This window comes from Saccostrea echinata, unplaced genomic scaffold, assembly GCF_033153115.1.
Source record: "Saccostrea echinata isolate AGI-Se365-2 ecotype Australia unplaced genomic scaffold, CSIRO_AGI_Sech_v1 ptg000054l, whole genome shotgun sequence".
NCBI lineage: Eukaryota > Metazoa > Mollusca > Bivalvia > Ostreida > Ostreidae > Saccostrea > Saccostrea echinata.
This window is the reverse complement of record NW_026889803.1, coordinates 53,049,531-53,114,169: the sequence shown is the minus strand read 5'-3', so window position 1 is coordinate 53,114,169 and position 64,639 is coordinate 53,049,531. Positions and strand designations below refer to the sequence as shown.

General features: G+C 33.9%; 3 protein-coding genes and 2 non-coding genes across 6 annotated transcripts; 3 read left to right on the top strand and 2 right to left on the bottom strand.

The window, feature by feature from the left end:
* Positions 1-19,145: 19,145 nt before the first annotated feature.
* Positions 19,146-19,217, top strand: Trnam-cau (transfer RNA methionine (anticodon CAU)). The gene has a single exon. It is a non-coding gene; the product is annotated as a tRNA-Met (tRNA).
* A 305-nt stretch (positions 19,218-19,522) lies between these two features.
* On the bottom strand, positions 19,523-19,595 carry Trnav-aac (transfer RNA valine (anticodon AAC)). The gene has a single exon. It is a non-coding gene; the product is annotated as a tRNA-Val (tRNA).
* Positions 19,596-29,564: 9,969 nt separating this feature from the next.
* Positions 29,565-41,939, top strand: LOC133172582 (uncharacterized). 2 transcript variants are annotated; one of them, XM_061307505.1, is made up of 16 exons: positions 29,565-29,847; positions 34,119-35,016; positions 35,530-35,712; positions 35,811-35,895; positions 36,020-36,107; positions 36,548-36,675; positions 36,895-36,974; positions 37,219-37,335; positions 37,515-37,563; positions 37,755-37,884; positions 38,075-38,203; positions 38,330-38,398; positions 38,487-38,568; positions 38,716-38,810; positions 38,902-39,030; positions 39,147-41,939. In XM_061307505.1, exons 1-16 carry the CDS (start codon positions 29,746-29,748, stop codon positions 41,673-41,675), a joined length of 4,893 nt encoding a protein of 1,630 aa, XP_061163489.1. In that variant the 5' UTR covers positions 29,565-29,745; the 3' UTR covers positions 41,676-41,939. The 2 variants fall into 2 exon arrangements, with proteins under 2 accessions (XP_061163489.1, XP_061163488.1); XM_061307504.1 differs by lacking the exon at positions 29,565-29,847 and adding an exon at positions 33,346-33,750.
* Positions 41,940-42,317: 378 nt separating this feature from the next.
* LOC133204890 (uncharacterized) lies at positions 42,318-48,429 on the bottom strand. The gene is made up of 3 exons (XM_061340633.1): positions 48,303-48,429; positions 47,160-47,547; positions 42,318-43,332 (listed from the first exon to the last, which is right to left on the bottom strand). Exons 2-3 carry the CDS (start codon positions 47,513-47,515, stop codon positions 42,423-42,425), a joined length of 1,266 nt encoding a protein of 421 aa, XP_061196617.1. The 5' UTR covers positions 47,516-47,547; positions 48,303-48,429; the 3' UTR covers positions 42,318-42,422.
* Positions 48,430-57,900: 9,471 nt separating this feature from the next.
* LOC133172397 (uncharacterized) lies at positions 57,901-59,642 on the top strand. Its single transcript, XM_061307274.1, has one exon. The coding sequence runs from the start codon at positions 57,961-57,963 to the stop codon at positions 58,822-58,824; it is 864 nt and encodes a 287-aa protein (XP_061163258.1). The 5' UTR covers positions 57,901-57,960; the 3' UTR covers positions 58,825-59,642.
* Positions 59,643-64,639: the final 4,997 nt, after the last annotated feature.

The window sequence follows — 64,639 nt, the reverse complement described above, 5'->3', positions numbered from 1 at the left end:
TAGAATAGATGTTTTATCGAGCTTGATTTTTCCGTTATCCATTCTTTATTTGAAATATTTTTATCCCCCCCCCCCTTCGAAGAAAGAAAGGCATATTGCTTTGCTGCTTTCTGTCTGTCGGTCTGTCTGTCGGTCCACCAACAGTTTTCGTTCATTTCCATCGCAGAAGTTGTACATACTGAAATGAAATTTGGTATAGAGATTTATCATAAGAATATCTAGGTAAAGTTCTGCTTTGGGTACGATCGAGCAATTTTTGACAGATTTATTCCCCTTGGACTTTGGAAAATTCCAATTATTTCCAGTTTCCGTTCATTTTTCTTTGCAGAGGTTCACATACTGAAATGAAATTTGGTTTACAGATTTATCATAAAATATCTAGGTCAAGTTCTGTTTTGGGTACGATCGAGCAATTTTTGACAATGTTATGCCCCTTGGACTTAGAAAAATTCCAATTATTTGGGGGAGGGGGCATAAGTGTTTCACAAACGTCTCTTGTTTAAAAAGAAATCTTTGGTATAAAAAAAATTATTTGAATCGTTCTTACTGAAATTGACTTATATTTTTTCAAGTGCCAATGACACCCACCAGGAAACCTTGCCTGTTCGTGTTGATACAAACTGTTTGTCTTCAGAAGTGTTTCATTGTCAATGTTTAACAGCAAAATTCAGTGAAACATTGGTACGTTAACTTGTTAACTGCTACTTTCATGTATTTAAAACTACCTGTCTTTGATACTTGTACAGAGAAAATTTAAGCAATACTTAGAGGAAATTTAAGCAATATTAATTTATTTCTCTTCAATTTCTACAGGACAATGTGAGTTCACACTTAAAAAGTTTAAATGAACTTATGGAAATGCAGATGAAATTTCTGGTGGAAATTCGAAACCACCAAGTAAGAGATATTAAGGTGTTTAATGAAGATCAAAGTGACGTTAATAGGAAACATCAACAAACTGAGCAGGAAGGTATTAAGGGAAGTGACAGAGTTGAGGAAGAGGAAAGGCTAGTCGAACGTGAAGAGAAAGAAGAAAGAGTGGAAAACATCAATCCAGCTAAAGAACTAGGTGAATCGGAGAAAGTACGAACATACAATGCAGTGCAATGTCTCTTAGAATAATAATATTTTACTAAGATTTATAGCTAAAAGAAATTCAATGACCATGAATCGTATATGACGTACATGTTTTTTTTATGGCAATGCCCTTAAAAGTTTAACATTTCATGAAAATTATGAATAATTAGTTTGTTTTTCTGACATAATTGGTACTTTTTCGTTTCAGACATCATCAGAAGAGAACATAACTACAAGTCTATAGGGATGGAATAGACTCAGACTGAATTTTATTGAGGACATTTGTAGGTTGTATACTTAAGCAGCTGAAAAGCCGATATTATTATCTTAATTATATGAAAGAAAAGATAATTCTTGCCAATAGGACATTGATTCAGGTGTACCGTACTTTGAATTTGAACTGTAGATTCTTAATTCATTCTATCAATTTGTATGCCAAAATTAAGGACATAAAAACGTACACTTCAACTTTGTTGTTCATGTATCTTAGAATTTTTGTTCCAAATGTTGATATCAGGGACAAAAAATGAATTTGTATCTATCAATCTATTTGGTTGAATACTAGATAGTGTTTTTTGATTGTTTGTTGTTTAACGTCCTCTCGAGAATTTTTCACTCATATGGAGACGCCACCACTTGCCTGTGGAGGGCTGCAAATTTTGACCTTTACTCGGCACTTACGACCATTGAGCAGTGAGGGATCTTTTTCGTGCCAGCATCTACTGCAACACGGGACCTCGGTTTATACAGTCTCATCCGAAGGACCGGTCTCCACGTCCCACAGTGGGATTCGAACCCGCGACGTAAGGATCAACTCCTTACTCCGCGACTCTAGAGCAGACGCTTTACCACTGCGCCACGCGGGCGACCTAAATATTGTAGAAGTACATTTTTCCGCGTGGTATTAATTTACACTGTATGCGGTCAATTTTTCCAATTGTACTTAAAGTACATTCAAGACACAGAGAGGCAATCTAAGAAATCCGTATAATTGTCTACCCGCGGATTGAACAGAAATTGTAATTCCGCCGAATTTTGACACCGTGGATAAAAGTACGTTTACAGTTTATCAAACTTTTAGTTGTGTACAACAAAATGGTAAATACTTTGGTCATATTTGAACCATTATTGAAGCCAGATTTACATGTGTTGATTTACAGTTCTAAGATAGATTTTTCTATTTTGCCGAAACGGATGTAGACAAATATTTATATTCTAAAGGTATATTTTAGATGTTACATGTATGTTACTTTGTTAACATATGAAGCTCATTTAAGAATCCCAAGCTTGTCTTCTGGTAAAATTAAAAGGGACATGATAACATGACTCAGTTTATATTACGTCATATAGTCTCTGATAATATAAGTTCAAAACATGATTTAAAACATCAGTACTTGTATTAAAACTTGTATAAATTTTTCACACTTTGTTTAACTACACCATCTTATATAAAAATATTTAAACGTTTTAACATTCTTGTTAACATTAAGAAATAATGAAATAGATTGACCCTTTGATTCCCTACACTAAGCGTTCAAGTCGGTGATGTCAAACATGACCTCTTTGTACAGCAAGATCATACTCGGTGAATACACGGGCAGTATTATTATGTAAAAACAGGTCATAATCAGCATATGGTAAGGTATTTTGTGAAACAGGGAACACAAAAATTATTTAGCTAAACTGAGACCATGGCTGATTTTTTTCTTATTCGAGAAATGTAAACACGACACGTTTTTACATGTATCATGCTTATGTCTTGTTTAACGATGTCCAAAATATTGAGGTAAGCTTCACCTTTCGAAATTTTTACAATTAATCAATGAAATACGGAAATAACGAACGATTTAAACAAGACAAATCGGGTGCAGAGGATAAACGGTCCTCTAAAATAAACCTCAGAGGTGGCCGGGGACAGGTGCCAAGGACGATGAAGCATTCCCTGTCTACCGGTCACACCCGCCGTGTGCTCATTGTCATGATCGGGCAAACGTAAAAATCCGTAGACAATTCAGTGTTTAAAAACACCCTTACTAATGCTATTGTGATTTGAATTCAAGACACGTGGTGTAGGTTGACCCATTCAAAGGTTAAAGGGTAGAACCGATTTTATAAAAACAGGAAATTGCTATAGTCTGTTTCTTTTTTTTTTTTGTTTGACGTCCCTCTCGAGAATTTTCCACTCATATGGAGACGCCACCACTTGCTGGTGGAGAGCTGCAAATTTTGACCTATACTCGGCACTCAGGGCTATTGAGCAGTGAGGGATCTTTTTCGTGCCAGCATACTGCGACACGGGACCTCGGTTTATACGGTTTCATCCGAAGGACTGGTCTCCACGTCCCACAGTGGGACTCGAACCCGCGACGTACATGTAAGGATCAACTCCTTACTATGCGACTCTAGAGCAAACACTCTAACCACTGCGCCACGCAGGCAACAACATGTTCTATGAAAAATATGTTTACAGACCTTTCTGAAAGATTTTCATGATTTTAAAAAGGAAAGGGGTGAAAGTTTAAAAATCAATTTACTTATTAATAATCTTTGCTTTTGTGAAAATTTACGGAAAAAAAATGGAGTTCAGTACGGTCATTCTACGATAAATGGACCAATTCAGAGTAAAAAACATGAAAAAAATAATTGTTTCAAATAGCAAAATCAACATCATAATTCTCCAAAGGACCTATCAGTGAACTTGAAAACAAAGAATTGTCCACAAATCTGGTATCGTTAACTTCTTACAACAATTTCAAGATACCATTGATTTTTAGGTAATGTTACGGAAGTTAACGCTTGATCAAGCCTTATTATTTTTTAAATAAAGCTGAATTTGACCAATTTTTCATTTCTGATGTTCAGTAAAGAACGCTAAAGTATGATTCATGAAGTCTCGCATGAATCCGAATTTAAATTAAATTTTTGGGAAAAATATCGTTACGGAAGTTAATTCCAAGCAATAAAAGTTAAAATTCTCTTCAATAGTTAAAATCAAAGTTTGTTTTAGGATATTTAAACAAAAGTATGAAGCATTTCGCTCCCAAAATAATCAACAATTTTATACCTTAAATGCAAAAACGTTCCTGAATTACCGTTACGGAAGTTAAATTTTTAAGAGAGACAACTGTTTTTGTCTAATTCATTTTGTTATGTCGAAAATGTAATCATGTAAAATAGCTGACTCGCAACTAGAATCGATGATATAAGGTTCCGTGGTCACTTTCAGATAAGTTTCAGTTCTTTTTGAAATGCGTGAAATTTAAAACAAAATCGTTACGGATGTTAATCGATTTTAAGCGACATGCTTATAAATTCGCATGAATAAAGGAGATCTATGCATTTCTTTGCGAGAAGTGGTTTGATTTCTTTTTATATGGTATAAAAGACATTTTTTAACATTCATTGCAATCTATTCGGAACGATATAAGGTTCCGTGGTCACTTTCAGATAAGTTTCAGTTCTTTTTGAAATGCGTGAAATTTAAAACAAAATCGTTACGGAAGTTAATCGATTTTAAGCGACATGCTTATAAATTCGCATGAATAAAGGAGATCTATGCATTTCTTTGCGAGAAGTGGTTTGATTTCTTTTTATATAGGATAAAAGACATTTTTTAACATTCATTGCAATCTATTCGGAACGATTTTACGGCTGAAAATTTCATCTTGAAATTTGTAAATAAATGAAGCTTTGGCAGTGGAATACTTTTTTCAACATTACATTATGTTATGTTCATTATGTTCATATCAAAACTTTAACTGCATATATATCAGTGAATATTTACAAAACCATGTGTGTATTTTAAGTATTAGAGTTGAAATCGACCTTTAAATTAATAATTAAGATATTACAACGGTTAATTTGCAAGCGACATAAAAATTCTTAAGTGGTCATGTTTTTGTAGAATGATTGAGACTTAGCGACAATTTTTCCAAAATGGTAGAAAAAAAGTGTAATATCTTCTACAATCATCAAACTTTTCATGGCCATTGCTATATTATCGTTTTATAAACAGTGCGACAGTTTGCTTGATGGGGCGTGCTAAAATTTTGTGTGCTGATTATCATTTTACTCATCGATTGGATGTTTTATTTCAATGAAATCAATACTAATTTGCATATGAAACTCAGAATACAACTATACCCTGATAATACTGATATTATAATATCATAATAGTTCCATGCTCATTCTATATATAAATACATATCGAACACACACACCCTCACTCAATATCGAACACGTGCAGTTTCAAGATGGACCTCCAAACCATTCAGGTTAGCATGGACCTATATAAATGAAGTTGTTCTTGATTTCTTGAGAGACTGGGATGGTGAGGATATTAAAGTTACTGAGGCAATGAATATCCCTGTACCAAGAATCTTTATATTTTTTTCTATATAAATGTGGTTTAATGACAAGGCTGTAGCCAGCATGAGTGGGCATCGCTCTAACGCCAAATCAACTGATAAAAGTACCATTGGGAACATTTTCCTTACAGAAGGAAATAAGCAATACTCTCTCTTCTCCTGCCCCCCCCCCCTTCAATAAAAAATGTAAATCGTGCTTTAACTCCATCTTCAGAGACAACGCTGATATACATGAATAAGATTGTTTTTTTTTTGGGGAGTGGGGGGGAAATGTGTGGAAAAAACTTAGTATTCAGAAAGGCGACAAAAAATTATAGTGGAAATTACAAAAAAAGTGAATTCCAAGACCAGGAAAAAATTAAATATGATTTTGAAACAGTCCATGTGTCATGCATTATTTTTTTATTATTTTTGAGCGAGAAAGAAACGTCCACATAACTGTGAAGTGAACCAATCAAACACCGTTCAATATTTCAGAAATAGAACTATTCTTCACCATGAAGAATCAATTCTACATGAGAATTGGAAACATTTGATTGACTGAATAAGTGGGTTATGTTCTAAAGGTTTGGTTTTACATTATAATACCCGTAAACACGTGTGTCTCTGGCCAGGGAATCCACCTGACAATTGTATTCACGATAAGGAACCCTCACTGCTCAATGGCCCTGAGTGCCGAGTCAAGGTCTAAAATTTCACCGGTACATGTATATGGTGACGCCTCTATATGAGTGAAAAATTCTCGAACGGGACGTTTTGTTATTTTTTGTTCTGTTTGTTGTTTAAGTCTATTTTACTCATATGGAAACGCCACCAATTGCCGATGGAGGGCTGCAAATTTTGACCTTTACTCGGCACTTACGACCATTGAGCAGTGAGGGATCTTTTTCGTGCCAGCACCTACTGCGACACGGGACCTCGGTTTATACGGTCTCATCCGAAGGACGGTCTCCACGTCCCGCAGTGGGATTCGAACCCGCGACGTAAGCATCAACTCCTTACTATGCGACTCTAGAGCAGACGCTCTAACCATTGCGCCATGCAAGTGACCCGAACGGGACGTAAAACAACACATAATCAATCAATATACAGTGGGGAAAACTGAAACGCAACATATATTTTCTGTTTATCATGTCTCCACGTGCTAGTCACTTCCTAGCTACATTTCCGTGAATAATTTACCTTAACTCGCTGTAGTCTCGCTAATTTTCGTCAAAGCTACTGCAAACCCCTCGAGTATTATAATTTGGCGAACATCGAAAAACAAAAGGTTCCGAACACATTAGTAAGGGTGAATAAGGACCTAAAAATTCGTATGAAAAAAAGCCAGTCAGCATAGATTGTATTTGCTAACAAGGTCATTGTATCGACCATAGAACTTGCAAAATGATGACTTTAAACGAGAATTTTGATGTCCTTGTTTCATCAACTTGCTTAATTGTCGATAGTTTTAGAAATTGTTCGTACGTGGAACGTGCTCTTGCGTATTGAATTAACTAGGAGATATAAACCCCATATGCAAGTGATATGGGTATATTGCTACATTAATAAGGGAAGTTTAAGTCATCACGTTTATCATAAAGTTTTGTTGTTAGGTTACCATTAACATCTTTTTCTAGTAAAATATCCAAATTGAAACAGATGTATAAGACTCTGTGGTATCTTTTACTTCATATTCACTGGGATATATCGAGTCAACATATGAATGGAAGTAACAATTGTTAATTGATAATACGGTGTCGATACTTGTATATCTTAATGTCGAGTTGAATTTAAGGCCACAGCAAATGTTTTCTTCTTCTCATGTAGAAGTTTTTGAATAAATTCTGCTTCATATGAATACAACAATAGTCTGCTAATAACGGAGCGCAATTTCTACCCATGGGAATTCAACAGTTTGTTGGAAGACATGATCTCCAAAAACTACATAGATATTGTCAATCAGAAATATCTACATATACTTCAGAGTACTTGTGTGCACAATCAGAATCTTTTTTTAACAAATTAAAATAATTTTGCAAATAAAATTAAGGACTTTAGAGTGTCAATGTTGAAATATTCAAATATTGAATGACAGAAGTTTTTGCAAATTAAGTTTTTTGTTGTTTTAAGTGTCTTAAAAAGAGCTAAAGTTTACCTATCCAGATGCAGTGTGATAATAGAAACCCGCCTTTTCAAAATTAAAACCCTATTCATATTCTGAAATATTTTAAAAGATACATGTCAACTAACATATTTCTTATCTATGCTTAAAAATTAATTCAAATTATGGACAGAATAATGGACCTGCAAACATGGAGAATCAAATCTCTATTTAGACACTGTAGGGCATAGTATTTGTCAATCAATATCTCTAAAATAAGGCAAGAAACCTAATGTTATACACTGTAACTGGGACATATGAATTAGTAATATACAAAATATGAAGAAAAAAATTGAATGACATTTTTTTTCAGCTGAGGGTTTTTCTTTCCCTGAAATCTATATTGCATTAGGAAGCTGGCATGAACATAGCTTAACAACTTGAGTAGATTTTAAGTAGAAGAATGTTGGTATACGTCGCTATGAAAACCTTAAAGACACCTATTCCAATCCATACAGTCTCTGGGTGAGGTTCTTTGAAGTAGATCTAAAATGATATATGATATACATGGTATAAATATACATATTTCCTTATTCTACAATTGCTACCATTGTATATGATACTTTGAAACAAAGATCAGATTCTTTTCATGCAGTATGATTGAAACTGGTGACGTATTTAGTATTTCCATAAAAGTTGAAGCAAAGTTCGGGGAACAGCAAACATGCAGATAACCAAAAACAATTATGTGAATTTAAATTTTGTTTGATTAAGTATGCAATTTTCTGATGGCTAAAGAAGAAACATCATCAACTGTCATAAGATATTAACATCCGCACATAGGACTGGAGTTTGCCTTTTCTTCATATTTGGTTAACCAGGGAAGAAGTTAAAGTAATTCTATTATCTACTTACACAAAATTTACTTATCAAATTGATATTAAAATGCTCAGGTAAGTCTGGCCAATGGTGCTCTTATGTAAGTATTTTATATAAGAAATTTATTACTTGCAATCTCTGCTCATAAGATGTTCAAAAACCCTAAAATTTGTGAATTTTAACCGCACTACCCAGTTGTCATCAATACTTATTCCAAATGATGATTCACGTTGATAATTTAAATTCCCAAACCTTATTGTACATCTAATGGACATTCTAATTATACTGCAAAAGATGATTTGGCTACTGCAGAAAATGTAAGAGGAGTTGAGGGAACCAGGTCTTTGTAGAAAAATGTCGTTTCGGTTGCCCCAAGGATGAAAATCGAAATTTTGATGCCTTATTGCACATTACAGGACACTCACAATCATATACATGTACCAATATATAATACATGTATGTATGGGCTACCGCAAAAAAAAAAAAAAAAAAAAATGTAAAACGAGTTTTGAGAACCATGTTTATGTTTTTCCCCCTATTTGGTCCCCAGGGTGAAATTTGAAAATTTCAAAATCTTTTTTGCACATATTCAATCATATTCCAAAAGATGAGTTTGCTACTGCTTTAAATATAAAAGTAGTGGTAGGAAGAAGATAGTGTCACAGACGGCAGGTCGGACCAGGATAACAACAATATACCTGAACTTTCTTTAGAAAGTGTGGATATAAATAAACACACAAGAGACAGGTTTGTTATTGTAATTGTAACTATCTAAAAGAAAGATACCATTAAAAATGCTGGTAAACAGTTTTAATGCTGCATAAACTTTCAGAGAGAGTGCAAAATTTTTTTATATGATCAGTTTATTTTTGGGCTAGAACACTTTAAAAGACTGAGACAGAAAGCAATAGTAAATAAATAGTTTCTATAACACTTATTGACTGATGAAAACCCCTTTCATTTTGTTTTCTTTATTTAACAATTCCGATTTAAGAAAGATAAACCTTTTTCTATCACTACAAGTATTCTATGATTTCAAAAATTAATTGAAATTGTAAATAACGATTAAACCATTTATTACCTAATACAACTGATTTTACTGATTTATTAAATATGTAGTATTTTTGACTATTTTCTCTGTATATTCATTCCCCTGAACTGATTAAGAAACTTCAGAGTGATCTATTGGACCTCCGGTCAATAGTTTGCGACTTTCGGACGGGCAATGTATAGACCACCAGTTGACAGTTTGCAAATTTCGGACCGGCAAGCTATTGGACCTGCAATACCCATATACATGCTGTAATATTAGGTAATAAAAGTTATTTAATGTGTGATCAGTCAATAGACCAGAATATTTTTCCTCCGGTGCTGGAAACAGCTCAAAGTGTTCTATTGCCCTCGGCCGTTGACCTCGGGCAATAGAACACATTGAGCTGTTCCCAGATCCTTGGGAAAAAAATATAAACGTCTTATTGAAAAACTGCTAATTCCAACAGGAAAAACAAACAGTATTTCCTATTCCTTGCCATCCCGAGCCGAGAAGAACAATGTTATAAGTGCGGATAGCGTGTCCTTTTGCTAGATGATTTCAAATGCAATGCAGATACCCTTCCGTCTAACCCAGATAAAAATAAAGAGAAACTAGCTAATCAGAGACGACCCCATCATGTATGACAATACGAACATAACGTGAATACAGGGTGTAGGGTAGGAGATTACACCACCAAGATAATTGTCATCAATCGAAATCACCGAAACGTTCTCCCAATTCGTCGAAAATGTCACTGTGAATGGTATAAGATAACGTTTACTACTGTAAGAACTCTCAGATTTGTATTGCAAGAAAACCCTAGACTGAACTGTACATAATTCTTATGGGTGAAATTATGATTATTCTAGCAGTCGTCATTGGTTAAGATTTTTGGCCGTTAGCTGATGGCTTGGCTTTCAACTCATGTCATTATGTTAAAGGATTACTTTCAAAACATGTTTCCATTGACAACAGTGCCAGTGACAGTTCTAAGAAACTTTTTGACAAGGCCAATAAACCTCAAGACAGAAAATTTTTGTTATGTCTGAAGTGGACAAACCACTTAGTGGAGAGCTAACTAAAGACACCAGCCCGAGAGTTGAAGGTTGATTTACCAGACGACTTTATGGACCCTTTATGCAACAAAAGTATCGATAAAAGGTCCACTAAGAATTCCAAGAACGAGGTTTAACATCTTCAAGAATTCAAGAACAAAATATTACTTTGAACTAGGACTTTTCATGGGGATCCAACACATGATAAACACTGACAATGCAATCAGTCAAATCCTAAGAGACAACTGCTTCCTCATTAAAACAAAACTTGGAAATTATCATATCTTGTAATTTAAAAAGTTACTTTGTTAAAAACAGGAAGCAGAATTTATTCAAAATATTCTACAAGGAATAAAGAAAATTCTTGCTGTAGCTATCCATTCGTCAATCAGATATATTGTTTCGTCAATTAACAATTATAGTAATTTGTATTCAAATATCAACTAGATTTATCCTATTGAGCTCGTAATAAAAGACATCACAGAGCCTTCCACTTTTGTTTCATATTTGGATTTTATGCTGACTATTGACATTATAAGCAAACTACGAACTATAACTATATGACAACTATATGACAAAAGTGTTGACTTCATCTTTTCCACCTCCAGCTTCCCCTAATTATGCAGTTACATTCCAATATCAACTACATATGGCGTTTATGTCCCCAACCGATTCGGTACTCAAGAGCATGTTCTGAGTTAAATCAATTTTAAAACCGAGGCAGGCTACTGACAAATAAGTTGATTTTACAGAGCTTTCAGCACTATCGTTTAAAGTCAGCATTTTGCAATTTTTTGGTCGCAAAAATGATCTTCTTTGCAAATACAGTCTATCGTCGGGTCTTATTTTGACTGATATGTTTCATACCAATTGTTGAGCCATTAATTTTACACTAATTTTGACAATGGATGACTTCATTTACCCTATCAATACAGAGAGTTTACGGCGGGTGGGACCGGTCGACAAAGGATGTTTACTCCTTCTGGGCACCTGATCTCACCTCCGGTTTCCATGGGTACCTTTGTGGGCGCTGTTCACGATTCCTACTGCTTAAAGGATTTATGGTATCGATTATTGGTTGTTATTTTCACCATTTTCATTATTTAATTTTGTCAGAATGCGATTTGGAACTTGAAATAGCTCAGCAACATCTCAACTGGTACTAGTAACCCAACTTTTCAAGAAAGTTCGGACTGGAAAGAATACACTTTGGTCAGAATTTTGAGGAGCATTTAACTATATTTAAGAAATGTCTTCCAACGGTAAGACATCATACCACAGAAAAGTTTTCTCCGTAGGAAAGAGATTCAGTTCCTGGTTTTGTGTGTGTGGGGGGAGGGGGGGGGGAGGGGTTTGTGTGTGTGTGATTTTGTATTTGATTTTTTTTGGGGGGGGTATTATTTTTATTGTATAGAGCATGATAGTCATACATAGTTGATGAATCTAGTATAATATCCTCCAGGAGTACCTTTAGAAAAAGTGATTTATTGGATCCACTGTGGAGTTCAACAAATTTAAGGTAAACATCAGTCATGTTTTCTTTAAACTTGTTGAACCCCACAGTACATGGACCCACTAAATCACTTTTTCTTCAAAACAAAAAGAATACATATTTTAATCATAATCGATAAATTTACAAAGTGCTTAGAGTGTATTCCATTGTTTGACAAGGATGCACGTAACAAAGCAAATCATATATGGAAGGTTTTATATCTTGACTCGGCTGTTCCTTTCCGATTCACTCTGTCCCAACAGCCGCTTATTTAAAGAAGTTTGTAAATTACTCCTCATAACTGAGACAAGGTCTAACTCTTATACAGGTCCTGTTCAAATGGGCAAGTGAGGACATATCCGCCTTATTATTCAGGCTATATGCTGCTATACACAGAGCATTTCACAACAGATGGAATGGACGTGCACCTTCAACAGATAACGGTGGCAATTTGTGTCACAGTGAATATGAACAGCCTAGCTAGAGAGCAACGAGTACCAAATTGGTTGTATGATATATTTGCCTTTTTGCATATACATATAGATGTGCATTTACTTCAATATATATCATGATAAGCTTATTTTGTTCTTTGATTTTATTTTGTTCACATTAATTTGTGTACAATCAGTGTTGCTTGTTTTCTTTTGTTTGTGTTGGCTTTTTCAAAATAAGGGAGAGAACTGTTGTAAAACATGTTCAACATAAAGGTGTTATTAAAAAGTCAGTTTGCTACAGAATACAGAAACTATAAATATAGTTATTAGTTAAGGTGCAGGGAATTGATTCCTCAAAGTACACTGTAGTTACAATTCATTGTGAAATTTTCACCTCTGTGTCGAATAAAGCAAGATAAGTTGCATGCAACCTTTATTTAATATTTTAAATTAGAATGCAATAATATGTTTGATTGTTGTTCTTATAATTCATTTATATATCAATGATAATTTTTACAACAGAAATTGCAATTGAGAAAAATTACATATAAATGTATAAATATTATATGCCAAAATATAGAAACATATTTTCCTTCTCTAAACTATAAGGAGTACAAATCTAAAGTTATTCTGTGTAATAGCAATGAGAAAATATGGACATGAATTAATGCAGGTATTTTGATATACAACTACTTGAACACACAAATACATACACTTTAAGAGAAAATTTGTTTTTTCAAACATCAAGTATTTGAACTGTTCTTAGAAGCAATTACTTTAAGATATTTATAACAATTCACTTAAGAAGAATGGAAAAAATCACATATCATTTATATGAATACATGTATCTGCATCTCCTTCAGATGTACAAAATCAGAATAAAAATTTTACACATACAGTAAAAAAAAAAAAAAGAATCATCATTGAGTTAAATTTAAGGATTTCTATTCAAAAATTTCCTTAAAAACATTTTTCTTTTCAACAATACTTAACTGATAATGTTGATTTGAGACGTAATGCTTTAACAAGTACTTACAAAGCTTCGTCAAGTCAATTTTATTAGAACTCTCTAAATATTGTTGTTTTCTATAAATACAAAATCTACAAATAGATATAAAAATTCATTGAAAATATATATCAACATTCTTTTAATGAAATATGTAGATAATGAACGGTATTCAAGCTCAAGGTCCATTTAAACAATACAGATCGGGAACAGAGGAAACACGGACTCCAGTAACATCAGAAGTGGGATCAGGTGCCACGGAGGAGTGAGCATCCCCTGCCGACAGGTCACACCCACCGTGTGCTTCTTGTCATGATCGGTAAAAAACGGAAAAATCCGTAGACAATTCAGTGTGTAAATAATGGCCTAAAAATTAGTATAAAAATCTCCGGTAAATCACACGTGGAAATGTTAACATGAATATACATGTATTTTCAAATTTGAACCTATTGAGGAATATACCTGTGAAATATGAGAGCCCTAGCAGCAACCATTTAAAGATATGGAAAAGGTTAAAGTTTTTCAAAAGTAGGTCAAACATCAAGGTCAAGGTCAAATGGTAAAAAATAATGGTACCTAAGGAAAGGCCTTCTCACAAGAAATATACTGGTCAAATATGAAAGCTGAAGCACCAATCGTTCAAAAGTTATTACCAAGGTTTAAGTTTTCCAAAAGTACGTCAAACTCCAAGGTCAAGGTCAATGGATTACAATTGTTGGTATCCAAAGGAAGGTCCTGTCACAAGGATTACATATGTGAAGTATGAGCCCTAGCACCAATTGTTCAAAAGTTATGGCCAAGGTTAAAGTTTTTCAAAAGTAGGTCAATCTCCAAGGTCAAGGTCAAAGGGTCAAAGTTGTTGGTATCCAAAGAAAGGTCTTGTCACACGGATTATATATGTGAAGTATGAAAGCCTTAGCACCAACCGTTCAAAAGTTATGGCCAATGTTAAAGTTTTTCAAAAGTAGGTCAAACTCCAAGGTCAAGGTCAAAGGGTCAAACATGTTGGTATCCAAAGAAAGGTCTTGTCAAAATAATTACACATGTGAAGTATGAAAGCCCTAACTCCAACTGTTCAAAAGTTATGGCCAAGGTTAACGTTGGGTAAAATAATGTAAAACTAGGTCAAACTCCAAAGTCAAGGTCAAAAGGTCAAATATGGTGGTATCCAAAGAAAGGTCTTGTCACAAGGAATACACATGTGAAAAAAGAAAGCCGTAGCTCCAACCAATCAAAAGTTATGGGCAATGTTAAAGTTTTTGCGGACAAACAGACAAACAGATAAACAGACAAACGGACGGATAGGGCAAAAACTATATACCCCCGAATCTTCGATACGGGGGCATAAAAAGTCATCATTTTAGCTAACCAATCAGAATTCTCGAAAAATAGTTGTCTTTTATAAATCCAAAATCTACAAAACAGATATAAAAAGTTCACCAAAAAATATCACATTCTTAATCTCACGTGGAAATGTTTACATGAATATATTTTGAATTTTTATCCTTTTGTTCACACAAGTTTCACATTCTTTTAAAAGTGACTCTAAATGATAAATCACAAAAATATTTTTAAAATTTTACTGATTCATCACATGTTAAAAACAAATGTAAAATGTATTCATTTTCAGTTGTACAAATTGAACATAAATTTGTTTCTGATTTTCCATTTTTTAAAACATTTCATACGCAAATATAGTATTGTGGAATACATGTATTTAAAATCTAATTCACTTTTATCGAGAAGTTTACATGTAATTCCCACAAAGCAGTCCTCATTCTCCTCTACATTGTTATATGAAGAACTTGGCTGGGATACATTTGAATGTAGAAGGGAAAAAAAAAACAAACTTGTGTAATTATTTTATAGAATAGTTTATGGATTAGCTCCCCATTATTTGCAAGACCTATTGCAACCATGTTTTACAACATAATTCTTTTGAGGAATCAGGAAAATCTTAAAATTCATATTCCACACGCCAAAACAACTTCATTTATGAAAAGTTTTCTCCCTTCAAAGATTGTTGAATAATTTAGCAAAATTTGACACGTTTTCTTTCATATCTTTAAACCTGTAAGTAATTTGTTAAAACATATAAAACAAAAACTTGAATCAAGAAAATTAGGGGCTCAGAGGGGTCAAAATCTTTCATCTATAACTCTTTGACGATCAGTTTTTTGTTATATTCGAAATCTTCCAACATTTTTATCATTCAAGACTGCCATTAAGAATATTTTCTTCTTAAAACCTAGGCGATATTAAAACTATGGAAGCCATAAAGCGAAAGTATTGCATTGCCAATTGTGAAATAATGCTAGTAATCTAAATGCTGATTTCTTTAATAATTTTTTAAGGGAAGATCAAAGCTGTGACATGTGTGGATATAGTTCTGAAACATCATTTCACTTTTTTTATGATATGCCCAATACATTGCGTGCAAAGGCAAACACTTATACAAAACTTTGATACTTTGCAATTACCAATGCCTTTATCATTACAACTTATTTTGTTTGGAGACATTTATCTTACTTAAAACTAAAACGTTGCATTAATTAAATTTAAACATTAATTTATTACATCAACAAAGAGATTTGTGTGATTTTTTTTCTCAAACCACAGAACCAACATCTATTTGTGTTCTTGTTATCTTATACATACCTGTAATACTTTCGTTTGTCATATATGTTTGATTAAAAACATATCATTTCATTTACAACTTTTGTAAATTTCTTATAGCCTATATACGTGTAAATGTATGTAAAAAAAAAATCAATGTTATCTAACTAATATCTTGTATATGTATGACTTTGACCTTGAACTATGGAGAGGACTTGTATAGGCAGTGTCTGCTATCCAATCTTTTTATGTTTATTCATAATACCAGGGTTGATTCAAAAGTAATGTTACAACTGCTATATTGTAATAAAGTTGATTCAGTTGTTTAGTTTCGATATAGTTTTGTTGATTTAATTTTGACTGTATAGGGTGACCGTAGATGGGTGTAGAATGCGAGTTATTTTTAGAAGGACTATATATAAGTGACCAGTTAGGCCAGAGTGGGTAGATTAGGGAGCGGTAACAACATCAGCCGGATGCCACGTTTCTGCTTGTCCTATATGTTCTTATGTCCTGGCGAATATTGCAGTTATAAGGACTGCCAAACGGGTAGCCATTAGAACAAGGCTTTTTTGGACTGGCATATTTTTGTGTTTTCCCTATCTCACTAGCCGTGCGTGAGGGGTGTTTGGCACATTTTCTCGGCGGATACCAATTAGAGTCATGCGTGATGTAAAGTGACATTATGGATGGTCATGCGGGTACTGAGGGGTGGATTGTTGTAAAGGACAGATGTAATACGTTCGTTCCAAGTAGGAGGGTGAGACCAGAGAGTCCGGGCCTCCAGCTAGAGTTGTGAATCCTTCGAAGTCGATTTTTCCGCATGTGTGGTTATCAGGGGGCGGATCAGCACGTGGTGGCGGGAACCCTTCCTGTGTGACTAGTGTCGAATAGTGAATTTAGTGAATAAATTTTGTATGTGAATAAAATCTAAAATAGGAATTTTCAAAAACTATTATACAGATTATTCATTGAAGTTGAACTTTTTCTAATTTCAAATAAAAAACAATTATTTTGAATCATTGTATCTGATACTCTATTTGAGACAAAAGACTTGTGATTTAAAAGTAATTTTAGTATCAGATATTTGTAAAGTTAATAACTGTTTTAATATTATTTCTAGTTTGCGTGTGGTGTGAAAGGAGGGAGAGAGAATATTATTATTTTTTTTGTTTATTTTCATTAATAGATTTTTTTGTTAATTTTACAATTTGTTTTTTTCATCTCAGCTATACAAAATCCAAAAGAACTCATTACATATACATAAAATCTTTAATAAGCAAGTGCTATCAACAAAACTTCTCATACTAATACCTCTATCTACTTTTACTTTCGTCCTAAAATTTCATTCGGATATATGCAATACTTTATAAAATATCAAAATAAACAACGTTGGGTTTCATCTATCGCCGCACGGCAAGAATGTTACCGACGACGTTTTGATGTTACTTTTCGGCACTCATTTTCACTTCTTCCGCATATCTTTTTACCCTTTCATGTGCTTCTTTTTAATAATCTTTACTGACATCTTGCTGTGAACCGTCTTGTTTTGAGTTGTAGTATTAAATTTATTTGAAATTTTTCCAAATGTTATTTCTTAGTCCATTCCTTTTTGCGTAGATCTTATGTATCATCAGTTTCAAAATTAGTGTCCAAGAGAAGTATCTCTCGACGTCGGTGCATTCTCGCCGTGTGGCGATAGACGAGACCCAGCTTTGTGTTTATTATTATGTTTTATTAAGAATTACATACATCAGAATGAAATAGAGGAAAAGTCAAAATAGATGAACATATTGGTATGTAAAATTTTGTTGAAAACTTTTGGTTATCAAAGATTTTATAGCAGTTGTAATATTACTTTTGGTTCAACTCTCGTCAAATATTGTTTCAGTAATGTTTTGTTTCTCCAGTATGTATCTGATACAGGTATTTGAAATAGTTTTCAACCAATATTGTATAGAATATTTCGGTAATACATGAATGAATTAATAAAATAAGGAATAAAAATGTTCTCCTGTATTCATTGTTAAAAAAAAAACCATACTAGTATTTCTTCCAATCATCTGATAAAATAGAAATTAAATTTGTATAACTTTTCCCTAATCAATGACACACTTATTTCCGAATTATCTTCATGTACAATTTTAATAATGCTTGACAACGTATTTAAAAAATAAACACACACACACACACACACAGGAATAACTTCGCATGATATATCTTTCACCTGAGTTAAAAATGAATTCAATATAACATGTTGCTACTATTCGTTATTTTTTAATTACAAAATATATTTATTTAATGAAACAACCACATTGTTTTGATTCGAATTAGAATATTTGTCAAAATGTAAAAAAAAATATATATATAAAAAAAATCAAGAAAAAGGTTCTGACTCGTGACCTTCTGCGTGTGATGCAGACGTGATAACCACTACACTACAGAACCGATAGAAGAGACTGCTATTAAAAGTAACTTTAAATTTCAATGAACATTCATTAAAAAAAAATTAAGCCAATTTGACCGTCTTGCGAACTTGAAAGTATTTAAAATTTATTTAAATACAACTTTGGATTATTGTTATCAATCATAAATCACCTACAGATTAACATATTTAAGCATGCCCCTTAAAAAAGTTAATACAACATTGAATTAGATAAGATTGATTCCTACATGTGTACATGTATATAATATCTATGTAGGAAATCTATTTTAAAAATGGTTATCAACAAATATTGTATAATTTTCAGAATTTTTTTAGTTAAAAAATTACAATGTCCATCTCACTCTATTAGATATTTATGTAATACATTATTTAACAGAGAGAAAAAAATAGCTCTAAATTAAAGAGTCTTGTTTAATTGCAAGCTAACCGATTTGAAAAAAAAAAGCTCTTATAAAATAATTAAGAGGTTAAATCGGTTTTTTATTTGAGATATTTTAAAGATTCGTGGTCAGTAAATAAAAATATGATCTGGAAGCGAAGGTATGAATTGTTAAAGTTAATGAAGTCATTTCATAATAATAAATTCTGATGCAATCGAGTGCAATATTTAATACATTATATTTAATATTTAGAATTCATAATCAACATTTAAATATAAGCAGAGTGGCGCAGTGGAAGCGTGCTGGGCCCATAACCCAGAGGTCCGTGGATCGAAACCACGCTCTGCTATAATGTTTTTGTGTTGTAAATGGTGTAGGGGTGAAATGTTGAGTTGGAATGATTAGAAAATGCTAAATATTTCTTTTTTAATTGTTCATATGACAGGCCCGTGGGAAGCAATTTCAGTTGAGGGGGCACTAACAACTAGCAAAAATTCCTTGACAAGCACAAAAAAAGGTCATCAGACGTTTTTATTGAGGGGACACAAGCATATAGTATTTACATGTATGTTTTCTATAGTACTCTATATATCAGCAAAATTATTGGGGAAGCCCCCCCCCCCCCCCCCCCCGTTTTTTAAAAAAAAAAAAGTGAGGTTCCAGCGAGGCTCGAACTCGCGACCTTCTGCGTGTTAAGCAGACGTGATAACCACTACACCATGGAACCTTGCACACTAGGAAAGTGTTAAAATAGAGATAGATTAATATAAATACATTTATGCAGCAAGGGGACCTTTGATGTTTGTTGATTAAAAAAAATTCACCATCTTATAATCATTAATTAATATAGGGGTACTACAATGACTTAGAGCAGTAGTAAAATTACACATGAAGGAAAAACTTGCATAAATATCAGTACAGTTGTACGAGTTACCTCCCCCCGGACATGTCTAAGGTAATCCATGATGACTCGCAAGACCAGTGGTGAAAAACCAACAGAAAAGATATGAGTAATGATTAATTAACTAACAAACTATAGGAAATCGTATTTGATTTATAAATTAAATAATGTCAAAATATCATAAATATTTATTTCTTAAGACTGTCTGAAGCGGTGCGTTTGGTGTGTGTGATCGCTTGGCCCTACTCCTTTATAAAGAAAAAAAAATTAATCAAAAATATCATTAAATACATCATTATCTGATTAAAGCAATGCTGCTAGATTTTCTTTATCTAATAATTGAAAAATATGACTTCAGAATGCACATAAGCCCACTAAAACGGTAAATTTTATATAAATAATATGCATTGCTTATGGGGAAAGCGTAGGGGCTTGTCTTCCGGATTGTTAAATGTAAAATAAATTAATAAAATTTTGAATCTACTTTAAATACACTTAAACGTTGTTAAAATAAAAGATTCTGGCACTTTCAGTCAAGAAAAACCACGTTTATACATAAACTCTGTTTAGGCCAGGTGCAGGCGCGGTTCCAGGAATTTTTTTCCAGGGGGGTTCAACCCACGCAAAAAAAAAAAAAATAAAAAAAATTCCAACCCAGAAATTTCTCGACAAGCAAAAAAAAAAAAAAAAAAAACAAAAAAAAAAAAACCTAGATTCCCTTCTTAAATGTATTAAACACAGAAAATATCTTGACAACCAAATGAATGGATAAAAATAAAAAAAAGAAAAGTAAAATCCATTTCCCAAACGTACCTTTTTCGTGGTGGTGATGATGGGGTTCCTGTTTTTTACTGGGGGGTCCAAAGTCATTTTTTATTTGCTTCAGTATATACTTTTAATGACTCTGCAAATTCCAGGGGGGGGGGGTTCCGGACCCCTCCCCCCCCCCTCTAGATCCGCGCATGAGGTGTCGTACGTCTTTTTTAAACGTGGTTTTTCTTGACTGAAAGTGTCAGAATCTTTTATTTAACAACTTTTCAGTGTATTTAAAGTGGATTCAAAATTTATTTATTTTACATTTAACAATCCGGAAGACAAACCCCTATGTAAGAAAGGGGTACCATTGACCTGTATACATGGGGTGCACACTTCCCACAACCCTTAACATTTTTTAAAACTCTTCTGGATATTTCATTACAATTTTAAAGCATTTTTTCCCCCGTGATTTACATTGGTTTATAACTATAACACGTACACTTACAGTTCGGTCTAATATTAAAATCATTGGGGCTCGGTTTTAAGATGGTGTATTTTGCGTCTTTTATTCTATATGTCTGTCTACTATACTGATTATAATAAAAATCGAAAATCGCCGAAATTCGCAGTATTAAGAAATCGTACTTCATAAATGTACATAAAATGAGAACTTTTCTCTTTTTTATGTACATTGTAATACGATTTTTTTTAATCTGCGAATTTCAGCGAATTTCAGCGATTTTCGATTTTTAGCATAAACAGTATATTTAAACAAACCGAGCCGTAATGATTAAAATTAGATCCTCTCCGATTTGAACACAAAGGTATAGCGATGAAAGATGAGCGGATCAAAAGATTTTATGTTAATTAATTTGGAAAACTGCTTCATATACATTTTCTTCATTGAAACAGTGTGAAGACTGAAAATTTCATTTTGAGTTTATAATTTAACACTATAGGCGGGAACCTTGGCTGATAAAGACCTTTATGTACTGCATTTACACAGAGTTGATTCTTTCTTTGATATAGATCAAATACAAAAATAGGACAGATTATGTGTCTTCGGGCTTGAATAAACAATATACCCGTTAGGTTTTATGTGTTTCAATTTTAGTGTCTTTACCCCTAAGGTGTGATGGTATGTACACTGACCATTTACATATTCTACAGTTCAGTGATTTTAAAAACAAATTAAACCAATTTTAAACGCGTGAAGATAGAGTTTATTCATAACTAGGATTGCTGATATTAACAAAAGATGTAATTATACCAAATAACATAATAAGCACTTTATAATGACTTGAATGGTAAGTAACGATGGCATGTGTAAAGTCTAGAACCCCCAGGGCACATTGACATTCCGGATTGTATTATCATTAGTGGATACCGTGAATTCTTGACCGTGTATGCCTCTCATTCATATCGTTTTATCATGCGGGACCAACTACTTTGACAAAGCCTTGTGTTCCAGTAAGTATAGAGGTTTTACGATGTGTGTTGTGAGACTTATAACGGACTAATTCCCACCTTATTCAAATTGACAATCCAAAGACATTTAAACACAATAAAACCGTCCAATTCTTCATTCAGAGGACATTATTCAAAGGAAATAATCTGACATCAGCACCCTAGGTAAGCAATGTCTTCATTTTTTATGATTAATATGTTTTCAACTTGATACACTTTGAAATATGAAGTAATTTCGCTAGAATAATTACGGATGCATTCTTAAATGCACCTTATGCATTTGTGTGGAAACAGTACATGCATATTGCACAGAAGGGCTATAAGAATTTCTTAGTGGCTGTGTAGAAGATTTGATATTTTTCACTATCAAATATAATTGTACATGTGTATAGATTGCACAGAAAATGTTTGAAAACGTTACAACATTCCAAAAGATGACAATCCAAAATCATTTTTTTACATCTACAATTTGAGTAGTACTGGTGCAATCTATACAATTAGGCAAAGGTATGCACTAGCCCTGGTTTAATTTTCTAAAATTTCATTTCACTGGATCACAAAGAATGGATACAGAGATTTCAATTGATAACGCTTTGAAAAAGCACAAACCAAAAGAATGCACACGACCGCCCGACTCAAAGGTCCGTAACCTCTGATCATTCAATCTCCTATCCCAAATTCACATTTTCTTTCAATGATATTAAGTTACTGTCATATTTTAAGTGAAAGAACAAAACACTCTACTTTGGCCTCGGTCTTACACAACATACTCTTACTACAATGACTGGCAATTTGTTACACAAAGGCTTTCAAGCCTGTCTAATTAACTGATTTAAAATGCAATTAAATTTTAACTCAAGATAGAGAGTTTTTCCCTTTTGAAGTTTCAACTGAGATGGAAAGAAATTCTTTTCTAATTCCCTCACTTAAATGGCCTTAAGTGTATCCTTGTGTTTAAATACCTGATAAATATTGAATGTAATCGAACTAATATTGAACGGAGAGTAGACCTGATTTGGATAATAAATACCGAGGAATGTACACACCTTCCTTTCCGTGCACGGTGTTTTTGTACATAACAGTGACAAATCCCGCCAAGAAGGCTGACAGACGACATTTAATACCAATCATTCATGACATCATATCATCCAAATCCTACAGCTAGGTCAAGAATTTACCTGTGTAAATAAATGTTAAATGAATAGCATGATGTTGAGAGAATGTTAATTCATTAAAAAAAAAAATCATTTTTCCCCATTGAATATATTATCTGGCAAACTTTGTTAAATAAAAATCTGCAAACGTGACTATTTTTTTTATGAAACTTATAGTACAATGTTCCATATTAGTATAGAACAATGCACGGTCGCCTACTCAAATCACAAAATTATAATGCATGTACCTTAAGTCTGTACAACTACTCTCCCTTCCTTTTCTGTTCATCTTTCTCTTACAAACATGTATCTTAACAATAAGTGATCTGGTGTGACCCAAAATTAATAGTGGTTCCGTGATTTCACAGGATGTGTATGAATATCTGTCCTTTCCACCCTAAAAAATAGTTGTCTATGGGCGACAAATGGCCCATTGACAAGAAAACGTCTTCGGGGGCTCTTAACACAATTTGTAATAGATAAACTGCTTCTTCTCAATGACTTTTTGTACAACGACTATACTAGGCGTTTTAAGGCCGCTTCTCTATCTGACATTGTGACAATTTCTACGATTTAAAAGCCCTCACCGGTTAGTAATTATATAGGTATTCTTCAGGTTCCATCAATGACAAACTAAAAAGGTCGGACCCGAACACGTTGTGATAATTTCCTTAATGGCCGTACAGGGTAAAACATAGATTTTACTTTCATATTAAGTAGTATATCTCGGCCATTTCTATACTAAAGTAATACTTGTAGTTCTTATTCTACAATTCTACTGGAGAACTCGAAGTAGTACATCCTACATTGGACATTAAATGTCTCGTTACTTCCATTATTGTTCATTTATTCGGAGGGATTAACACCTTTGCATGGTCCACCTAAGACTCCAGTTTTGCATGGTAAGGCCAGATTGTTTTTAGTTTATTTTGAGTTCAATTTTAACCAACAAAAACTTCATTGAAATTGAAGGTATACAGTCGTATATGCTGATGACAGTATTTTGTAACTGACAGATATTACTAAAAGAAAAGATTCTAGAATAGATTACTAAACAGAATGTCAGCTACCTACTGATGAAAATTCTAATAACGCTCTGTTTACCACTGAATTCTTGTCTGTATTACTCTAACATTTATAATATAGGTTGTCCAATGTTACATCTACCTTTTACCTTAACAGATAAGCTTCCATCGATCACATTAAAGTGCATTTGTTTTCGATGGCTTCTTTATAAGTTCGACAGCTTCATGTGTTTGTAATTCCTTGTGTTAGTATGCAAGGTCTGATATGCTAGGTCACTGATTTCTAGTCGTTTATTGATGCTTAATCAACTTGCATAAGTATTGTAAGCAGTAGAGTAAAACTAAGTTTATAAATGTGTGATACTTGGAAACAAATACACTTTCCTCAGCTACTGGAAAAGAAACGTGGGACATACATTTTCAAAAATGCTCTATTATATTAAAACGGGAGATTCTTCAGATTCTGCGAAAAGACAAAAATATAATTTACTATTGAGGTATATTAAAAAAAACTTGCGAAATTCCAATTTATTTTTTTCCTCATTTATAAAGGAATGCTATTGAGCTGAATTCTGTAGTCTTTTTTTTCTATTTTACCCTCATTTGGGAAAAAGAATTAAATATTTTGCCATTGAGCTGAATATTTGTGGTCCTTCTTTCTTATCTATTTTCTTTTCATATCAGATGGTCGGTTAATTGTTTAATTTTCGAGTTTAAACTCTATTGTGCTTGCTAAATTAACCTTAAACTTACAGGATCGGTAACCCGTGGACAAAGATTTCTAAAAAGGACAGATTTATTTCAAGGTAAGTAAAAATAATTCCCACACACGAAAAGACAAAAATGAGATTTTCTGTTAAAGCGATTTATCATAATGGTAATACTTCCAAGCCCCTGTAATGACAAAGGGATGTAAAAATATTGACAGAGCCGCCAAAATAATCACCGACATACACTGAAGGCTAACGTACTACACACAGTATTAGGACTGTTCATTTGTACTGTTTATCATTTCATGTTCGTTAGATTGTAAGGATGATGAATGGTTTTGTTGTTGACAAATGCACAATTTAAATGTCGGAAACATGCACACCGAGGGTTGATCATTTGTCTATAAGGCGAACACAACATTGCACCGATTTTGGAACGCACAAAAGCAAGGCAAACTCCGGGTATGCAAGCAGTTGTCAAATGTTTTTAATTTACCCCGATTCTTTTCTTCCACTGGAATGTGCGGTCAAAAGGTTGTTTTAACTTATACAAAAGTCTCCTAGTTTATCTTTTTCTGATTTTACGACTGCCGAATGTAGTGGCACGAGGGTCCTCCTAAACAATCCATTTAATATTCCATGATGTTATTTCAACAAACGAGCCACTTCTTCTGCATTTATTGAGTGAGAAGTAAATCTTTGACAATGTCATCCACAATGGAACCTGAGGACGCACTACTTTAACGACATCGATAGCACTCTGTGTATCGGCGACATGATGACCTCTTCAGGAACAGTGCAGAGTCCTTCAGATAAAGACATACGATACGAGGGGAATGTTAGACACCCAGGAATGTCTCATGCTGAACTGAAACAACGGTACATAAAATAGAAACAAGTCTGGCTTTCCAGAAAGCCTGAAATGTCATCTCTTTGGCTTCATTAATGTCACAGAATAAACAGTGGAATGTAACATTTTTTCCTCAGCTATTACAGACAGAAGAACTTTTTTCAAAGGGGGGGGGGGGGCACAGAATAAACAGTGGAATGTAACATTTTTTCCTCAGCGATTACAAGCAGAAGAACTTTTTTTCAAAAGGGGGGGGGCACAGAATAAACAGTGGAATGTAACATTTTTTCCTCAGCTATTACAGACAGAAGAACTTTTTTTTCAAAAAGGGGGGGGGGCACAGAATAAACAGTGGAATGTAACGTTTTTTTCCTCAGCGATTACAAGCAGAACTTTTTTTCAAAAAGGGGGGGTAGTCAGAAAAAAAAATTACAACTTACCTGAATAATCTTTCACTAGGAAAAAAGGGGGTGTTCAAACTCGAAATTCTTATTTCGTGGATCGGAGGGAAGATTTAAACTTTTTGACTCTCTCGAAAACACATTTGGGGGGGGGGGGGAGTACATGTATGAATATGCTGCAACAAAAAAATGTGGGGAAGGTAGAGGCAAGCTGCCTTTCAGTAAATATTTGCAACAGTAATTTCAAATATTTTTTGTATATGTGTTTAAAAAATGTAACCACTGAGCAGTATTCGTAAAATTTGTAAACAATTGAACAATTGTTATACAAGAGGATGGGTAAAACCTTAGCGTTCTTATTGACTTTACATCACAGCAGCTTACTCGGACAACAGCCAAGAAGTTTAATGCGCTAACTTGAATTAGTACGGTGTCATATAGTGAGACTCCCACCCCCATAGTGAGACTTCCCCCGGAAATATGGCTATATATATCGGTAAGACTCCCCGATGGGGGGGGGGGGGGGAGATCGAATTACTATATAGTGAGTCTTCCCCCCTAAACGACCATAGTGAGGCTTCCCCCTTCCATGTTCAGTAGTATTTAATTACATCGACGATGTATATATATTTGCATTTTGATAATGATCTTATAAAATAGATACATGTATGAATAAATATAATTAATTTAATCAGTATTTTATTATGTAAAGTCAGTTTACATAATTGGATTGGACATCAGGCATGGCCTATGTAAGTCCTCTCCAAGAAGGTCAAGGTTACAAATGTTAAGAATTGACAATGAATAAATATAGAAGTGCGCATTAAAAATTTATCGTGCACAGTAAATAATTGAATTGTTCCAAAATGATTCTTATCAAAAGAAATACATTTAACATTTAATAGATCATTACTCGTGGACTCTTGGAATTTGCTTATGTTACATGTAACCTTCATGGGGAATGCAATAAATACAATATAGAAAAAAAAGATGTATACTTGTAACAATAACGTACATTTTTCATTCAGTTATCTCACATCAATATACATGTGCATGTCATCCCATAATTATTTTTGGCTAACAAACTGTTAAAAGGTTATTAAGATGTTTTAATTATTAATTAACGGAGAACTTTTATTCATATACTGAAAAATATTGTTTTACAATGAAATAAAATATTCCGGAAACTACATTTGAGGGGAAGTCTCACTATGAAAGGGGGGAGAGACTGGTTATATAGTGAGACTTCCCCGGGAGAAGTCTCACTCTTGCCAGTCGATCTTTCGGGGGGAAGTCTCACTATATAGCCAGTCTTCCCGGGGTATATCTCACTATATAACCAGTCTTCCGGGGAAATCACACTATGGGGAAGTCTCACTATACGACACTGACCCTCAATTGATTTCGAAAGATTTTCCACTTTTAAATATATGGTTTATCCAAAGAAATAACCCTCACATGCATCTAAATATAGGTCAGTAATAAAATTTACACGGTATAAGCTAAAATTAGGCATTTACAAATTATCTGAAAGAGTACCAATTTACCAACCCTGATATTTAATTAGGCTGTTCAAGGAAACAATCATTTTATATAATAATATTTCAAGAATAAGAGAAGTGACTTGATAGCTTTTTTGCCACTAACCAATAATGCAATTTAAAATTACACAAAGAAAATGATTGCAGATGCTATAATTATAAATTCTCAAAATACGAGTCGGGTAAAGAAATTGCGTCTTTTATACAAAGGTAACAATATTGTATTTCTGACATTTATTTTTTATAGAGCAAAAAACAAAGAATAGTGCAGACATGCGTAAAAATTCACAATGATTATATAATCTTTCTTCCAATGCCTGTAGTTTTAACATTAACTATTTGTTTTTAAAAAAATATTTTAAAAATGGCATCAGGTTATTGAATGACTAAGATACACATAAAAGTAAAATTTTCGACATCAGTTCACATCAATCGTATTTAAACTTTTAATGCGAGTATTTACTTTGATTTGTTTTTCTGTAAATTCTTAGATCCACGCCTTGGCTGATCTAATCGATGCCATGTAAAGTGTACTTTGATACACACGCACTGGCCATCATTTACCGTACGTAACAGCCTAGATAACTGCATGTTATTTGAAGACCCGCCACTTTGTTTTTCTGTAAATACTTTGATCCACGCCTTGGCCGTTCTAATCGATGTCATGTTTAGTGCATTCTGATACACACGCGCTGACCATGATTAGAAAAATGCATGTATTTTGAAGACCCACCACTACCCAAGCGATATTGTCTCTGTATGACTCTCTATGATTTATGTGTAGTTTTTCTTTTTTAAGATGGCCTGTTTGACAGATCGTCCATTCTTTGTCATTTAGCAGTTTTGTTTACATCTCTATATTTAGAAATCGTGTCATTTGCCAGACCACCAGCTTATCATGGCAGCTTACACTGGGGCTTCATATCCGGGGTTACAAACTTAATGTGTCATCTCTCGAGAGAGATGACAATCATACAGAGCCAACAACGGTATCTTTTGTTTCTTTGACGTTGAATTACTCAGCGTCACTGAAGGAATTTGTCATACACACATAAGAAACCTATTATTTGAAAATTATTTAAAAATTGCGTTCATCCGAAAAGTAACAGCACAAGGAAAACAATTCTAATACAGAAGTTCACAAATAATACTCAATAGGGTATAGATTGTATATTTGAAATAGGTCTTCGAAGTGCAATAGGTATTCGGAATAATCCCCAAAAGTTCATGCTGAAATTAAATGTAACTTAAGTTGTCATGCAGCACAGTATTTGCCTCTAAGTCTCTTATGGTCTGATAAATGTAGTCATACTTCTACAGAAGTAAATACGCTCTTGATCAAGAAAGCTTAGGCATGTAGTATCGGGGTGGTTGTGGTTGGCCCCTGTTTTAAAACATATAATGTTTTACTCTTCATTTTGTATGAAAATGTTCATTGAAAAGCTGGTGCCTCACCCACTTTTTGTAGTAATGTAGTAAAATCCTCCCATTTTAATGCATTTAAAAAAAATGTTGAATAAATTTGAAACCTAACCATTTTATCCTCCCTTACGAAATGACTTTCGAGTATAAGCAATCATTATGATACTTTCAAGTAGGCATGGTCTAACAGCTGTGGTGATACACAGAACGCGTCAAGTAGAGTCTTCCTACTCAAGTCTGCTATGTTTACATAATTACACAAAACACTCTTCATTTACAATTAGGACAGGTAAAAAAATGTAAATATTTCACGACCCAAGAAAAATTTCCGGTTTTACCGATTTTAGAGCTGACGTTATCGAGATAAAATCGCCTTTGTTGCGTGGCTGTATTTGGAAGCGAGGCAAAATTCAATCAAAGGACGGGATACGTATAATGGAGATCCCCGGACTGCTAGCGGCCGCTCAGAAACGCAGGTTCGGATAAGCCAGGATGGCACGTGCTTGCATGTCGTGTGAGGGATTTAATGGAGCCAGTACGCATGCACAGTGCAATGGATTACAAAAACGCATGCATTCACACTGGACTGAACATGGCATTCAATAAATAATATTCCAAAGGATTTAATAAGATTTTTGTATTTTAAAAAAATGGGAAGGGACATCTGTTTTGGAGCAAAAGTGAGATCACAGGAGACGGTACGTTGGAGGAAGACCACCTTGCCATTTAACCTGACTTCTAGGACAGTAAAGGTAAACACAACTAGCCGGAAAAAAAGCTTATCGATCGCATTGTCGGAGTTTGTTAAACATGTACTGCTGAATGCAATTTCATTATAATTAAAACGAAACAATAATCAATTTCTGGTATAGTAGGATATATAAAATTACCGATTTAGTGGCATGCTTTGTTTTGTATTCATTAAATCAATTATTCATACATTTTGATAAAAAAAGTAGGTAATCAATTTGTATCAGTAGCCCACAGTTGTCACATAAATTGCGTGTTATATTAAAATCCATCCATCCATGATCCATTTCAACATGTCACTACAAAATATGTCTACCGGTCTATTTCAGCATAATGCTTTTTTTTTATTTCACTGAAGAGTATTGAGCCACTTAAAATGACATCTTGATTTGAATGAGAAATTTACCATTCCATTGTAATGGGTAATAGAAGACTTCCCGTGACTATGAATTCAACCGGAAATTATTTGTTCTGATTTATTAAATTCCACACAGTTGAGATACTGTACTTCATAATACGCTCTAAATCAGTTTCTTGATTTTGATCGACTTTTGACAGAAATTGCAATCAGTTATTGATAACTTTCAGATCTGGCTGCGTAATTTATGATTTTCTATTCCTTCATCCGTATATTTGTTGCTTGCTTTAAATTTCTTTTTCTAAATACTTGAATTCCTTGTCAAGTTGTCTTTTAATGGAAGCTGATTCCCTTTGGATTTCCATTGGTGGATTTTTGAATCTGTGAACGCATGATGCATATGCATTTAAGAACGATACAGTAGATTACAGGATAAATATCCTCATTTTACTGTTTTTGTATCGTGATAATCAAACAGATGACCGTGGCTAAACAAATGTTGTTGTTCGGCGTACCCTTACGATGACCATTGTGGTGGAATAAGAAAACAAATCAGACGGCTGTACTGCAACATACGTTCATGAGAAAAATATAATTAAGACTGAAATTGCTTTACTATACATGCATACGAGACAGGATTTAGAAATTTGTTATGTTAGGAATTTTTATCAAAATACCTTACGTAAAAACTCCACAGCCAGTTCTGTTGCCTAAGTGGTTTGATATCATATGCATTCTAAAGAGTACTTTGCAAAAGAACATGCAGTTATGATAGACAAAGTGATTTTATTGCAACTACCTACCCATCTTTATTGCAAATATTATGTACTATTTGTATCTGTAAATATACCGGAACAATGAAGTAACTCCCTCTAGGCTGCCCTTCAAAAAGGAAGTAATGTCTATGTTTTTCTGTCTTCGAAAACTTATCACACGTGAAATTTTTATTTTGGCACACTTCTTGTTCGGTTTTGACACACCAACAAGGTATTTTAATCGCCTTTTGTGACTCAGACAATGATCTGCATGTAATACTATAATAATCTTTCATAATCCCTGGCGTTTCTTTAATTAGATTATCTTCAATCAAATATTCATAAAACCATTGACTAATTTTAATTGATGTAAGAGATTAAGCGTTACTTTATACAGTGCCTTTGTGACACACTAACTTGATTTATATTAGGCAGCTTTTAACAGTCCTAGAATGAACTCGAGGAAATAAATTGCCACTACTTGCAACCTTTTCACTTCACATGCTAAAACCCATGCAATTTAACATTATTGGAACTATGATTCTTTAGATGTTCCTCTTGCAGGATGTGGTTTCCAAAGGTAAATTTGTTTCTTCGCTTTGGTGAGATGTTGCGATTTTTTGGCAAATATAAGCTCTTCTCGTGTATCACATTGTTCTCACTTGCAATAATAATATAACACATAATGTGGCAAACTGTGTACTCTGTTTTATATTATGCGTATACACATATCATTTATTTTGTCGTGGATTTCAGATTTATGAAAACTTGAAATTAACTTAATTGACGCAATAAATCCAACTTTTTTTAATTATAGGGATAAAATGATATATACATATATTTGCTTTAACATTTCATATGAAGATGTTTATCGCAATTACCTTTAATTTATTCTCTTAAAACACATTCTCCGACAATCTATTCAAACAACTTTGCCATTAATGCCCAGCTTTTGCACAACGTGTTTGATGGCCCAATTATCTCAGGTAAATTTTACAATTTTCGGAGTGGGAGCGATTTAAATCTTATTTTCAGTTAAAGATAAGCATCGTACGGTGGTATAACCCTGTCTGTCTCCAAACCCACAACATGCAGCCAACTCACCCTCCCGTGACCAGGCTTTGTCAGAAAGAGAAAGAACCCGGAGGATGTCATGTGGGGGTTGCCGGGGGATTTTACATAATGTTAAAAAGTTAATCAATTGATTATTCCAATAAAGTGTATAGATGCCAAACGATAACTCAAATAGTTTTCTGCACTCTAAATCTTTAAATCAAATAAAGGCTCCTTCAGACAAGCGGAACTCGTGTTTGCTTTCAGAGTGTCCTATGCGAACCTTTACAATTTGTATTGACACATGTTTAAAATATATATATTTACGTATGAAGCCGAGATCTATTGGGCTTTATTCGTTACCTTGATGATCAAGACGACCCGTGAAGTCATTTGCATAAGTCATTTTGGTCGCAAAAAGAAAATTTATCTAGTGGAAATTTATTTATATTAATTGGTGTACAACAAGGGCCGGATTCTCAGTCGGCGGCATATTAGGGCGAGCAGTCGTCTGTCACCACATAAAAACATAAGTCGTGAAAAGAACACCGGGTCTGATGGACTCTCATTATTCATGAAGCTGCAATGGATATTATAAAACTCTTTTCTTAAATCCACTTCAACATACAACAGCGGACCAGACGCACAGCAAGGCAGCTTGTCCAATGGAAGAGAGAAAGAGAACGAATCTGGGTAGTTTTTGTGTCGTGTAGAATAACTGATCTGGATCGCCATTCAAGACCTGACGAGGACAAAGGATTAGGGAATCGATCATAAGGCACATTCAATGGACACTGTTAACAAATCATGTAAAAGACTAACGAGGGATTACGTGTTTATAGATAAAATGATGAGTGAAGCATTTAGAGAAATTTGGAACAATGTTTACTTAAGATTATTGTGAACTTGAAATTTTCGTTCTTTTGGACGACAGGAGAATGTCGCTTCTGAATTTTTATTCCTAACTCTGGAATCTGGGCGAGATTACGAGTACTGGATGAATTAAATAACGGAAAATATAGGGAGTTTATCTGAGCGCTACATAAAATGATTTCTTTGGACATCTGTAACTCAGTAGAGGAGTAAACATGTTAGGTGTCTGAAGTAAACTTTTAAACCTTCTAAGAATTCAATGAACGTTGTGCCGAACCTATTGGATAATATGCCGGCATATTGTATCGTGACAGTGATGGATATTTGATCAGGTTGTCGGGCATGTGGAATCCACAATAATTTTGTAATGGTTTTCTGAAGTCGCCAAATTATTATTTTCGGTTTTTAAATTTCATTCGATACGTGTTTGAATACACCTGCACTGGCAGTAACTATACTGGCTATTGAATTCCATTGAAATAAGGGTGCAGGTTTAATTCCTTGTTGTAGTGAAAAAAGCATAACGAGTGATGTATTCTCGAAAGGATTCCCCACCAAAATACAATGCAACCTCGGGACACCCAACGTACAGGAATGTACAACAACTGGCTCAGGAATATAGATCTTTATCGTCGTCTAAGGACAATGTGGGCACTGGAAGAGGTAGAGAGAGTAGTTCCGACTCTGGCAATAGAATTTTACATGATAAGCGATTCCCAGTGTCTGACTCGAGAACGGAGGGTGGTCACCAAAGACCTAGTCCAGGTAGAACGTACAAGCAACGCAACCAAGGAGAAGATCTTTATGAAAATGCGAGATTTTACAAACAACAAGCAATATATAATTGGATGAACTCCTCCGAACAGGTAAAAGAGATTGGTATGAAGAGACTAGTTCGTGCCCCCATAACGTTGCATGTCATGTCAATTCGCTTGCGATTTGCACCGATGCATTTTTTAAAGTTGAAGTTTGTGCGTGTATGTATCCTAAAAAATATCGGCAAAAACTGGTAATACTGCCCCGTTTCATGAAATTTAAGCAGTAGCTTTTGTTATTGTGCACATGTTTGTGAAAACCTCTGATTATATCAGATAACCGCAAAAACCACTCATGTGTAGCGACATCAATCTAAAATATGAAGGAATGTCAAGCCTGAGAACATCTGTTATGTACCTTGTAATACACTACAAACAAATGTTTAATTAATGATTTTATTGTTGTTGTTAAATTGTAGGCATTTGAGCGTCCAACCCAGGGAAGATCCAGTGGAAGTTTCAAAGGTTCATCTCTTGTAACAACATTAATTGCCCAAAATCCCATAAGGTTCAAAAATCGCACTGCTGCTTTGCAATTTGCTCAGGATCTATTTCGCAAAGGTACCATCAAAAGTGTTCATGGTGCCCGGTTTTTCGAGGATTCTGAGCTTTTGTATGTTTGGCAGGATGAGAACCACCAACAGGAGAGGTCCTCTCGAAGCATGACGTCATCAGATCCTACATCTCACACTTTTTCCAGAAACAACGTTGACACCAAATCTACAGAAGCTGAAACGAAGCAAAAATCGTTTATAAATGATTTCTTCAAGGAGCTCGAGGAAGATTTTCCGGACACTAAAAATTCTACAGATGTGGATCGATCAGGGCACTATGCGTCACTGACCCCGTGGGCCATACAAAGGGCCAGTACTGCGTCCAGTGACAGTTCTGCGGACACCATATCCCATAGTTATTCTAAATATAAGAACGCATCATCAAGGACAGCTGCTCCATTTTCAATGGCTACCTCACGAGACCATGAAGTTATTCCAGAGGAAACATCAATAGAAAGAGCCGAGGGGCATTCTTTGGAACTGGAACTTGATCGCAGTTTGCAAAGGATAGGCGAACCTTCAGCTACACGAAGATGGCCGGATCCTCAATATAGTTATTCAGATAACGAAAAACAACTAATAGAGGAAATGAAACGGATGAAGAGGGATCATACGGAAATAGTGAAATCATATGAAGACAGGGTATCGAAGCTAATGACCAAGATGGGAGAGCTGCGAAGTATAGCTGAAATGCTTGAAAACTCAGGAACAAAACCGAATTCCTATGGGGTTCTACAGAAATCCACCTTACTTAATCTTATAGGTAAGACTCTGGTCGAAATGTACTATACCTTACTTAAGTTAAAGGTAATATTCTGGTAGAAATGTACTATAATACCTTACTTTATCTAAGAGGTTACATTCTGGAAGAAATACACTATACCTTACTTAATCTAGGCAAGATTCTGGTAGAATGTACACATAAAGCGTTGATTTATCAAAAATGATCCTATTTTTCATTTACGTTTGGTTGATCAAAGAATATTTTCCCCTTCAGCTACGAATTTTTCGAGATAAGACGGTATAGCTAGCGATTGAAAAATTTATCTAACACTTTTAAATTTAGAATGTGAAATATGTGATTTAGATTGAATTGACCCACAAAACAGATGTGTGGTACGCAAAATATATTGAAATTACAAGTAAACGCTACCTTTCCGAAAAGATGAATATCAAAATATTTCAATTTTAAACTAAGTATCTTTCACCCATAAGAATTTAATCCAATTTTCTCATTTTATGGAGAAAATGAATAGAGAAAATTTTTGTAACACAGATACCAAATTAGAACAGGATAGAAAGCAACCGGAGAACACCTTGGCTTACAGTTTGGAGCTACCTCCTCCCCTCCCCCCTAGACCAGGGAGGGGGAATGTTGTGTACCCCAACAAACCTCTCATTAGGCCTTCTGTTAAGATGAAGGACTTGGACTGGAATAGGATTATTCTTCAGCGTGCAGGTTAGTCCTCTGTTAAAGGTTAAGGACTAGGTTGTTGTTTTGTGCAAGTAAATGCAATTAAATGGTACTTATAAGAAAAATCGTTTTCACCAATTTAGGTGATGATGCGGATAGGAACGCTGCAAGTAGTACAATATGGCATAGTATGCTAGAACCTAAAATTGACAATGAAGAAGTGGAAAGGTTTGTAAACTTTAAGAGGAGAATACATCGTTTGTAATATTTTAATTTTGACTGTTTTTTTTTCCATAACGTACTGATCAAAACATTGAAGGTAATAATTAATTACAATCACTTGACATTTAAGGTTGTTTCGACAACAAGAAGGTACTAACATGGACGGAATGACCTTGTATAGTGACGTCATTTCACAGCGCGGAAAAACAAAACATCAAGTAAGCTATTTTTGTAGCGTTTTAGTTCAGTAAATATATCAACATGTACGGTTAATTTCCATACTTTTCTAAAAATCTGGATTTTTTTAATGACTCTTTTTTATCTGAAATTAATACTTCAAAAATCCTTATATGTAAATATGTCAGTGACTGTTTAAGTTCGGGTTAAGTTAATCTTTCCACGAGAGTTTTGTACGAGATGAACCTTTCTAGTAATTAATATAGGATCAGGTGCTTGTTTATCGTGGAAATCTGAGTATCGTTTGATCCATCATTAGGCCGGTCTTTCAGTAATATTGATTTAAAAATAGCGGAATAGATTGAAGTGGTAATGCTACTGGGAAAATTGCTGTTAGCATTTTTGTGGTCTTTGGTTTGTCTTTCAGTAGTTTTTGCTCAAACTTTGTCTGTAAAATAATTATCTTTTGGTTACTTTATAGTTAGTAACCATCCTTGAAAGAGAAAAATCAGGTCGGCTTGCCTTCACCATGAAAGCCCTACCTCATCCGATGGCCAAACTGTCGCAGGCAATAGCCACCTTAGAGATATTTCCTATAAATACAGACAGGTTCGGACAGTCAACTGTTCATTTAATGTATACATGTAACTCTAATAAGTAAAAAACATCAAGAAATTTTATTTATTTTAAAAATATATCACTTATCTTGATAATATAATAATAAGGTAATATTTAAAGAATATTTCGTTATTTTATAAAAAAAAAAAAATATTGAATTGATTTACATGTAATTTTAATAGAATTGCGCGATAACAATACTTTGTGTAGGTTTGCTGAACTGATGGAGCTATTTGGGGCTAGTACTGACGTTGACAAAATCAACGCCTACGTCAAAAGGAAGGGTCCTGGTATGTTATTAGTTTTTCTTATTCTTTGTCTTGTTTTGTTATATTTTTGTTAATTTTTTATTGATTTTCTAGAGAATCAAGAAAAGTTTCAAAATTCAGTGAAAATTACTTGCTTAGCATTGGTGAAACATAAATAAAATTGCAAAAACATTGACACAGCATTTGACATAAAGTACATGTACAAAAAAGCCACAATGAAAAAGAAAAAGAAAATTAGAGAAATACGTGATTGTTTCTTTTACAGGAAACTTAGACCACCCAGAATACCTTCTTTATGAATTATCCAAAATGGAACATTTCCGAGAACGCGTGGATTTCTTACGTTTTCGGTACAGAGCCCAATGGCAGCTCTTTGAAATGGGTGAGGAATAATAATTATTTGTTTCATTTTTCATTACAAGTCCAGAAATATCACAAGTATTTCCGTTTTATATTCTTACTATTTTATTATTAGCTCTGAGTTCTCTTTAAAGAATATGAGAAGTGGAAAAAGTAAGTGAATTTGAATTTTAAAAATAATTTCCACTTATCGTAATTTAGATCAGCAACTCCGGGAATTACAGACTGCCTGTGACGAAATCACTAACAGGTAGGTTTCCTAATCAAATAAAAATTAAAAAACCCTGTGTTCTTTCATGAAATAGAATTAATTTTCTATTATCTCACTCTGCAAGAATGATATTTGGGTCAAATTTGATTATGATGAAAAAAGAATATTAGTACAACATAAGATACTTTATGGACTAAATTATTAACTATGGAGACTAATTTTACATTTAGCCTTTCCCTGAAGAATCTTTTAGAGACCCTTCTGGCTGTTGGAAACTACCTCAATGGATCCTCACAGAACGGACAGGCCGATGGTTTTAGCATCAACATCCTTAACAAACTTAAAGATATAAAAGACATTGTAAGTGACTTAACGAATTTCTAAAGGAATTTAGTTATATTTCAATGCGTGCATCCAGAAGCCATCAACCAGTAGAGCAGCTAGGCATATAAAATTTGCTGCTCTTCATTTACAGTAATAACGTAATGTGCACTTCATTAAATATTAATGAAATTAAAACGTACAAATGAATGTCTGTTTTTGTTCTCAGGATGACAAGGGTAACTTGCTGGAGTTTATTATGAAGATGTATTGCCAGTTTTATGAGGTGGAAATCGATATTGGATGTCCCACTCGATTCCGACTTCCTGAACCCTCCAACATGAGACACGCTGCCCAGGTGAGATAACACTGTGATGCATTTTACATGCTTTTATGAAAATTAAAGGGAAATACATGTAACCTCTCTTTAGACTGAATTTCATTGCTTGAGATGAAGTTTACTTATTTATTTTTTATGTGGCAGGTGTCCTTTGACAGCATACATGAATCTCTGGCCACACTTCATGCGGAACTCCGGTCATTTCAAGACAAGGTACATGGTCTTACTTTTTACAGAATAGAAAGTGATGATATATTCACTGTCACCCTTGTCTGTCCATTGACATTTTGTAATTTTTCAGATCATGGAAAAGTTGACAAAAACGGAATCATCACATTCTGTCACCAGTTTTAGAACCATTGCTGAACATTTCTTTACTTCAGGTAAGAAATCTGCATATACCACACATTTCGTCATAATTCATAATTTTTGCTTCCCTTCATTACAATTTGAAACTTTATTCTTATAAATGTAGAAAATGACCTACCGTTGCCTCATTAATTAAAGCATGCTATCATAAAATTTTGTAGCACAAGAGGTAATGACAGAAGCAGACACTCACCTTAGGGAAACGAAGGAAGTGTTCGAAAATACAAAACTGTATTTTATGTATGACAGTCCCCAGGTAAAAGAAATCTTTAAATTCTTTTTTACACATTTGAAGACTTTTTTTTAATTATCTACATAAGAAATATTGAAATAATTTGTTATTTCAGTGTACTCCACAAGATTTTTTCCAAATTTGGGCTGTGTTTCTTCATGACTGCAAGTACTACTGGAAGCTTGCCCACAGAAAGATAGCAAAAGACAGATTTGAATTTGAATTTAAATACAAAGGCCAAATGGTAATGTGTCATTTTTGTAGCAATGTTGATTTGAAATATTCTGAGTTTGGAGAACTTGTATCTGAACTATTCTCCTTAAGTGAATTTTTTTCTGTTTATTATTTTTTTTTTTGCAGTCTGTTAACTCAGCTCATGGGTATGATAGCTTCCGGGCAAGCATGCTCAGACGACTCACTACATTACATCGGACTATTCCAGACAGACCATCCTCAGGGAATCAAAATTTGAAACCCCAGCTCAATAACTGGACTGACACTGTAGATGCAAAAGATCCACAGGACATTCAAGATAAAAACAGTTTAACTGTAAAGAAGCAAGATCTAGACATAACATCGTCCTCATCACCAAAACTCCTAACGTCTGAGCCACCTGCAAGTCTTCACAAACCACAGCCTTTGATGAATGGTCATCAAGAGGTTCCCCATTTACAAAATTCGTCAAATTATGAAAACCACGAAGACATAGAGAATGTTGGATTGGGTTCTCAGCCTGATATTCGTAATGATCCTATTGACGATAGACCGCCTATGCCACTACCTTGTCAAGAGTCTGGTGATCAAAAACATGCAGAGAAACAAGGGACGTTCTCCATTAAAACATGGTTAAAACGGGAGCCAGGTCGACCTCAGAGAAGTACTGAAAACAAAGTCTTGGGTGAATGCCGACCTCTTGAAACAACTGACCCACAACCAAAACGACCTTCTTCAAGTACCACATTTAGCAAACTACGTAGCAACTTTGTTCAAAAGATCACCGGTTCTAGCAGTAATACCCCAAAGAGACCTAATCAGCTCAGTGTTCATAATCATCAAAATACAGAGGTCTCTGAATCCTTTTCTAGACCTCTGGAGGTATCCCCGTCATTTACCCCATTAAAAATAACCACAGACTTTGAAAACATTGATCCGTACATGACAAGTTTAGGTCGTGATGATCGACAAAACACAGAAATGTCCAATAGTGGTGCACGGAATTATCCATATACAAGCTCAGCTGACAGGCGAAACTTCGATCATCGGTTGACGGTGGGTCGGCGTGGAAAACACACAGGAAGAAATGGGTCAGATATTTCCACGGAGTATGCTGGATTGTACCACACACCTCCATTTTCAAACACTGTTTCTGTGGACAGAGATGGATATGCATCACCAAATGTGATAGGTCCATTCAACAAGAGTGATATTAATAACAATGAGAAACATATCAATAATGAAAGTGAAAATGAAAGAGATAGAAGTGTTCATGTACTTTCACGAGCCCCTTTATCGCACACTGACCATCACAACCTGTCATTCCAATCTAGAGACAATGTGCCTGCAACAAAATTGATTTCAGGCAACTTGCCAAATTATAAATCAAAAAGTAATCCTAGACAAGTACGGCTTGATGTATCGTCTGCTATGAAATACCAAGCAGAAATAGGATCGCAACAACATATGGAAATGACACCTTCAGATATGTCGCACACAGACTTAAAAGTTCCTATGAGAGAACACAGACCTCCCCCTCCAATAGATAACAGTCCGGCTCAAACAGAAACGAAAAAAGAGTCCTCTTGGAGAAAGGATCTCAGTAAATTACACAGCGAGTCTCCACCATCTTCAAAACCTAGCGAAGAAAAACCAGTAAAAATCACGTTAGGTCGTGCCCATCAGCGGCAACAAAAGGCAGCTCAACAACAACAACAGCAGCAACAGCAACAACAAAACAATCTTAAACCGATTGCTGGAAATATAGGAAGCACCGCCATCAAAAGAGATATTCCACCCCAGAAACCACCTCGAACTCCACAAATGCAGCGATCCCAATGCCATATGGATTTATCCCAAACAAACGAAGATCAAGACAAACCAGTCGTCCCTGAGCGAAGTCGTGCACAGCATCATGCCATTACATCACTTATCAGTCGCTTTGAAAAGAACACTCCCTTGAATGATCCTTCTTCGATTAATCGAAATGTAAACAAAACTAAAAAATTAGCAATGACTTCAACTCCATTGACAGAAAGCAAACAATTCACGGAGGATGGGGAAGACCCTCCTCCACTTCCTCCTAGATTTGATTATCAATACCCCGAGGGTAGAATACAATATACTTCAAACTCCAACGAGTCAACCCTAGTCAAGACGCCGGTCAACAACCAGTTAGACAATAAGCAGTCACAAAGTGTACCAAATTATTTACATTCCAAACTCTCTAACCGTTTTGATGTGCATTTAAGTGATACTAAAGCTTCCCTGCCAAAACCTGTTCATTCCCGGGAAAGCACTGGTCTTAGTGATGTAGAAGGATATACCGATCAACTACGCAAAGCCGCTAGTAGTTCTGTCTTTGACAGATACAAGCAACACAGACTACAGGCTCATTTTGACAACGATTCTAAGCCAAACGTTGAAACAGCTCGTAGAAATTTAAATCTGGTTTATGACAGACAAAGTGGTTCAAATGCAAACTACAACACGCATCAACCTGTGGCTGCTCACTCTACCTCTTTGCAAAATAGTACACCACAATTTACCAAAGTCAATCACAATCACGTGACGCCGTCTCCTTCCTCTTACAGCCAAAGAAATACGCGGAGGGAGGAAGGCTCAACAGCTGTAGTCAAACCCTCAATAATGCAAGGGACGGTCATGGACTTTTAGTGTGCATGTGTTTTACATTTCAAAAAATATTTCAATATTTATATGACAGGGTCCTTACAAATCTCTATGATTATCTTTTCTTTTTTTTTTTTTTTAGAATATGTGCAACCAAATATTGTATTATATTGTATTTTGTATTCAAATTGTTTACTATTTACAAATTATATTTCTGATAGATATTTGACGTCAGATCTGATATTTTATACAGCAATTTTTGACTTAAATGTTATTAATATTTACATTAAATTATTATTTTGAGTTGGATTTAGTGTTAAATTGATGAATATAATTAACGTTATTGTTTACTTTAAAAGAGGTACATAGTTAAAACTATATTATTCGTAGGTTGAACTTAATCATCAAGTGAACATGCAAGCCATCCGGTGTCAAATGTACAGTACTGATATAAATTTCTTCCTGCTAGAACTAGTACTATTTTTAAAGGCTTTTTGAACATAACTTATCTGAAAGAAAGCATTCAATTCAGGCAAAAATAAAAGAAATTTTTTTTAAAGAAGTCTTAGTCTAAACATGATCATGATTCCGCATCATTCAAAACACGTACTTCGATAAGCATAATTTATTAATGAAAAAATTAAAATACCGTAATTTTCTTTTAATGTTAAATTACAGTTTAGCGTGAACCACGTTATACATTTGAAACAAAAAAAATTGTTCATTGCAATGTTTTTTATGTATCGTTAGAATTCAACACCTAATCTGGAGAAAAGAGAAAGAAAATGGAGACTAATGCACTGGTCCAAATGGTGTGTCACCTAACGATCTCCAAGTCTCTTTTATCTTTGTGAGCACGTTTTGGAAGTTCAGTACACTGTCATCCTTAACACGTCCTGTTTTCCTCTCGTTTGTACGATAATGATGAACCAGAGCTACCTCTGGTGGTACATAGAATGGCCTACCACCCTGCTTGAACTTCCATACATTATGTATACCAACTACTTCCACTTGTAACGGGTCAACGATATATTTTGATCGTGTAGCTCGTCCATATATTTCATTCTCTCTGAATCGTTTAAGGAATGCATACGCTTTGTATGATTTTGCCATTTTAGATACATTTGAGTTTGTTCTTGCATCTGGCCAATCTAACCTAAAGAATGCAGATCGAAACATGTAGGAGGACATGTTTGCAGGAAGAGAATCTAACAAATTGTGCCAGGATTTGTGGTTTTGGGGAATGATGATTTCATCGAGATCCTGAAACACAACATACCTGCTGGCTCCCCTGTTTCGATTCAAGCAGTCGTTAAGCATTGCCAGCTGACCATAGTAATGAATATCTGGTTCGTCTGTCCGATTTTTCGTCATCGGTAAGTTCCACTGAACCACAGATACAAGTCCTATAGATTCATAGTGTTTTAGCACAATATCCACATTCCAATTCGTGCTATAGTTATAGAAAAAGAAATGATCTGCTCCTAAGATAGAACTAAACTCAATCATTTCCACCAGTTGATAAGCCTTGCTGTACACGGAGTGTAGAGGAGAGACGCACACTGTGAACGTTCGTTCTATGTTTGAGTTATATATAACTGGTAAAACATTCACTGGTTTCTCACAGTCCTCTGTGACGAGGGAAACTGCATGTGGCATACGGGTATTTGGCACTTTACAAGAAAAGATGGCTGCCGTAAACCTGAAAAGAAAGGAACACGCTGTCAAATCTTCACTCAAGCTCAATAAAATGGTGCAAATGATGTCGCTGGGGGTTAAGGGTAAAAAATAATGAAATGTCAAAGAAAATACTTTTTGAATGAATGCATGAATATGTAACCTTTAAGGCAAAAATACAAAAATGAAGTGAACAAATCATATTGAGATATTTTATTTGGCATAAAGTGATTTTTTGAAACGTACGTTACTGTCGCCAACATCGAATAATTACACTTAAATGGCTATTTTTTGTACAAATAACAGTTGAATCTTAAATTAGATAGCATATGTCTTCAAAACATTTATTTGTAAAATGCTTTTAATAAATTATTGAGCATAATCACAAATATATTACCATACTTTTATTTGATATCCCCATGTCGCCAGAAACAAAATAAAAACGGACTGTGACATTAAATATAGTATGAGTATTCGGTATTGTATGCCTGTAAGATTGGAATACGTTTTATTTTGAAGGAAACTTATTGAAAATTAAAAATAAATGGTACAAAGCCTTGTATATGTTACCAATTTTTTGAAATTACATTCTATCTTCCTATTTTACATGCGTATGGATAGGCATGAAACATTCGTTGTATTAGTTTAATAGATGAAATAGAATGATATCATAGTTAAACATGTGATACTTTTTCTTCTATCCAACAACTGTATTCCATGCTCCAACCATGATTTAACAATGTCTTATTGTTAGCTTACTATTTAAGAGAAAATGATTAAATGAAACAACCGTTACCGAAACATTCGTTACTAAACCTCTTAAAAAAGAATGATTTATGAGTTCAAACATCTTCTGCACATATACGTAGTCAAATATTTTGCGCCAGTATTCAAATTTTGACATCCGGAGTACGGTACAGCCTTTTTATGAGTTTCTTCTGAAGTCTAGGAAGTGTTGGTGAGTTTGTTTTCTAGAATGCAATAACAATGAATCAAATGGAATGAATTAGTATGTAACTGTTAATATTTATATAACGACCGACAACAACTACGCAACCAGTATCAATCTGCACCTGAATGTCCTCTATTAGTCCTGAAAGGTGTTGAAACATTCGTTACCGAAGGTAACGAATGTTACGAAATTTTTAACAAATCATATATCAAAACTGCAACAATATTTACAGAATTTCTTTCATGACTAATTGTTCGAATGTAAACTTTATTGATTGATTTGTATCATTTTAAGCTTAAGTTGCATAAATTTTAATATAAACTGATTCTAGAGACGCATTATTGAATACACACATTAATTCTGAAGAAAAACATTAATCGAAATTATTTTGAAAGACATTTTTAGATTGAATCGTATGATATTGATTAAACAAAGGCTTGAGTTTCTATTCTGAATCTACATCAGGGTTTTTTGTTTCTCTCCTATAATTTTGATACTGTTAAACTCGCATTTTATGTTAAGTAACGTACTTTTCAGAATTTTATTTTAGTTGAACTATGGCATTGACCCAAGCAGAAATACGAAGGAAGTTTCCATTGATGGTTAAATGATTTCAAGCTAAAAGTCATCAGAAAAATTGTTATTTACATTATTTTAGGTTCTGTTAAGACGTCTATACAGACAATTTTACATATATCTCTTATCCGTTTGTACATATAGTACAGTTCAAGGAAAATATGACACGATGATATATATGATGCAGTTCAAATTACGATTTCTTTTGACATTTTCAATATAATGGCACAAGTAGAGCAGAAATTACATCTCATGAATTGGTCCATTTTGTTGGAATTAATCTTAAAAACAGTAAATATTACTTCTCATGAAACATTCGTTACATAGGAACGTTGTTGCATTTGAAAGTGTAAATAAGAACAAGATCACAATTCATGAACAACATTTTATTTAACGTTTTTATAAATGGATCCTCTATTCATTTAGAACCCCCATTTGCGCTGGGCAGTTTTGATTTTTCTTGAGGCATATTTGAAATATAAAATTTTAGAGATATGTCAAATTCATTTGAAGAAAAAATATAATACGACAATTTGACTGCATCAATTCATAAAATACATTATGACAGTTGAGGTTTTTTGTCTTATCACGAAAGTAAATAGACTGATTTGCTTTTGACATTGAGGATTTATTACAATCTATATTATTTCATCCTAAAATCTTAAAGGAAAACTATAATATGATACGTAACGCTTGTTTCTCAGCAAATAATGATCAACAATACACCTTTATTTCAAATTGACGTAATTTTTTAACCAATGAACTTAACTTGAAAAATCTTTGGGAATACAAACTTGATATGTTGATCTATCCGAAAATGTTATTAGCAGATGGATAATCAAAAGTCGATTTTTGAAGAAAAAATATCTTGAATTGCACCAATTTATTGAGTTTGGGTGTCTTACGTATTTATTGCTTCTCGTAGTTTTACTTGCTTGGACCATCTCATCCCCCAAACTTTCGTGAAAATTTCTTAATTTTTTTGTATTCTAAGTAGAAGAAAACCAATGCATCTTAATGCAGGAAATTTAGCGTATTTAAACACCAACAGGAAGTTCTACCAAGAAATAATTAAGACGATTGTTTAAATTACTTTCAGTATTAAAATATACATGTACAATAAACCGTAAAAGGCCTTTAAAAACACATTTCACAAAAAACTTTTAGGTTATCATGAATGAACCGATACCCCACCTTGCGGTATTTATTTGCATCTCAGGAAGAACATATAGCCTTGACTTTGACTGGCCTCCAACTGTCAAGATTCTGAGATAATCTAATTCGCTTTTATAATAAAAGATACAATGTAAATTCGGAGGATCTAATCCTAGATCCACTAAAACAAGTGTCCAGACTTGAGCAAGATGACCGATGCCGAAGGCTGAGGCCATTAAGATGTAAGATACAGACGGAGAGATTGTGTCGAATTTAGGTTGAAAATGAAGATTAAAAGAAAAGGATTTTCCATCCAACCTTTGGCACATAGAAGTCTTCACGGAACGGTACTGACGGACGGAAGTAGTGAATATGTCGTGTCTTTCAGCAGATGGTACTATAAACCAAAGCACTAAAATCACATATCCCAAAACAAATAAGAATATATAGCGTAACAATACACGAGGTCCCATGTTTCACCTTTTATTTAGTGGATGGGACACAATAATTCTAATTATACACAGTAATACGTCGATGAATAGTATGCTTAAAAGTCGTTGTAAAATGAAAAATCGTCATGCATAGTCCGATTCTCTCGAAAGACTTTCAATAGCAGTCTTAAAACAAAAGTATACAGGAATTCCCTGGGCGATCGTGCTTGACATGTTGTCAAGACTATTTCTTTGGAAAAACAGAATTTAGTTCTTATTTTGTTATCTCGTTGACAAGTTTTAAATATTCTATTGCATTTCCGTCATATATTTCTTGTAATTATGGGGAAAAAATTAATATCCTGAAGTATTTTTTAAAAATCTCAATGAAACAAAAATTTATTTCCGTTACCTACCCATGCACGTATTATTTATCTTTTAAACTGCAATAGAATAGTTCTTGGAGGACTTATTATTAATCAATAAAGCATCAATTCAAACCAATCCTTGTATACATGACATAAAATCCATATTTTGAAATATTGTAAATAGTATACATAATATGAAGGTATATATTTTTGACTGACCAAGAAATCAACAAATAACATAACTCCAAAAGTAAATAAATGAAATACAAGTTCTGCATTGTACTCAATTATTGGAATCATTGAAACTGATGACTTTTTTGTGAATGTCTTATACTGATCCCCAACAACAACAACAAAAAAGATACATTACCGCAGTCCGTGACTTTCTGGACACAAGAGTAAGGTAGCATTGGTTCTTGTATTGAGTTTATCCTCCGACCATGTTACACACATAAAAGACCGGGGAGGGGCATCCATATCCACAATGGAGACTATCTTAATGTCTGAATCGGTTCCAGAGGCAGAGAAAACCATGACATCATTGGTACCTTTAATAACAGATGTAAATGCTGTCGACATTCGGTCACGTGACTTCCGGTTTCTGAATTGGTTACGGTTTTCTTTTGAATACCTTCTTATCCGGACTGCACTGAACCAGTAAATCGTGAGATGCAAGACGAGCAATAAGAAAATCCAACTGCTGGACCTAGTTCGTTCTACTGCCATTCCTTTTTTCACCACATGATACTGAACACATTCTTTGCGAAAAATACATATAAACTTCACACATTTGTATAAAAGATTGAGCACAATGATTCAACGATGAGGATAATTCATGTAAAGCAGAGGCGTAGTCACAAACTTAAAAGTGGGGGGGCTCAAATCCAAGAAAGATCTAAAACATGTAATATTTTACCAAAATTCCTTGACAAGCAAAAAAAAAAAAAAAAGAAAAAAAGGTCATCAGACGTTATTATTGAGGGGGCACAATGATATGGTAGCTATGTTTTCTATAGTATTCTATATATATATATATATATATATATATATATATATATATATATATATATATATATATATATATATATATATATAAATAAATATATATAATTTATATATATATATATATATATATATATATATATATATATATATATATATATATATATATATATATATATATATATATATATATATATATATATATATATATATATATCGGAGGGCACGTATAAAGTATATTACATTACTATTACTTCAAGAGAAATGCTTACTCAGTTGTTGCTGGAAATAAAATAAATTTGCCATAAAATGAGGTTTACTATAACTTCAACATAGCTGTGATTTTGTTCTACATTAAGTGGGGGGGGGGGCACAGACATACTCTTGCCCCCCCCATATCTGAAAGTGGGGGGGCTAGTGCCCCCGCTGCCCTCCTTGTGACTAGGCCTATGATGTAAAGCATTTATTACTAGATATGTATTAAACGTACTTTAAAATAATTCTATCTTACCTTCTTCACAGTAATGAAAACATACTGAGAGGTCCACATTTTCGTTGTTTGGATGAAAAATATAATATGGGATATTAACATTGTTCTGTAATATACATGTGCACTTGAAATTTTCCAAATGTATCCATGAATTGAATATAAATACTAGAACGGAAATTTCCCTTTAAGTATCAGATATAGATGATGAAAGACCGGAACAAGCAATGCAGCGCTAGATCGAGTTTGTTCTCCAAGTCTTATAGATATGAAGTGGAGGCCACTCTCAATCTATCCTTCCGCATTTTTATACGATTAACAGCGCACTCAAAGCAGCTTCGTAAATTTTTTTTTATTTTTAATTGCTGTTTCTAGGTATTGGGGGCGTTCTTTTATTTGCACGTTTTGTTGATATGATGCCTCGAAACAGCGCTGGCAGAATAAGCGATTTGGACATTTAGTATAATTATACATTTTTTTTCCTCGTTTCACCAAGCATACTGAAAAATGAGAAATAATACTTAGCAAGACTTCCATGGGCCACAATGCTCACCTGAGCCACTATAACCCTTCTGTTCTTCATCAGCAGATTTCCCCCCCTATTTAATCCTATGTAAAACGTATATCACATATTGTATGCAAAACTTCGACCGCCCATTGTGGCCCTATCCACTCCTGGGGAACATGATTTGAACAGACTTGACTCTACACTACCTAAGGATGCTTCCATATAAATATGACTAATCATGGCTTTGCTGGTCTTGAGAAGAAGATTTGATAATCCGTTATGGTCCCACCCTATCCCCGTGCTCATGATTTGAACAAATTTAAATCGACACTATCTGAAGATGCTTCCAAATAAATAAAAGTGATCATGGCTTTGACGTTCCTGAGAAAAAAATTATTGATTTTTCCAAGATATTAACTAGGTAAAATTTTGATCGCCATAATTGTAGCCCAACTCTTCCTAAAAGGGTCAAGATTTGAATGAACTTGAATCGACAGAACCCGAGGATGCTTCCATAAAAAAAATTGCTGATAAGGCTTTGGTGTGCTTGAGAAAAGACTTTTTAAAGATTTTGCCTTTATGTTCCTAGGAAAAACTTTGATCCTTAATAGCCATTGTGGCCCCACCCTACCCCAGAGGTCATCATTTGAACAAACTTTAATGAACACTACCTGAGGATGCTTCCATATAAAAATGACTGATCATAGCTTTGCTGTTCTTGATAACGATTTTTAAAGATTTTTCTTATATATCCCTATGTAAAACATTGATCGCCCATTGTGGCCCCATCCTACCCCCCCCCCCCCCGGGGGGGATGCATGATTTGTACAAGCTTGAATCTACACTATATCAGTATGCTTTCGTATAAGTTTCATCTTTTTTGGCCCATTGCTTCTTGAGAAGATTTTTAAATTATTCCACTCAATTTTCACTATCTCTTAATCATCTCATCTTGGAAGAGGGTGTGGTCCTCCATTTGTATAAACTTGAATTCTATTCAGCCAAGGATACTTTGTGCCTAGTCTGGTTGAAATTGGCCCAATGTTTCTGGAGAACTTGAAATTTTGTAAAGTTTACGAAAACAACCATGGACAACGGACAAATTTCGAACAGATAAGCTAGCTTACATGTAGGCCTTTTACTCAGGTGAGCTAGAAAAGCTAATCAAAGATATTTATTATATAGAGCAGACATGGACAACAAAGTTATTCACGTAATATTCTTATAAAATTGGTAATTCCAACATTAAAGTTGGCTTTTCTAACTTTAATCAGGGCTTTTCCAACTTTAAAGTTGGCTTTTCCAACGTTTTATGACTTCCTGTGCTTTATTTGTAAAATTTGTAGCTTAATTGACTGTTGTTGCTGTTTATTAATAGAAAGAAACGATTTATACTTATGAAATCAGTTATGATGAAAGAAGGAATATAATACGTGTGCTAGTAATTTTCATTTGTTATGTTTTCATATACAGATTTGATACATTTAGTACAGTTGTTTTGTAGCATGAAAAAATAGTGTTGGTTCGTCCTAATATACAGTCGTTTGACTAGTTGCGAATAGGGAACCGATTAGGCGGTGCTATAAAAATATACGGCATTATTTCAAAATCTAATTGGTTTGTCAAAGTAGTTCAATGACTTGCGGAATTAAATGTTGTTTCATAAAAGTTCAGCCTTTCAAAAAAACTTTTTATTTTAGCAAGATAACATGGGTACTCATTTTACTAGTTAAGAATAAGCCGACGAGTTCCGAATATCTTAGCGGTTCCCATGCAATTCGACCCTAAGTTAAAAATATCCGTTTCACACATTATCAATTGACATGCCTAGGAAAAGGCGCGGATCCCGGAATTTTTCCGGGGGGGGGGGGTAAAAAAAAATTCAATCCAGAAATATCTTGACAAGCAAAAAAAAAAACCTATCAAGACCAGAAAATATCTTCACAAAAAGAAAAAAAAACAAGATGTGTTTGTGAAACACTGATGCCCCCGTATGGCAGCTTATGGCGAGTGAAAGTTAAAGTTTCTCAAATGCAAGTCAAACTCCTAGGTCAAGGTCAAGAGATCAAAAAGAAAGAGCTTGTCAATAGATATACCTGGTAAATACGAAAGCCCAAGCACAAACCATTCAAAAGTTATGGTCAAAGATAATGTTTTCTAAAAGTGGGTCAAACTCCAAGGTCAAAATTAATGGTACGCAGGGGAAGACCTTGCAGTAAGAAATACACATGCAAAATATAAAAGTCCTAGCACCAACTGTTCAAAAGTTATGGCGAAGCTTAGATTTTTTTTAAAAGTAGGTCAAACTCCAAGGTCAAGAGGTCAAAATTGTTGGCATCCCAAGGAAGGTCTTGTCACAAGGAATATACCTGTGAAATTTGAAAGCCCTTGTACTAACTGTTCAAAAGTTATGGCCAAGATTACAGGTTTTAAAAGTGGGTGTAACAATAAGGTCAAGGTCAAAAGGTAAAAAAAAATACTTACACCCATGGAAAGGTCTTGTCACGATGAATATACATGTGAGATACGAAAGTCCTAGCACCGACTGTTTAAAACTTATGGCCAAGGTTAAAGTTGGGTAAATTTTTGCATTAAACTCCAAGGTCAAGGTCAAGAGGTCAAATATGTTGGTATCCAAAGGAAGGTCTTGTCACAAGAAATACACATGTGAAATATGAAAGCCATTGCTATAACTAATCAAAAGTTATTGGCAATGTTAAAGTTTTTTTGCGGACAAACAGACAAACAGACAGACAGAGTAAAAACTATATACCCCGAATCTTCGATTACGGATAAAAGAGCAAAACGTAATGTCAATATCCAAAATCCTATTGTGTGGAGAAGGTGGTGGGGCTGGGGTCCACGTTTTCGGGGGGAAGGGGAGGGTCCAAAGTCATTTTTTATTTGCTTCAGTATAATTATACTCTAATAACTCCGCAAATTCCGGGGGGGGGGGTCCGGATCCAGCCCCCCTCATTTAGATCCGCGCATGTCTACATTGAGAGGAGAGAACGACAACTCTGTAAGGGAGATTGCTAATTTTGGAAGATGCAAAATATGAAACTTAATGCATACATGTAAGCGCAATGTGATTTTTTGAGGAACACGTGATTATATGATCTAGAAAGTGATGATGTAATTCACAAAAGTGACTTAAAAGTCAATAATGTTGCATTTAATTGTGAACTAAAAAGTCTTATATATCGAGAACTTTATACTGAAACTAGGGATTCCGATGGCAATCGAATATAGAATTGCCAATCGCAAGACGTTCCGACTGATTAGTCGGTTAATCGTATCAAAAATTCTCAACATAGCTACATGTACACTCGAACAAGTAAGACTATAAAGATGTTCATGTAGTAATATTATGCTTATATTTATATATGATCACTATAATCCATTATGCTCTCTCCAAATATTTAGTGTTAGAGAATTAGTGATGAAGACAGGGATGGGGAAGATGAAAGTTTACATAAAATTTTGACAAACTATGTACGTGTGAAGGAATGGAAGACACGTTTCTTTTCTCTATCTTGTTTTCATTAACGACTTGTTAAATGAGCTACAACCTCCGAACTCAAACCACAGTTATATTCGATAACAATTACCACTCTCCAGCGCTCGCAGATGACATTGCATGCATTGCACTCTCTCCCTCATCTCTGCAGTCGATGATGAATATTGTGCATCGATATGCCTGTCTATGGCGCTTTGAATATAACGCTTCTAAGTCAAGCATTCTGCAATTCCGCGCTAAAGGCCAAAGACATCCTGCAGAAAAAGACATTAGCTTGGGAGACTCTAAAATACAATACGGAAAAGTATACGAACATCTAGGAATACCTTTTAGCAGCAATACTAAATCAAGATCTCGAATCATTAATGCTTGCTCCAAGGGATGGAAATCATTCTACGCTTTAACTGATATGGATATATCTCTTGTAAACCCAAGGACGATGTCTCATCTCTACAGAACTGTAGTCATGCCATCTGTTCTTTATGGCTGCGAATTGTGGAACCATACGGTGAACCAAGATATAAGACGCCTTAACACCCTGCAACACGGCATATGCAAACAAGTTTTGAACCTTCCTAAACTTACCAGATCTGATATTTGTGAACAACTCATGGGTCTCCTTCCAATCACTGCAGAAATTGATACCAGGAAACTTCTTTTCTTTGGCAGACTTTGTAGACTAGATATCAACTGTCTTTCAAAAAAGATCTTTACTTCGCGCTTATTCTCCTTCCTCTATCAACTAAGTGAGGACCAAATGGGATTCATCCCGGATGTATTATTTCTTCTCCAGACGTACCAACTTTCCCATTACTTGAATATCTGGCTTTCTTCTGGATCGTTCCCATCAAAATTATCATGGAAATCTACAGTGCGTTCAACAGTTTACAAAAACCACACTCTTCAACGTAGTTTGACCCAGACTTTTTCAGATTTAATGCGGTATTTTGTATATCAAAGCCTATCAACATGTGGAAAATGTGGAAATTCAAAACTTTAAATTCATCTGTAAACTCATTGTATCAAAACCCACTCAAAATCCGTTTGCATGCGTGTTATGTGGTCACCCTGTTACTGACGTTTTTTCCCATGCTACATTATCCTGTCCAGCCCTTTCGAATATATGGTGGAACTCTCTATCTGAATCGTTTAACGTTCACCTTGAAGCTGAATTAAGCGGTCTTCCAGAAGACGAATTATTCAACATTCTTCTTGGAAGACCAACACAAACAGTAATGACTGCAAAAAAAAGAAATCGAATTTAAAAAACTGAATTCCATACACATCGTCTCCTCCTGTGCACTCTACAACAGGCAATGCAAACGCACATCCACCCCCTTTACCACAAAATAGTGTATGATATGTGTATTATTTTCTGCATTCGCAGTTTTGCGTATTTTTGTTCTTTGATTTTTTTTCTTCTCTTTTTTCATTACTTATATTATGTATTCTTTCTTCTCCTCACACTTTGATTGATTCATAATTTATTTGTGTCATATTTGTCATGTTAAAAATCTCTGTAATAGAGGAAATAATGATGAATGAATGAACAGAAGGCAACGATCATTTAATTAAAATCATTAAAGAAACACGGGACAGGGTGGGTAACGACATGTGTTTAAACAACAATTAACGACTCGAAAAGTGACCAATTACCCCCAGGATGTCAATCTGGAGAGCCTTAATTATCTCTGAATCAGCTTAAATCTATTAGATAGGTGAACAGGCTAACATTTCAAAAATGTTCTTAATTTGTATTTTTGAAATTGAATTTTCAGGAAATTGTAGTCAAATTTACACATATATTAATTTTTTCCGACTAACCGATTACAGATTTTCTAACCGATTACCATCGTTCCGACCGAGTAACCGGTTAACCGATCCCTAATTGAAACCCGTAATATCAAGTTGTGACTTAAATTATTTTGCATAATTATTTTCTTTGCAGATTCTTGTTTTTTATGGATTCTTCAGATATTTTTATTGATATTTAATGAATTTGTACAACTGTTTAATGAAATCTCTGTGCGTGAGAAAGGTGAAAAGAGATTATTTATTGTTATTTTGAAGCGCGCTTCCTCTTTATGATGATGAAAAAGCTTAGATATTGGTATCAGAGGAAATCATCTCATGTATAACTAATATACAAATGCACCACCATACCAATGTAAACTCCCACTATAATCCATTTTGCTCTCTCTCTCTCTCTCTCCAAATATTTAGTGTTAGAGAATTAGTGATGAAGACAGGGATGGGGAAGATGAAAGTTTACATAAAATTTTGACAAACTATGTACGTGTGAAGGAATGGAAGACACATGTTTCTGTAAATTTTTAACTTGTAGTGATGATTTTAAAAAAAATAAGTAAGTAAATAATTTTTTTTATTTCCAATTTTGGGCCCATGAAGGGCATATGAGAACAACATCAAACATAAATAAGAGAACAAATTAACAATAGAAAGGGTAAGAGATCCAAAAGATAGATACATGTATTTTCCAATTTTGGGCCCAGAAGGCATACAAGCTTTTTACAATAAAAGATAGAAAGTTCTGAATGAAAGGTTACAAACACACAGATAAACACACACACACACACACACACACATGCATATATATGATATAATCCATAAAAGTAACTTTAGGTGCAGCAGTTGGGGTTATCAAACTGCAATTGACATGTGGATAATTATCTTTAACAAATTTTGAGACAGCAGTCATATACAAATAGCAACATGTATTTCAGTAATCCAGATACATGTAATTATACAGACTGTATAATGGTTAAATTCATCCTGTGACAATATTGTTTTGTGTTTGAAAACATTTAAATATATATTCTTCAAAACGATTTACTATTACACTATTTTCATCAGTCATGATCCACACTAATTTATTCTTATTTGATAATGGGGAGAAATTTTTATTTTTATTTTGAATGTATTCTACAAGTTCTTTTCTTTGTGATTCATATCCAGAACATTCAAATGTGAAATGAGTTTCGTCTTCTATCGAGTTTGAGGTGCAATTTCTACATTTTCGATCTTCAACAGGAATATTTCTTTATCTGTCTAGTTCAGTCGCTAACTTATAAATGAGAACTTACAGGAAAATTTCAAATTTGTGAAGCATCCGAGTACATCTTGTTTTTTTTATAACTGAAAAATATTCCTCTCTACATGTGTACATAAGATCGCGGAACATTAACTGGCAAAATTGGAAATATGCAGCTTACGTCATTTCCATCTGTTACAGTGAAAAGGTTTAATGATAGACAATGAAATGGGCGGGTACAATTCGACACGGACGTCCGAGAAAACATTTGATTGAAATTCTAGTTTGAAGTTCATTTTCAATCCACCTGAGCTGTTTTCAAACCTAAAGTGTGAATGTATGATCCAAAAGACAAATAATTTCAATTCCCAAATACATGTTGTTTGAAATTCATATTTATATGAGTTTTTTAGCCTATAATTTTAAGGACACGTAAAAGTATAGAAGGCAGTGATTATTTTTTCAGGGGACGGCCGTTTGATTCTAGAAAGGGGGGGGGGTGGGGCGGTCAAAAATTGTGAAGTCAGATCATGCCTTCACATGACAAAATATACATGTATTCTAGGATGACAAGAGTCTTTTTTTTTTTAGTTTTGTCTTCACAGACAAATGTTTAACTAACAAAAACAGGGAGGGATTGTTCAAACTAAAAGAAAATTGACTTTCTTATTTATTTCCAAGATCGTTCAGCACCCCCCCCCCCCCCCAGCACATACATACACATACCAAACAGAAATCAAATATTTGTCCCATTATATTTCTTTAAAAACACTGGACAGAAAATTCTGATTTATATAAATTTCAAACTATCTCCGAAATTGAAATTATTTGTCTTCTGGGTCAATCAGTAACACTGTGCGTTCTAAAGTAGCTGAGGTGGATTGAAAATGAATTTCAAACTGGAATTTCAATCCAATGTTTTCTCGGACGTCCGTGTCGAATTGTACCCGTCCATTTCATTGTCTATCATTAAATCTTTTCACTGTAACAGATGGAAATGACGTAAGCTGCATATTCCCAATTTTGCCAGTTAATGTTCCGCGGTCTTAGTCTTGTCTTAAATAAAAGCATATTTTCGTAATTTACCTTTCTGATTTATAGCACATCCTGACAAATTTTTACTCCATATATCTTTAAATCTTTCTTTTAGCTTAATATCATAAACTTGTGATTGTAGGTTTTTAGAAAATATATTATCACAGGATATTCCTATTTGTTTCAATAAGAAATCAACATTACTCAACCAACAGTTCTTCTTGTTATGATATAACATTTTGTTCTCCTCCAATGCATTAGCAAGTAATGGATAATCCTCTGATTTGTGAATATGTCGTAAACATTTAACACTGTTAAATACAATCTCAATATATAACGGATATCGTCCTAATTCACCTAAGACAGCATGGTTGGAAGCTTTTTTTAACCCCACATATGTATTTAGAGCTTTAACATATAGCTTATCTTCATATAGATTTTTTTAAAATAGAATTTTCAACAATATGATTTTAATATAACTTATAGTAGCTGCACATTCTGAATTTATAGCTAATAATACTATATATGGTTGATAATAATTTATAGTTAATAATAAAAATAACACAAGGTATCTAACTCCAAATGACACGTGGTGGAGTAACCCCTCGCCAGAATCGCAGTCAATAAGGGGACGACCATTTGATTCTGAGAAGGGGGGGTGGCAAATTTTTTTCGAGTCAGATTATTTATTTTCATGCCAGTCAAGGACATAATTATCATAATTATTTTCAAGATGATCAAAGACAGATTTTCTTCTTCACTGAAAAAAGTTTCACAATCAAAAAAGTAGAAGAAAAAAAAAAGAAAGAAGTAAGTAAGTAAACACCCGAACTCCAAAATTTTATTTCTTGGGGGGGGGGGGGGGTAGCGCTAGTCAAGAACAGATTATTTATTTTCTTGCCAGTCGAGGACATTTTATTTATTGTCAACTTTTTCGAAGGCAGATTATTTATTTCCAAAATCTGCCCTGCCCCTCCCCCCCTCCCACCATTCCCCCTCAGAATCAAACGGTCATTTGATTTTTTAAATGATCTTTTTAACTTTTTAAAAAAAAGAGAGAGAGGGAGAGAGATTAAAAACAACAAAGATACACAAGTACAATAGGATATTTTACTGTTATCTTTAAAAATTGGTAAAACTAACAAAAAATATTTATAGCCTAGAATTTGGATAGGCCCTAATGCACATTAAAATATTTAGGAGATTTCTTATCACGCGATTAGCGAATGTGCAACGCTTGTGGGTCTCCTATGCGTTTCGGTACACCTACTTCTCGAGTAATGCCATATGGCAAGTAAGGATTTTTTAAAATAAATGACTTGAGTTTCATACTTGTATTTTGTATCTAAATTATAAACCACATATTCTTTACATTATTATAGAATGTGTTTTGCATCATACCATATACGAGATTTTATCTTTTAAATAGTCCTGTTATCTGACTTTACAAAGCATTAAGCGTCCGGTTAACATAGATCACGTGGAAAATTTGTAAACATAAATTAAATCGTCCAGTGATCAGCTGGTAAGCACATGGAACAGGAGTCGAATCAGATTGACAGGCAATATGTGGAAGGTAGGAGGTGAAAAATATCTTGTGGGGACAGTTAACAAGTACTTTACTGAAAAAGTACGATACACAGCATCGAAAAGAGCTATATCATGTGTGTCCTCAACAGTCGCTGACCAGTGGCCGAAGCCCAGCCCAATCGATGACAGATGGCCAAACACCGTGAATCAAATGCCATGCTATAAATCAACAAAGGTTGGACTCAATATCGCTGTTCATCTAACAGTTCGACATTTTAGTGTGTCTGTACTGCATCAAAGTCAAGCTGCCACAGTCAAGGTTGATAACAGAGGTGCGAGTGACCCCACCCCTCAAGGAATCCAGGGAGATGACTGTGTTAACTTTCGGTTGTGGATGGAAAGTTGTCAACGTTACGGACTTCCAGGCTGTGACGAACAAGCCAATCACATAGTGTCTGGACGCAAAACTCTATCTGAAGTATTTCGAGAACAAGAACAGGTCATTATAGACATTGCCAGAAATTATTCACAGGTCAAGAAAAAGAAAAAAGTTGAAAGTGAAAAGCAAATTTCACACCAAGGAGTTCAAGGGGATTGTGGGTACTGTGCACCTGTTGATTCTTCTGATAGCTGCATTCAGGGAGTACAGGGCCTTAACATCTTAGATAGCCTAGTGAACATTGCCTCCCCACAAGGAATACAAGGGGACGAATGTGTGCAGTTCAAACTTTGGCTGGAAAACTGTCATCGGTTTGGACTCACAGGGGAGTGCGAGGAACAACTTAACAGTATCAAGAAAGGAAGAAAAACACTAGCACAAATATTTGAAGAGCAGGATATTCTTATAAGGAAAATCGTTCAAGAGTACAAATCTAACAGGTCCAAAACTGAATTAAGTTGATAATGATCATGATGATGGATGCTTAATGACCTAACTGTACTACATTGATTTGTTAACCTTTTTAAAGAGCAGAACTTAAAAGACCTTAAATCCTGTTGAAAAGTGTTGTTAACTTTTGTAAAAATCTAATCTGATTAAAATTGGCATTTAAATTAAAGCAATAGTGTATCAGAACAGTTTTTTTTATTCAGATTGTCTAAAAATTGTGTAAGAATAGTATAGCTTTATTACAATGTACATGTAGTAGAAAATTAATAAATGTATAATGTATATAATATATTATAATGATTAAGTTTTGTGTGTATTCATCAGTGGTATGATAAAAAATGTATTTATAATTCTTATATTTGCTGATTTGAAAGGTGGTTAATATTTACGTTAGAGAGTACTCCATGTACAAGTATTATAAATTCCGGTGATTTCAGCAGTGCCAGACTTTTTATAAAGTGAAAAGATTGCCCTGTAAATTCAGTTCAATATATTTTGTTTAATATGCTTTTGCAGATTTTCATTTTCAATACTAGACATGTCTTTTTTTAATACACATATCACATACACAAGCATGAATAATTCAAGATTCTGTATGTTTTTCCTAGTTGATAAAATGTTAATTTTCCTAGCAAATTGGTCCTCATTTTGCTAATATTTTTTCATGTTTTTCTTAGAAATATTTCATGATTGAAACAATTAATAATATAAACCTACAAAGTTTTATATAAATGATAAAAAATGAAGATTATTGAAAAAATATTATATGTATTCATATAAAAAATGTTTATGTTATGTATCCAATTGCAAATAAAATGATTTATTCACAATGTCAGACTGAACTGAAATTTATTTAAGAAATGGGGGTCATGTTAGACCTGTTGTGGCATTAAGGTTTTAGTATGGTCAAATTTGATCAAATATAAGTATGCAGCCCTGTACAGTAGGGGTAAGGTTTGAGGGAGAAAGACTCTACTCACTATAATGCATTCTTTTTCTGTGTAGATGACAATTTTCTCTCAGAGGGTGGAAATAGAAATGAAATTCAAACTACAATATTGATTTATTAATTGCAGAGTTATCTCTCTTGGTGTTGATGCACTATGTAGGCTTAAAAATGAGAAATTAATTTCAAAATGTAGAATTTTATAGTTTTACAATAATTCAAATTTTTTTTTATATTAAATTGAGCCTAAAGAATAATATACATTTTGGTGTTCCTAATGTAATGAAAATATACATGTAGTTCCTACTGTGTATTCTATAGCGCAGTGACAAGGTTTCTTGCGTGTTATAGGGTATTGAACGTTGTAGATTTCCAAGATTTCATAAAGAAAATTGTTTACTATGGGTTTGGTTTCAACATCAACGCCACTGACTGTAGACGGTCTCTTGTTCGAAGGAAAGGCTCTGCCCAGAATGTTGCTGATTAGCCATCTAAAAAAAATGGATCTTAAACTGAGAAACTAATACCTACTTTATTGGGCGATAACAGTTAATATATATGAATTCATGATAGATAAAATATTAATGAATTACTTTAATTAATTAAGATATAGTTAAAAACGTTTTCTTGAGAACAGTTTAAGTTTGCATCTGAACAACCCTTATATTGAGTTTAGTGAAAAGTTGGATGTTAATTGCAAGTTGAAAAGTTTATCCTTAGAACTATACAAAGATAGCATTTAATTGAAATGAAGAATTTTAAATAATCATATGCAAAATATGCATGGAGAGTGTTTAATATTTCAAAAAGTTATATTCTTTAAATGATAGTATATCAATGCAAATTTAGTGAGACATATGTATGCATGCAGAAAAATGTAGAAAAATGCACTTACTAAATTTTACATTTTATGTAATCTCTTAAGAAATGAAAAAAACATTTAAAACATTATAAAAATTTTAGAAATTAAGATTGTGCATAAGATTGGATAAAAAATAATCCCCCAAAATAGAAATTTTTATTTTAGTGCCAGTTACTCTGTTAACATTCAATAGTCTGAGTTTTTAAAAGGATGATCATTGGTGTTAAATATAATTTTAACAAATGTCTTTAAACATTAGCTAATCCTAGGGTAGGTCCATTTGTACTATAATGTTCTAATTTTTGAATTTATTATTTTGTTTATGTACAGGTACGGGAATTTAAACACGTAAACAGCAGACATAGTATTATCTGTGAATGTCACATAGTCTAATTACTTGTAGTTATCTTTTAGTTGCACCTTTACACATTCTTATCTACATGTATTTGTGTGAACACATCATGTTCTAAATTTTAGAATGACTTGGTGAATTTAAATATAAAATTTAGAACATGACTCTCTCCCCCCAAGAAAATCGAGAATTAGAACATGACAAAGTAATTTAACACCAAGACAGAGATGTCATTCACGATTCCTCAAAAATCTAAACAAACAGCAGATATCAAGATGCGTACACAGAGAGGAATAAAGTTAGTCGTAGCAGTGACCTAATTATAATACAAGAGTAAGGCATCGGATTAGAACTGGAAATATAGCTTCATGCAGGGAGGACATTTTCAACAGAAACAAATTTACGATGGCCGACAGCGGCCGCCACTTTCTGATTAAGAATATTGTCATTTTGTACAGCGTTTTTGTCAATTTTCGTTGACATATTACAACTAAACTGGTAATGCTATATGTACATGTACACTTTTTACACTGACAATTTACACCAGCGAAAAACATTAAAATTCTTTCGTGTGATATGAAATTAAGATACATAAAACAGGTGGCTTGAAAGAGATAAGGAGCATTTTAATGATTTTCACCCTCAATTAGTCTGAGATATCGTAACCCAGTTAATCCTAGATTAGGCGTAAATCGTCATTCTGTCACCTTGTTGTATTATTAAAAAGATATTCTTGGGATTGTAATTAAAAAGGCGAATAAAAGTAATAAGTTTGTTGTAATGGATATACATGAATATAATGGATATATCTCGATCCTCAGATTGTATGAGACAACTCGATTCTACCTATTATGTAGAGGTAGAAAAACAGGATTTAGTAGCTCTACATGTGAGCATCCAATCAAAAGTTTATGGAATGTATCAAAAGCAAAACTTTAGATACGGAAATATACCCGTTTTTAAGCAAGAATAAAATGACAACCTTAAATGTGGGAGTCTGTATTTGCTCTCTAAATACATGTACATAAAATTAATAACTAAATGCTTGAAACACTTTTAAAGCGAACGCAACCTCTCAAGACTTCCACCTGGTCGGCCAATTATTTTTCAATGTGGCACGGGAATGAAAATATAGGTACATGTAACTAACGTGATCATTTCCTCGTGCGCATTGTTTAAAAAGCAAAATTCATACATCAAAGACACGTCCGATTATGAACAAATCAAATTTCTGATAGACCTGGAAAATTTCATCCTGGTTACCTATGATGTGACCAGCAGGTACACCAACATGGAATTTTATGAATTAATTACTACAATCTGTCGAGAAAGTATATCTAGAAGACAATACTAATCTGTAATCACCCCGACCTTGCTGTTCTGCTAGAACCTTAAGCTTATCACCTTCAAGTAACCTGTTTTATGTATCTTCATTTCATATCACAAGAAAGAATTTTAATGATTTTCTCCAGTGTAAATTGTCAGTGTAAAAACTGTATATGGACATATAGCATTACCAGTTTAGTTGTAATTTGTCAACGAAAATTGACAAAAAAGCTGTACAAAATGACAATATTCAGAATCTTCTCGTTTTTGTAAGATCCAGTAGATATATTTGCAAATAATGAGGAATTTTAGCACCCCCCCCCCCCCCCCCAAGGTCCATGGGCAGATATAATAACATACCTAGAAGAAAGAATATGTAGAAATTGTAGTATGCTTAATCATTTCCTTTTTCATTGTAGAAAATTTACAAAGGAAAGAGAAGAAGTATTAATCTTAACTTTATCTAAAGTAAAACATTTTACAAATTAGCATGATAAACCAATTCTGGATATTAAATTGTGAAGAATTAGATATACAGTATTTATTCATATTTTAGAAGCTTTATAAATACAATATACGGCACGGACGTATGTAGCGCTAATTCATGATTACCGTTACGCCAACCACTCAATACCCAGTGATTACGCTAAATTTTGAATACATCAATTTATATGTAAACATACAGTATTAAACTCTCTTGGTAGATTTCTATAAAAGGCATTGCCATAAGTAAACTTTATCATGATGAATTATATAAAAGTATGTACTTTCATTATGTGTGTGACATAAGTATGTATGCATATAGATAATGTATACATAAACAAATACTTTTGCTCAGAACTTATGTAAATGTACAATATATAGTTTGATTTATTCCTTCTTTTTTATGTCTGTTTTTCCTTTCAATCATGCAACTCATTCTTTCATGTGAATATACATATATTGTATTACATGTAAGAAATGTGGAGATAACGAACAGTATTCAAGCTCAAAATGTATTTAAACAATACAAATCGGGATCAGAGCAAACACGGGCCTCCAAAAACATCAGAGATTGGGTCAGGTGCCATGAAGGAGTGAGAATCCCCCTGCCGACTGGTCACACCCGCCGTGTGCTCCTTGTCATGATCGGGAAAAACTTGGAGATATAAACATAAATAAGGGAAGTTGACGATGGAAAAGTTAAAGTCATCACGTTTTGTTGTTAAGTTATCATTAACGTCTTTTTCTAGTAAAATATCTCCAGTTATGAAACAGATGTGTCAGACTCTATGGTGTCTTTAACATCAAGTTCACTGGGATATATGAGTCGACATTGAATAAATAATGGAAGTAATTATTGTTAATTGATAATACGTCGTCGATATGTCTAAATGTCGAGTTGAAGGCCACAGCAAGTGTCTTCTTCTCATGTAGACATTTCTGAATAAATTCTGCTTCGTATGAATATAAAAATAGAACTGCTAATAACGGGGCGCAGTTGGTACCCATGGGAATTCAAACAGATTGTTGGGAGACCTGACCTCCAAAAACAACATACGAGATAGATATTGTCAATCAGAAACTCAAGCATCTTTTTAATATCTACTTCAAAGTATTTGTGTGTACAATCAGAATGTTTTTTTTTTTGAAAAATAATTTTGTGAATGACCAATAACAAGGTAAGTAAATTAACGAGTTCCATTTTTTTTTTTTGGAAAAAGCAGCGGTCTACGATGTCTAAAAGCCTGGACTTCAATTCATTGTGGGGAATGGTTGTATAAAGTGTTGAAAAGTCGTACGTTTTGACGTTGATTTTGGTAAAATTATGTGATTTTAAATTTTCTAAAAGTTCTAGCCCTAAGCTCTTTTACTTATCACTTCAAAGCTCCCAGTTTTATTACTCTTAGTCAAGAATCTTAAAAGTAACTTTGCATTTCCAGTCAAATTTTAATACTTAATTAAAATCGATATGTTTGATTGTTCTATTCTGATCCATCATTGAACAATTGAGTGAATTGACAAAATTTTAGTTCATTGCAATAACATCAAAAGTCCTATGTGTTCTATCAGGATAAATGTAGTTCATGAAATTAAAGTCTCTTGTCCAATTATGAAGCCATTGTATTTAGTAACCATTAATGTTCATTCTGGTTCAAGGACATACGCAACGTACGTTACCTACTGATAATTTCTCAAGATGTTCTTAATTTAAGATTATAGTGCCATCAGATGTTTGTAGACAAAATATCAGCATGCATTACCAGGGTTTTGAAAAGATATCAAATAATGAAAATTCTTGTATAATTCAAAGAAAAATATACAAAAAATACTAAACAGATATTCTAGATGCTTTGTTTAT

Excerpts from the sequence above, each read along its gene's own strand:
- LOC133204890 (XM_061340633.1), bottom strand. The coding sequence starts at position 47,515 with ATGGCAGTAGAACGAACTAGGTCCAGCAGTTGGATTTTCTTATTGCTC. Across the intron at positions 43,333-47,159 it reads CCAGAAAGTCACGGACTGCG|GTTTACGGCAGCCATCTTTT; the intron begins GTAATGTATCTT and ends CTTTCTTTTCAG.
- LOC133172582 (XM_061307504.1), top strand. The coding sequence starts at position 33,415 with ATGTATTCTCGAAAGGATTCCCCACCAAAATACAATGCAACCTCGGGA. Across the intron at positions 37,885-38,074 it reads TTAAAGATATAAAAGACATT|GATGACAAGGGTAACTTGCT; the intron begins GTAAGTGACTTA and ends TTTTGTTCTCAG. Across the intron at positions 38,399-38,486 it reads TCCGGTCATTTCAAGACAAG|ATCATGGAAAAGTTGACAAA; the intron begins GTACATGGTCTT and ends GTAATTTTTCAG.
- LOC133172397 (XM_061307274.1), top strand. The coding sequence starts at position 57,961 with ATGTGGAAGGTAGGAGGTGAAAAATATCTTGTGGGGACAGTTAACAAG.